General features: G+C 37.6%; 1 protein-coding gene across 3 annotated transcripts; it reads right to left on the bottom strand.

Annotated features, from left to right (window-relative positions):
* Nucleotides 1–23561: 23561 nt before the first annotated feature.
* On the bottom strand, nt 23562–61139 carry LOC131225668 (acyl-CoA-binding domain-containing protein 4). Of its 3 annotated transcripts, none has more exons than XM_058221234.1 (14): nt 60846–61138; nt 48588–48768; nt 48307–48384; nt 48111–48230; nt 47061–47127; nt 46696–46757; nt 46317–46456; nt 46106–46232; nt 40352–40466; nt 40142–40230; nt 27781–27864; nt 24674–25000; nt 24295–24354; nt 23562–24166 (listed from the first exon to the last, which is right to left on the bottom strand). In XM_058221234.1, the coding sequence occupies exons 2-14, from the start codon at nt 48729–48731 to the stop codon at nt 24002–24004; spliced, it is 1578 nt and encodes a 525-aa protein (XP_058077217.1). In that variant the 5' UTR covers nt 48732–48768; nt 60846–61138; the 3' UTR covers nt 23562–24001. The 3 variants fall into 3 exon arrangements, with proteins under 3 accessions (XP_058077217.1, XP_058077216.1, XP_058077218.1); XM_058221233.1 differs by having other exon boundaries at nt 48588–48755; XM_058221235.1 differs by lacking the exon at nt 27781–27864 and having other exon boundaries at nt 48588–48755; nt 60846–61139.
* Between the last annotated feature and the right edge of the window lie 10950 nt (nt 61140–72089).

Raw genomic sequence — 72089 nt, 5'->3', positions numbered from 1 at the left:
TATAGCCCCTTCTCGGTCGTAAAATGGTCTGTAACTACTCGCTGGATTAGCCATAACATGAGCTCTAATCTGCTCACAACTCGGTGTTATTATGCTTGTTGGATGTTGATCGCCACTAAACCTTTGCATGGCCTCAATCAAGCCTTAGGGGTTAATATTTGGGGCCCTGCCCCTCCTAATGGACAGCTCAGATCGATGAATGGGCCCCATCGCTGGATGATTGGTCTGTCGAACGGACAGAGAAGATGATCTCCTTGATCATGGCGGATTTCCAATGGATGTGCAATCTGATAATCTGGTGCGTATGGACGGCATGGATTTCCAATGGAAGTGCAATCTGATAAACTTTATTTCTTTGCATGGAGATGGAAACGAGCTTCTGGTATATAGGAATAAACGAGCATTGCTCGCACCATAGGAAGGAGGTTGTCTTCTTCATTATAAGCGAGTGGGTGCACGATAGAAAAAACTATTTATTTCAATTTTTTGTATGCCCTATAAAAATGCATTACTACCGTGATCTCAGGATTTTTAGGGACTCTGTGTCTGGTGATGATAGCATGGGTTGCTAACTCTCATATGTAAGAAGAACTATTAACTTAATCGGTCTAGGGTTTAACATTAGATTTGTCCATTTCCACTACGATCCAGGGTTATCTGCCATGGATTTTCGAAACATTCAAATGGAGGAATGTAGGAATTACACCTTATGGTCAATCCACCCTTCCAAACGTGTAGATGGAGGACTAGTGAATTTACGGTACTAATAGTCCACCCTTTGTTTCAAACAAGAAACAAATGCGTTTGATTTGGGGGAATTCATTCAATGATAACAAAGAATTCGATGAGAGAATAGATATCACAAAATGTTTTATTCAGTCTGAGTTCATTTACATCCTCGGATTCCCTTGATTCTGAAAACAAATTACAATTAATGAAAGCAATGAATGAAATAAAAGGCAGTCTGATGACGATTTTAGCAGCATTTTGATGCATTTTCATCCAATCTCCAGGGGAGACAAGTTGTGCGGATTCAAGAGGAATCCGTAAAATTATAGAGCATGGAGCTGTAGAGGTCTGTACAACACCATTCACCATTGTGTGGACACTATTCATCGTTGTACGTGCACTGTTCACTGTTGCGCGGACACTATTCACTATTGCGCGGGAATTGTTCACCGTTGCGCGGGAACTGTTGTACTGGAATTAGTGCGCACAACAGGTGCAAACTCTCCCTCCCTTTCTCTTCGCCTTTATCTTCTCTTGAATTTGGTGCTTCGTCTTGTTTCCTTCTTGTCTCCATCCTAAATGAGGAATGAGAGGGGGTATTTATAGACCTCCCTGGCTCCTTCCTTCTTTAAACAATGGTGATCATCATCACTTCTCCTTAAGGCAATAACCAACCTCCTTTCTTAGCCAGTGGTGTCCACCAAGCCCTCCTTTAAATGGTGGTGATCACCAACTTCTTCTTTAATACAAGGCAATGTCCATCCATTCTCTTTTTACCAAAATACCCTGGATCACTCATTTTTACCAAATACCCCCGGATGCTGATTTTTACCAAAATACCCAAAATACCCCCAGATGCTGATTTTTACCAAAATACCCTAAATATCCCCGGATGCTAATTTTTACCAAATACCCAAAATACCCTCGGATGCTGATTTTTACCAAAATACCCAAAATATCTCCGGATGCTGATTTTTACCAAAATACGCAAAATATCCCCGGATGCTGATTTTTACCAAAATAAGGAGTCAATGAGCCTGGGAAAGATCTGCACCATGGAATTCTCTGACCACTGTAATGGAATATTTTTTGTGCCTCAACACCCTTCCAAATGTGCAGATACAGAGTGACATAATTACCATACTTCAATCCACCCTTCTAAACATGACAACATGGGATTCCGTATCAAATCCCAGTTTGTGATGGTTGCTCCAAACATGGTGTCGTTGTTATCTCCATCCAATGGGATTAAGAGACAGTCACTGAAAGGTGTAATTATTGCTTTAAAACCAATTCCATCCCACCTAATCCCATATAATACCATGCACCAAATACCCCCTTAGGCTCCCTTAATGGGCATCAGATGGCCATTTGAACTTTTAGAAGCTAGATGGGAAAATGATTTTCCCACTGAGTGTTTAATAGATCTAGCTAGGAATGTTCCCAGTAGTTGGCCCCCTAGGGCCTAGAATAAGAGGGGACACAAAATGATGGAACTGTATCGAGTGAAAGATTCGTGGCCCCAAGTTCTAAATCCTAGGCGATTACTAATGACTCAATGCCTTGATTGAGTAGAAGATCAGATTTCATTAGGATTAGGAAATGATATTACAAACTTTCTACCCTAGCCAGGGCAAAGATCGATGTATCCAACTCAGACCCACTATAATTGTTCCTTTGTATCGGTTCGAACCTTAATAACATAGGAGCATGACATCGTAAGCTCCTTAGAAACCTTTAAGGATAGTCAATTTAACTAGAAAGGAGTTAGGTACCCACATTGTTACCCAGAAAACACAACCCTTCTGTCCTGGAACCACCAACTTTTGTGGTGATTATCAGTAACCCTAGAATAGATAAATGCTAATTAAAACACTCTAAACTTATCTACTTGCATTTAGAATTGAATAGGGTCATTTTAGGGCTCTGTCAGTTCAACCGACTGAGTAAGAAAATGAATAGAAATAAAGGGTGTTTTGTCGATCTGACCAACAACACATGATTTAGGTTAAAACCCCCAAACTGGTTGTATTTCTCTTATTTTCCCTTTCATTCCTATCTTTGGTGAGTGTTAGTTCCATCATTCCTTTTATCCATTGTCCTCCAATCCTATGAAGTGTTAAACTGTAAGAGTGAAGTGTTGAACTATAAGGAAAGTTTTGGTTTAGGCTTTCATTGATTTGATCATTCCCTTGATTATCATTTTGAATATGAAAGTAGAAGAACTGAACCTGTAGTTGTGATAAGTCTAGATTACATGATGCATTCATGAAACTCAATGTTGGGATTTATTCAATTGTATGATTATTACTTTGAACTTAATTAGGATATTTGGTTCTCTCTAGGTTAGATTGGTCTTGAGAATTGCTCGAGATTATAGGATTGATTCTTCTAAGAATTTATTTTTGGATTTAAAATCTTTCACATGTTTTGCTCGGGACTAGCAAAATGCTGTTTGGGGGTGTAATCAAGCCTAAATATTGCATATTTAATCCTCTCAATTGCACTAGTTTCCATGCATTTAAATGTTAAATCGAGATACTAATAAGTATTTTTTACATGCAAGATAATTCAAAAATTAAGAATGAGTACTTGATTAAAAAGGGAGATTAAAAAGGGAGAATTAAAGCTCAAAATGAAGTTATAATGAAGAAGCGAAGATTTGGATGAAGGGAATACGAATTTGAAGCGCCCAAGACCCAAAGAAATCAAGTATCGAGGTGGTAAAAGTAACTGAAATCAAGTAGTGAATATTTGAAGTAACCAGCAGAGGTTCGATCGATCAAAGTCAGGGTTCGATCCATCGAGGATGACTAAAGCCACGTCGAGCAATCCGCTCGAGCGATCAGTAGAAAATCAAATTTAAGGTTGAACTATCTGGATAGTTTTTGGAACGATTGATTGATCAATGGAGGACTCTAATCGATTGATGTGAATTCAAAATTTTGACAAAAGCTTGTTGGACACTTTTTGATGCATTCGATCAATTGCCAGATTAGATCGATCGATTGATGGAGTCTGATCGATCGATGAAAATTTAAGATTTTGATAAAAGCTTGTTGGAAACTTTTGATGCATTCGATCGATCGACAGATCAGATCGATTGATCAACCATGATGTTTGAATTAGAAAATCAGTTGCTAGACATTATTAGAAAATGATCAATAGATCGTGTAAGTGCCATAATTTATAGCCCTTTGTGTTGTCAAATTTGTGGTGCCAAAGACACTGTTATGAAGCTTGCATCTGTGAAAAAATGCTCTACTCAAGATTAACTTAGGTTGACAAGCACTGTTCACAAGTCAAGAATCTCAAGATGCTTTCAAGTTCAACCTCAAGATCTCAAGAAGCTTTTAAGTTTGAGCTCCATCAAGACTTCAAGCTTTTCTACCTTCAAAGGTCACTTGTCTCCTATGTTTAATGTCCTTACTTCACTCCTGAGGTATGACTGACCTTAGGTTGACCTTTAGAGTAGGTCATTTTGGGTACATAATTCATATATTTTCTATAAGTGAGTTTGGTCTGTTCTAAGACTAGTCCTGGACTTTGTTTGACTACTCCTAGCACTGCTTCGACCTGTCTAAGAAATTCCTGGATCAGTCGTAAGTTTGTTACAAAAATCAAAAATTTTCTATTAGGCTTCGACTAGTCCTGGGGATTGTTCGACCAGTCATAGGTACAGTGTCGACTGCATCTTCGACCTGTCGTAGAGCTACGACTCAATGTACAACGCTAAAATTTGACTTGCTTCGACTAGTCGTGTGAAACCTACGACCAGTCATAGGAGACCCACGACCAGTCGTAGACCACCTACGACCAGTCGTAAAACTGCCAAATCTTATCGCGCCTGAATTTTTCAAACATATGTTGGTTCTATGACCAGTCGTAGAGGTCCTTAAACCAGTCGAAGACATGATTTGCTCACCTATAAATAGAGCACGAATCTTGGAATTATTTCATTAAAAAAAAGGCAATTCAAGTTACTTTAATTCGGTCTTCTGAGAGATAAGTCGGTGTTCCATTTAAGCTAAGTGTGCATATTTAATATTCTCTTTCTTTAGCTTTGTTAATTGATTTTGTTTCTTCCATTCCAATCTAATCTGAAAAGAGGAATTGTTGTTTTCCTTTTTTCTGGAATCAAAATCAATTAGAGCTAGCTCTTTTGTTTTAATTTAAAATCTATTAGAACCTATAACCATTATAAAGTGAGTATTGGACATTGAACTTTGACATTCAAATCTCTACTCTGACTTGGTTCTTATTGGCTGCTACAACGAAGGAGAAAATTAGATATTTTATAATTTGTGTAATTTACATTGTTTGGTTTTATTTGAGGTTAAGCTAGAAAAATCTCAAAGTTGTTGGTTATCTGAGGAGAGCCAGAAAACTCAGAAGTGAGGGTTTTTGAATTGTGTAAGCCCTTTGAAAAAGACACAATTGTGAAGGTTTTGGGTAAACCTGTGAAAACCTATTTGATAGTGAACGCGAATATCCCTTGTGTGAGGATATTTGGAGTGGAGTAGCATTCTGTGCGACTGTTGTTTAACAGTTGGTGAACACACATGCGAACCACTATAATTCTTTGTGTTGTGGATGTATGATTTATATTTCCTATCTTTTATCATTCAGAATTGTGGAATGTATGTGTGAATGTGAATGTTGTAATCATTTTATTTCAAGCTCAGTGGGGAATGTTGTAATAATTTAGATTTACATTTCAGCATTATATTTTTGCTATCTCTTTATCACGTTGAGCTTCAGTTTCTCTATTTGTTCTAGAAATAAGGTTGTCCTACTATAAACTTTGGTGTAAGGTTGTCCTTAGAACAAATTTTGTTTAAATTTCCCTATTTTAAGTTGCTTTCCATTCCTATACTGTGATTGGTGTATAGTGTTATCTATTCCTTGTTTCATATTCCGTTGTATTTATTTTTAATTTAGCATAGTCCTATTCACCCCCCCTTTAGGATATATAGCTTGGCCATTTCAAGTGATATCAAAGCCTAATAGCTCGCTCTTATTGCTTTTTATTTAGTTTTAATTCCTGAGCTAATGATCTAGGCTATATATAAGATGTCAAATTTTGATAGCCTATCAGTCGCTAGGCCTCCACCCTTTGATGGCTCCAATTATGCCTATTGGAAAGCCAGGATGAGGATCTTCCTCAAATCAATGGATGAGAGTGTGTGGCAAGACACAGTGACTGAATGGAACCCACCTACCACTGAAGTGACTGGTATTGATGGTTCAAAATCAATGAGAGTAACACCATATTTCTCATGGACCACCCTTCAGAAAAATGAGAGTAGTGCCAATGCAAAAGCACTAAATGCAATTACTTGTGCACTATCACCGGATGAGTTCAAAAGAATCATATCCTGTGATACTGTAAAGCAAGCCTGGGATATATTAAAAATGACACATGAGGGTACTACAATTGTCAAAAAATCTAAAGTCCAACTCCTCACAACCAAATTTGAAGAAATTCATATGGAGGAAAATGAAATGTTTATGGACTTTTACACTAGATTAAATGACATTGTGAACTCAATGTGGGGTCTTGGCGATAAAATCCCAGAAAGTAAAGTGTGTGCAAAGATACTACGCTCACTTCCTGAACGGTTCAACTCTAAGGTAACCGCAATCTAGGAACTTCGTGATATTGATAATATAAGGGTAGAAGAACTAGTTGGTTCATTACAAACCTATGAGTTAAACTTTAAAGCTCCTAAAAGTAAATCCATTGCTCTCAAATCTTCTAAAGTTATTTCTCAAGAAAACTCGGATTTAGAAAATTTTGAAGACGATATGGCTCTTTTAGCGAAAAAATTTTACAAGATTTTCAAAAGCAAGAAAAGGGTAGATTTTCAAAAATCAAATGATAAGAAAAGATCTAAACTTAGATTTAAAAGTTAGAAGTCTTTGAAAGATAGTCAATGTTACAACTGCCAAGAGTATGGACACTTAGCAAACAAATGTCCTAAAAAGGACAAAACAAAAAGAAAGGGTATGTTGGCTACTTGGGATGAATCATCTGATTCTGAAGCTTCTTCTGAATCAGAAGATTTTGAAACCGAGTCGGGTAGTGAAGTTAAAGCCCTTATGACTCTAGCCAAATTCACTTTTTCAGATCATGATGATTCAACTAGCGAAGAAAATTTGAATAGTGATTATGAAAATGAAGATGATCTTCAAGATGCTTACAATGCCCTATATAAGGAAAGTTGTAAAATTGCTGTCAAACTTAAACTTTAAAAAGAAAAGTTTTTTAAACTCGAAGAATGTTTTGAATCACTTGTTTTAGAAAAATCCCAAATTTCAGATTATTTTGAAAAATCAAAATGCGATTTAGAATTCAAAACCTCGCTGATTGAAAATCTGAAATCTGAAAATGAGATACTTAAAAATGAAGTATCTTCTCTTTTGAGTTTAAAGGATACATGGAGGTATGCCCAAGGAGATCCAAAGTTAGAAAAACTATTATCCGAATCAAGAAAAAGTGGCGATCGATCCGGATTGGGCTATAATAAGAATACAACTCCTAATCAAAAGTATACTCCTCCCAAGTTTGTGAAAGGAGAGTCCTCAAACTCAAAATGAAAAAGTACTTATCAAAGTTTTTCTAAAAATACAAAAACTTTTCAAAAACCTAAAAGCAGCCATGTCAACTTTGAAAATTAGAACCGAAACCCTCTTGCTGAAAACATAGTAGATTTACTCAAGGAGCTCTTAAAATCTAACTCAGTAGGTCATTCTTACAACATCAGTCAGAAGAAGACCAATTATACTCCTAAACCCAAAATAGTTCTGAAATGGGTTCCTAAAGTTGCCTGCTTGGTTGCTCACACCGCTTTCAAAGCTACAAGCCATTCAAAGTGGTACCTAGATAGTGGATGCTCAAGACATATGACTGGTGATAAAGGTTTATTTACCGATCTCAAAGACATGACTGATGGTTCAGTCACATTTGGTGATGACAGCAATTGCAAGATTATGGGCCAAGGTACTGTTCAACTCTATAACCTTCCTTTGTTTAAAAATGTTTTATATGTTGAAGGTCTAAAACATAACTTGCTTAGCATATCTCAAATATGTGACAATAACCATAGTGTACGGTTTTCTAATCAAAGCTGTGAGATTCTAAATAACAAGGGTTCAGTAATACTAACTGGACGTAGAACGTCTGAAAACTGCTATATTGTTAGCGAATCCAGCTCATCTAATCAATGATGTTACATGGTCCATACAGACGAGACTGACTTATGGCACAAACGTCTTGGACATGTACATTACCGAAATCTATATAGATTGAGCAAATGGGAACTTATAAGAGGTTTACCCAAACTATAAAAATTAGATAAAATATGTGGTGAATGCCAGATTAGCAAACAACAAGGAACTCACACAAAAAGGTGAATTCCAATACCACATCAAGACCACTCGAGCTTCTCCATATGAACCTAGTAGGACCTACCAGGACGGAAAGTCGAGGTGGCAAAAGATATATCTTGGTAATTGTAGATGACTTTACCAGATATACATGGGTAGTCTTCTTAAGGAAAAAATCAGAAACCTTTGAAGAAGTGAAAAAGGTTCTCAAAAGGATTCAAACTGAAAAAGATTCTCAAGTCAGTAAGATTCTTAGTGATCATGAATCTGAATTTGACAATAGCAGTTTTGAGAAGTTCGCTATAGGGAATATTACATGAATTCTCAGTGCTCAAAACTCCACAACAAAATGGTATAGTTGAAAGGAAAAATAGAGTGGGAAAAATAGAGTGCTTCAAGAAATGGCTAATGTCATGTTAAATAGTATGAAGCTCTTTAAGAACCTTTGGGTTGAAGCAGTCAATACAGTTTGCTATATTATTAACCGGGTTTACACTAGTAAAGGTAATAATAAAACGGCTTACGAAATGTGGTTCGATAAAAAGCCTACTGTCAAATACTTTTGAGTTTTTGGCAGCAAGTGCTATATTTTACGATAGCGTGAAAATTTGGAAAAGTTTAATACGAAGAGTGATGAAGGGATCTTTTTAGGATTCTCTTTAAACAGTTGAGCTTATAGGGTTCTGAATAAAAGGACCGGTGTGATTCAAGATTCCATCAATGTGGTCATTGATGATCACTTAAGCACACCTGTCTCAAGTTTAAATAATGATAAAGTTCTTGTAATTGATAAACCCGATACTTCATCTAATCAGACTGATTCTGAACTAAGGACTGTTAAAGATCATCCAACCACATAGATTCTTGGAAACCCTCTCACTGGTGTTCGTACCCGTAGACAACTTAAGGATATATGCAATTACATATGTTTTACATCCCAGATAGAACCATCTAACGTAAAAGAAGCTCTTGCTGATGAAAACTGGATTGTTGCGATGCAAGAAGAACTTAACCAATTTGTTATCTAAACCTAAAGATAAACACATCATTGGAACAAATGGATTTTCAAAAATAAGTTTGACGAACTTAGCAATATAATTAGAAACAAGGTTAGGCTAGTGGTACAAGGTTACTCTCAAATTGAAGGTATTGACTATGACGAAACCTTTGCACCAGTAGCGCCTCTTGAATCAATTAGACTCTTTATATCCATTGCATGTTTTAGAAAGTTTAAGATTTACCAAATGGATGTGAAAATTACGTTTTTAAATGGCGATCTGCATGAGGAAGTCTATGTTGAACAACCAATGGGTTTTGAAGACCTAAAAAATGCGGATCATATGTATCATCTTAAAAAGACACTTTACAGTTTAAAACAAGCTCCTAGGGCATGGTAGGAGAAACTAACAAAGTTTCTATTAAGCCATAATTTTCAAATGGGATGCGTTGATAAAACTCCATTTATTGAAAAATATAAGGATCACATCTTATTAGTATAAATCTATGTTGATGATATCATTTATGGATCTACCTGTACTGACATGACTATTGAGTTTGCAGATTTGATGAAATCTCAATTTGAAATGAGCTTGGTTGGGGAATTGAATTATTTCCTCAGGTTACAAGTAAAACAAAAACCTGATGGAACGTTCATTTCTCAATCTAAATATGCTATGAACTAGATTAAGAGATTTGGATTTGAGAATGATAAGAACTTTGATACTCCTATGAGTACAACCTTAAAACTCTCAAAAGATTCTGCAGGCAAAAATGTGGATCCGAAATTATATCGGAGTATGATTGGTAGTCTATTGTATTTAACTGCTAGTAGACCTGATATCGCTCTAAGTGTTGGTATTTGCACTAGATATCAATCTGAACCTAAAGAGTCGCACTTGACCGCTGTCAAGAGAATTATAAGATATGTCGCAAGTACTGTTAATCTCGGTCTCTGGTATCCTCATGAGACTAGTGTTCAAATAGCTGGGTACTCGAATGCCGACTGGGCTGGTAATCTTGATGATCGAAAATCAACCAGTGGTGGTTGTTTTTATATCGAAAACTGTTTAGTTTCTTGGTTTAGCAAGAAACAAAGTTCTATATCACTTTCAACAGCTGAAGCTGAATATATCGCAGCTGGTAATGTGTGTACACAGCTTGTTTGGATGAAACGTATGCTAAGTGATTATGGAATTAAACAGGATTCTATGTTATTATATTGTGATAATTCTAGTGCCATAAATATTTTAAAAAATCCAATTCAGCATTCTCGTACTAAGCACATTGATATTAGATTTCATTATATTCGGGAATTAGTTGAAGAAAAGGTTATATCTCTGGAATATATTCCTACTGAGAATCAACGTGCTGATATTTTCATTAAACCGTTCGACAAAAGCAGGTTTAACAAAATGAAATTTGATCTCAGCATGTGCATTTTAAAATAATTAATTATGCCTATTTGTATCATATTGTATATATTTGCTAATTTAGTTTTTAAATTTTAAAAATTTGTAAAAATCAGATTTTTTGGCCTATACTCGACCAGTCGTGAGTATCCATGACCAGTCGTGAATCGCATGGATTCACTTAAAATTTGGGGGAAATTACTTTCTTCTTCATTTCAAATTTACTCTCCAACGAACCGACCCACGACTAGTCGAACCCATCTTCCAAAATCTTCAAGGTTAGTGCACCATTTGCATTTTGCTTGTAGATTTGTGTCTAGATTGCTTCTATTTCTCTCTTGGAGTTCTCTATTTCGAATTTAGTTGAGATTTGGGGATTTTCTTTTGAAAAATGTGATTTGAGAAAACCCATTTCTCAATCCATTGTAACTTTTTATATTCTTGAAATCATTGTTGTATATGGCTTCTAGAGGAAGAAAATCAACGTCCCATGGTCCGTCTTCTTCTTCCAGATCAACCCTTATAACTAAGTGTCATCTTAAGGCTCCTAAGGACGATCCATCTTATGTTCGGGACATCCGTTTGCGTAATGTTATTGCTGAGCATCCAGTTGATATTAATCATGTTGCTCCTTTTGATATTTTTCTTATGCTTCAATCTGTAAGTTGGAATAACTTATTGCTTTGGGATGGGCCAGCATACCGGTCCATTGCCCAATCCATGTTTGCGTGTATACGTGCTTTCTCATTGGAAAATTTAACTTTTTCTATCTCCACAAGAAAAGGGCCTTTTGAAGTTGATCGGCATTTGATTTCAGCTCTTATGTATATTCCAGTGAATGATGAGGGTATTCCTATCCATACTTTATATGATAAACCCTCTGTCGCTGAAAAATGTATGCTGACTAATTACTTATGTAATTTGGATGTACAATGGACGCATAAAAGGAATGCGCTTCCCTCAAGGTATTTGTTACCCAAATACAGAATTTTTCACAAAATCTTTGTATCTAATTTGTATCCTCGGTCGGGTAACAAATCTGAATTGACGTCCTTCATGGTTCATATTCTTCATTCTGTTGTTAGAGGTGTAAACATTTGTTTACCATCCTTAATTTGTCACTCCATCATTTAGTTTCATCTCCATCCTGGTCATAGTGACATTCCTTTTGGATATTTGATGACTGTGTTGGCTACACATATGTCAGTCAACATGCCAGTTGGAGAGGCCCCTATCCATCATCTGATATTTAACAATTCCAATATCAATAAGATAAAACTGGATTACCTTCCTGGCTAAGGTGATGGTGTTGGCAGCGCTGAAGCTGTACATGAGGAAGAAGCTGGTGATCTTCCTCCTGATGGTATTAACATGGATGATATTTTTGAAGAGCTTGAGTCTGATTCTACAAATGATCCAGATTATGAGCCTTCTTCATTTGATGCACGTCTGAGTACATTGGAATATAAAGTTGAGGGTCTAAATGTTAAAATGGAAAATAAGTCTATTGCCTATGATTTACAGTTCAAATATATGCACAAATATCTTAGGCACTTGAACAAAGGCATGCATCAACTTGATCCTTCCATTCCCGCTCCTTCATCTGGGTCAGATTAGTATTTTTAAGTTTACTGGTTTGTAATAACTTTATTACTCCTAACTTGTTTTGAGTTTGTCACTCTCTTTAACTTAGTTCAGTCTATGAATTATGTGTGTTGCTTATGCTATGTTCTCATATCTTGACTAAGTTACCTCTCATATTTCTCATTGATTATTTCTCCTCAGCCATTTGTTTTGTACTTCCTTTGTCATATTGTGATAAAAATGGAGAGTATGGATATGTTATGTATATGGATGTTGTCATGAGGAGGGAGTAGCATTGTATTGTATGGTGTTTTATGAGTATGTTACTCAGGGGGAGTATGTGCAGAGGTGTGAGCAGAGGTGTGCAGAGGTGGACTGAATATTGATTTACAAGTCTGCAGGATGCCGGTTTAATCAGATATTCTGTGTTATGTAACATATTTTGAAAGTATGTTTTGTCACTAATTTGACAAAGGGGGAGATTGTAAGTGCCATAATTTATAGCCCTTTGTGTTGTCAAATTTGTGGTGCCAAAGACACTGTTATGAAGCTTGCATCTGTGAAAAAATGCTTTACTCAAGATCAAATTAGGTTGACAAGCACTGTTCACAAGTTAAGAATCTCAAGATGCTTTCAAGTTCAACCTCAAGATCTCAAGAAGCTTTCAAGTTTGAGCTCCATCAAGACTTCAAGCTTCACTACCTTCAAAGGTCACTTGTCTCCTATATTCAATGTCCTTACTTCACTCCTGAGGTATGACTGACCTTAGGTTGACTTTTAGAGTAGGTCATTTTGGGTACATAATTCATATGTTTCTATAAGTGAGTTTGGTCTGTTCTAAGACTAGTCTTAGATTTTTTCGACTAGTCCTAGTACTGCTTCGACCTATCTAAGAAATTCCTGGAACAGTCGTATGTTTGTTTCAAAAATTAAAAATTTTCTGTTAGACTTCGACTAGTCCTGGGGACTATTCGACCAGTCGTAGGTACAGTGTAGACTGCATCTTCGACCTGTCGTAGAACTACAACTCAATGTACAACACTGAAATTCGACTTGCTTCGACTAGTCGTGTGAAACCTACGACCAGTCGTAGGAGACCCACGACCAGTCGTAGACCACCTACGACCAGTCGTAAAACTACCAAATCTTATCATACCTGAATTTTTCAAATATCTATTAGTTCTACGATCAGTCGTAGAGGTCCTTAGACCAGTCGAAGACATGATTTGCTCACCTATAAATAGAGCACGAATCTTAGAATTATTTCATTGAAAAAAAAGGCAATTCAAGTTAATTTAATTCGGTCTTCTGAGAGATAAGTCAGTGCTCTATTTAAGCTAAGTGTGCATATTTAATATTCTCTTTCTTTAGCTTTGTTAATTGATTTTATTTCTTGCATTCCAATATAATCTGAAAAGAGGAATTGTTGTTTTTCTTTTTCTGGAATCAAAATCAATTAGAGCTAGCCCTTTTGTTTTAATTTAAAATCTATTAGAACCTAGAACCATTATAAAGTGAGTATTGGACATTGAACTTTGACATTCAAATCTCTACTCCGACTTGGTTCTTCTGGGCTGCTACAACGAAGGAGAAAATCAGGTATTTTATAATTTGTGTAATTTACATTGTTTGGTTTTATTTGAGGTTAAGCTAGAAAAATCTCAAAGTTGTTGGTTATCTGAGGAGAGCTAGAAAACTCAGAAGTGAGGGTTTTTGAATTGTGTAAGCCCTTTGAAAAAAACACAATTGTGAAGGTTTTGGGTGAACCCGTAAAAACTTATTTGATAGTGAATGCTAATATTCCCTGTGTGAGGATATTAGGAGTGGAGTAGCATTCTGTGTGGTTGTTGTTTAACAGTTGGTGAACACACAGGCGAACCACTATAATTCTGTGTTGTGGATGTGTGATTTATATTTCCTATCTTTTATCATTCAGAATTGTGGAATGTATGTGTGAATGTGAATGTTGTAATCATTTCATTTCAAGCTCAGTGGGGAATGTTGTAATAATTTAGATTTACATTTCAGCATTATATTTTTGCTATCTCTTTATCACGTTGAGCTTCAATTTCTCTATTTGTTCTAGAAATAAGGTTGTCCTACAATAAACTTTGGTTTTTGTGTAAGGTTGTCCTTAGAACAATTTTTGTTTAAATTTCTCTATTTTAAGTTGCTTTCCATTCCTATACTGTGATTGGTGTATAGTGCTAGCTATTCCTTATTTCATATTCCACTATATTTATTTTTAATTTGGCATAGTCCTATTCACCCCCCTCTAAGACATATAGCTTGGCCATTTCAGATTGATCAACCGATCAATCAATTGACAACATGAACAATTACGTGCATCTTAAGTCACTTTGGAATTTTTCTATTTAAGGAGGTGTTTCGAAGTATTTTAAGCATGAATTAGGTTAGAGGGAAGGCTTTAGAGAAGGCGAAGCTTATTCGACATCGTTCTTCTTCTTCAATCCATCAATCTGAGTTTTTTTTTCTTTGTTTTTATTTTAAAATGTTAGTCATACTTGGCTAATCTCTTAGCTAAGGCTAAGGGATGAACCTTTTGATAGATATTTGATATTTGATTCCTTTTCAATGAAAGTTATTATTTTTCATGTTGAATTGTGATTAAATGTGATTGAATTCCTAGATGGAAGAAGGAATCAATCTATAAAATTGATTGATCTATTGTAGCTTCCAAGTAGAATAAATGCTTTTGAGTCCCTGCGATTGATTACTTAGATCTTCATGAGATATCAAACTTATCGTGATTCTAATATATGTTGGATGTTTGTGATTGAATTTGTTACTATATCTTCCATTAGAACGGATTGGAATCCAGTTCTGTTAAGTTATTAACTCGAGAAGACGAATTAAGTTCAAATTCTATTGATTGGGGATTCATGGATCCTTAGTTGCTTTTATTAATTGTTCTAAATCATTTCTACTTTGCTTGATTAAAAACCCACACAACCCATTTAGTTCTAGTTGTGTTCTCACAAATTTTCCTGTGGATCGACCTTGGTTTCACCGAGTTATTATTACATCGCAGCCCTGCACTTGGAGTTATCAACCCTTAGGTTCGATCATTGAGTCCATCGTATATCAAGGAGGTGGTAAGGCTACTTGAAGTCCTAGTGTCCGTTACATTAGACTAAGACTTTAAATTCATGTCTCATTTCTGGAGGAGCTTTCATAAGGCATTGGGGGCTTTACTCAACTTTAACACTACCTTTCATCCTTAGATAGATGAGCAGATCGAGTGGGTAAATAAGATTCTTGAAGACATTTTGTGTGCTTGTGTTTTGGATTCCAAGAGGAGTTAGGATGATTGTTTGTTACTAATTGAATTTATCTACAACAATAGGTATAAGGCGAGTATTAACATGGTGTCGTATGAAGCATTATATGACAGGTCTTACAGATCCCCAAATTGTTGGGCAGAAGTTGGTGAGAGAAGTTTGCTTGACCTGAAAGTGGTGCAGGAGACAACTGAGAAAGTCGCTATCATCAGAGACTGATCCACACTGCTCCAAGCCGGCAAAAGAGCTATACAAATCACCGTAACGAGAACCTAGAGTTCATCATGGGCAATCATGTCTTTTTAAAGATTTTTCCAATGAATGGTGTAATGAGATTTGGGAAGAATGGGAAGTTAGCCCCTAGGTATATTGGACCATTTGAGATCCTAGAGAGGGTTGACGTTATAGCTTACAGACTCGCTCTGTTGCCTTGGTTGTCTAACATCCACAATATATTTCACGTATTAATGCTGACAAAGTACGAGTAGGACATTTCTCACATCATCGATTGATAGACAATGGAGGTTCAAGAGGACACATCTTATGTTGAGCAGTCTATCAATATTCTTGATCGAAAGTAGTAGGTCATCAAGACGAAGTTATTCCATTAGTAAAAGTCCAATGAGGACATCATAGCAAGGATGAGGCATCCTAAGAGCACAAGGTTGAGACAGAGGCAAATACACTCACATTTTTGAATCATAGGTATACTTTAAATTTTGAGGATGAAATTTTTTATTAGGAGGGTACCTTAAATTTAATTATGCAAGCATACATTTACACATGAGCATTCACCCACACATTCCCCGACACAGCTACTTTCACTCGTGTACCCCACACACACACACACACACCCACACACACACATCCCTATTACACAATATTATTCACACTCTAAACCTACATACATCTGCATTGATCATTGAGTATTGATCCTTGACTTTGACCATATGACTTATATGACACATGTACCTTCACATCACCTCCTTTACACCTCACCCCTTGATATTAACCTTGACCAAGTAAGGTAAAGGCTTTTCACACCCCCAACCACTCTTACTACCCCCAATGGTTCCCCCTCTTCTCTTCCATGCTATCTCCTCTCCACTCCGATCCCCCTCCCGTAGTCTCCCTATCCCTCCCCTCTCTCTTACCTTATTACACCTTACCTCCCATCCATCTTTCTCCATATAAGCAAGGCCCACCTCTTATTGTTAACCCTTCACACACCCAAGCTTGAAAAAGAGAAAAACATGAGAAAGAAGAAGAGAAGGAAAAGAGAGAGATGAGGAGGAGGAGAAACACTTTAAGCCATCCAAATCATTCATGAGAGAAAATAAATGAGCACATCTCACTCACTCTTCCCCATTTTTTCTTCTCCTCCTTACATGATATAAGGCAAGAGCTGACATGCCACCTAGGACAACCTAATGGACTGAAAATAGTCTAATTAGGTGTACGGTAATGATGCTAAGATAAACCCAATAGGATTGCTTATGATGTTTAAATTAGTCCACTTGAATATTTGTGAATGATGCTTAACTTAGTTTACTTAAACATGTGTGAATGATGCTTGACTTAGGGCTCATTTAGCATCTCCACTATAATCTAATAAGAGCTATTCTAATAAGCTCTTTTTATTCTAGCTATTGTTTTAAATAAGCTCATTTGGAAAAATCAGGTTTTCAAAATTGAACAAAGATCTTACACGAAATAGACATGTTTGGTAAAATATGCAAATTAGAACTTTTTCTAGGGGAGTTGATGTCATTTTCAAAGATTACAACAACTCCATTATAAAAGAAATTCAAATGGTTGTTTTGGTAGATCTCATCATAGGTTCACCGTGCCCCAAATAGCAAAAGAATGGATGACTACAACCTTCATCATATGGAGCCCACCTTTGATGTGGATTGTCTATCGTGTGAGCCAAACCTTCAAAGTGGGTTGTCCATCATGCGAGGCTTGTCTTAGATGTGGACCATTAATCATTAGGGGTTAACCTTTAATGTGGACCATCCATTATGTGGGGACCACCTTGATGTAGGTTATCCATCATATGGGGCCCACCATTAATGCTATTTGTCCTTTATGTGGGACCCCTCAATGTCCACTACCCACCACGTGGAATCCACATTTGATGTGTCCATCATGTGGGCCCCACCTTTGAAGTGGGTTGTCCATCATGTGAGGCCCACTTTTGATGTCCACCATCCATCATGTGGGGGTGCATCTTCTTTGTGGATCATCCATTATGTTGAGCCACTTTGGATATAGACCATCCATCATGCACGACCTTGGATGTGGACCGTCCATTAGGGGGGACCACTTAATGTTGACTGTCCATCACAAGGGGCCACACTTTGATGTGGACCATCCATCATGTGTGGCCCACTCCTTCCATCACGTGGACCATTCATTATGTGGGCCTCCTATAATACAAATTGATCATCATGTGGGCCCACCTTTGATGTTAATCATCCATCACGTGGGTCCACCTTTGATGTCCATCATCCATTATGCGGGTCCCACCTTTGGTGTGGACTATCCATCAAGTGGGGCCCACTTGACTTGGATGGTCCATCATGTTGGGCCACACTTTGATGTGGGTCATCCATTATGTGGGGCCTGCCTTTGATGTGAACCGTGCATTATGTAGGCCCACCTTGATGCGGACCATTCATCATGTGGGGGGCACCTTCAATATGGGTTGTTCATCATGCGGGCCCATCTTTGATGTCCACCATCCATCATGTGGGTCTCACCTTTGCTATTGACTATCCATCATGTGGCGCCCACTTGATGTAGACAATCCTTCATGTGGGACCAGATGTAGATAGTCCATCATGTGGGGACACATTTTGATGTGGGCCATCCATCAAATGGAACCCAACTTTGATGCTCACCATCCATCATGTGGGTCTTATCTTTGCTATGGACCATCCATCATGTGGGGCCCAACCTTCAAATGAGTCATTCATCATGTGGGCCCACCTTTGATGTCAACCTTCTATCATGTGGTCTCACCTTCAATATCCACCATCCATCATGTGGGTCCCAAATTTGATGTGGGTTGTCCATCATGTGGGGCCTACCTTTGATGTGATTGTGCATTATGTGAGCCTGCCTTCATGTGGACCTTCAATATGGGTTACTTATCATGTGGACCCACCTTAGAGGGATTGTAAAAAGAAGAGAGGAGGGTAAGATGGGAATCACCAAAAAAGTTTAAGGGCAACTTGTCCAAAAGCTAACAAAAAATATCTACCTGCTTTTATTATTATTATTATTTATTTATACACACGCACACACACCCCCGCACCCACACCGTAGTAGGCTTTCACCACCTATGGATACTCGAACCCTTGACCGAGTGTTGAAACTCCCGGGAGTCTACCACTGGAGCAAGAGCAAGAATAAATAAACTCTAAAAGAAAAAATGATCTCTCCATCACTTATTTTTTAAGAACTTTTTGGTTAGTTTCTAAAAAAAATAAACTCTAAAATTAGAGCTTTACCATACTGTCTATTTTGAAAATAAGAGTTTTATTTATTTATTTATTTATTTTAAGAATAAGCAAATAAGCTCTTATTAGTAGAGATGCCAAATGGCCCCTTAGTTCACTTGAACTTGTGTTTATAGTTTTTAAATTAGTTGACAAGAACATATATGAATGATGCTTGACTTAGTTCACTTGAACATGTATGAATGATATTTGAAATAGTTCACTTGAACATATGTATTTTATAATTGACTTTTCATTTGAACATGTGTGAATGATGCTTGACTTCGTTCACTTGAACATGTGTGAATGACGCTTGACTTAATTCACATAAACATGTGTAAATGATGCTTGACTTAATTCACTTGAATATGTGTTTACAATACTTAAATTAGTTTACTTGAACATGTGTGAATGATAATTGACTTAGTTCACTTGAACATGTGTGAATAATGCTTAAATTAATTCAGTTGGACATGTGTTTGTCTTCTTAAATTAGTTCACGTAATGATGTGTGAATGATGCTTGACTTGATTCACTTGAGCATGGGTGTACATTAGTGCTTGTTCACTTGAACATGTGTGAATGATGCTTGACTTGATTCACTTGAGCATGGGTCTATGGTACGTATGTTAGTCAACTTGACAATTGATTAGTAGTGCACAAACCAGCCCACTCAAACTTGCATGGCGGTAACTAAAACAATTCACTATTTGAATGTGATGTGTGTGCAAGATAGACTAATGTTCAAGTGTATTAGTGTGGCAAATTAAACCCATAAGCTGTACATCATGTGTGTGTGCAAGTTAGACTCTAGGTGCAATAAACTAGAAAATGATGTTTGCACAAGTGCGTGCAAGTTAGACCTCTTCTTGAATGTGGAATCATGTGTAGACTAACCCTTTACTATAGTAGCATGTCATGTGTAAATCTACCATTTCATAACTTGCTAAGAACTCATGCATGTGCACTGTGGAATGGTTAAAAATTATGAACTCATGTGGGTAGTTAGAACCTTGAGGTGGTTCACATTGTGAGCTCATGTGAATGGTTAGAACATTGACATGGCTTGGATTTGTGAGCTCATGTGAATGGTTAAAACCTTTACGTGGTTCGAAATTGTGAACTCTTGTACCCCATGTATGTGGATAGTTAGAACCACAAGAATGTTTTGGGAACACCAGAAAAGTTTGGGAAAGACAATTGAGTTCCCTAGGTTGAAAATTCCTAAAGCCAAATAGAAGAAAACATCGTGGGGTTCTTTTGGTGAGATGCCTTAAACTGCACTTGGTACCAACTGGGACCTCCATTGTCAGGCCGAGTGAAGTGAGCACATGTTGCAAGAGGCCTCCACCGCCGAGGTCAGATGGAGAAGAGGTGTAATGAGCCTACAACATATGTTGTGATAAAAGGAGTTCCCTATTGTTGGGCCGGGTTGAGTGAGCACGTCGTATGCACAACAGGTTTCCACTACCGAGGTCAGATAGTGGTTAGGAAAGTTTTGGCCAACTAGTGTAAAATAGCCCCGGTTGTTCAATGGAGCTAACTGTACTGAGACGTGTTGACTATTGAATTCATAAGCATCACTTATGTTAATTGTGATTGACCATAGAAAAATATGTTTAATTATTTCACATGCATAGAGATTAGGGGTGTTAATGGTCCGGGGTCAGGCCTTAAATATCATAATTTTGAATAGGGTTAGCCCGATGACCAGGCCCAAAATAGTTCAGGCCAAGACCTACCCGGGGCCAGGCCCGTTGACAAACCTAATAGAGATGTACTCACTCGGCCTTATTAGGCTCACCCAAGATGTTACTTTTAATCTTAAGAAAAAGTTAACTCACGTCGATACCTTGGCATGGACCTAAGGTTATTTTTCTTAGTTTATTTTTTAAAACATTTCTTGTAATATTTGTCTTGGGAACAAATATTGTTATGCACGCAGGAATGATTATCAAATGAGGTTGATGCTCATTACCATTAATTGAATGAGTAATTATATACTTAGTACTTAACTAAAAAAATCTTTCTCCCAAGGCACCCCTTCAGGCTTGGTCTCAGGGTCGCGTGTGTATCCGAGTGCCGAATTGGCGGCATGACAGAATGCCTCACAAACTTTCATTCTCAAAAGATCATTTTCAACAAGCACTAGACCATTGGATCTCATCTGCTCTAATGTACGGACTCTGACAGTAATATCCATAGATAGATATCATTACAATGTTCAATTTCTTAATAATTTTACAAAGTTTACGTAGATTTTTCTATTATTCAATAAATCCAATGTTTTCTCTACTTTTCAAAAGTCCAAAAGTATTGGTAAAAATTTTGTTTGATAAAAAAATTAAACAGTTTCAATTGAGTTGGAGAGGAAATTTTCAGTCATCGTCTAAGTTTTTCACTGTGTAGAATCACTCTTCTAGTTTCATGCCTACACATTTACAAATAAAATGGAGGCGATGAGCGAGAGCATCAACACATTGTAGAGATTGGTCTGTCTTTTTAGCTCACATTGCCTGTCAGGTTCTAGAGCCATGCATTTGAAGCAGCCGTCCATCTCATGAATCAACTCCCAAGGCCAAGTGCTGTCAATGCCTCGTCATTTGAAAAGTTATTTGGCATGACTCTGGATTATTTTGTATTACGCATCTTCGGATGTACTTGCTATCCTTTATTTTCGCCGTATAACGTTAATAAGCTCCAATATAGCGCTCCACAATGTGTATTCCTCAGGTATAATTTAAGCGTGGAAAACGAGTATAGCGCCATTCCATGTGCTGCCGCTGAACTTACATGGCTTCAATCTTTATCATGCGACCATTGCGTCTATTTCTCGAATTCACCCACCTTATGGTGCAATAACATTGGGGCCACATATCTATAATTTTTTACTTTCTTCTTGACAAGTGGCAAAGGAAAATCTTCAAATTCATTTCATCTCAACAAAAGATTAGCTCACCATCATGTCTTTGCTATTGAGTTTGGGAGGCGTGTTAAGGCATGAGGACAATTATAGAATTCTCTTAATATCATAATTGTTGATTATGAATGTATTCAAAATTTAAAATTGATATTCATGTACATTAGAAATATATTCAAAATTCAAAATTGATATTCAAATTTATATATTCCCTTTAAATATTGAAACCTCCTCACAAGAATGCAAGAAGAGAAAAATTCAGATCAAAATCTGTGTTCAATGAGTGATGGGCCAAAAAGTGCACTTTTCCAATAATTGAAGGCATTTGAATCAAAGGGCATATTTGGATACGTAGAATCTAAGAGAAGAAACCAGAAAAAGAAAAAGAAAAAGAATCAACGGTTACTTCCACATACAGGGATTACATTTTTGGCGTTCATGCTTGGATGACAAGTGAAAATCTTATATTCCTTTATCAAAAGTCACTTGGCTTCTCATTCCAAGAATTCAAATTGTAGAAAGGTGTAAATATTACTTTATAAAATTATGTTTTCCTTTGCCATTCAAACAACTCAAATTGTTTTTTTTATTATGCAAACAACACAAATTGTCACATCAAAGAAAAACCCCTTCTTTTATCCCTTTTTTGGCATCCAATCCATGGTATCCAATAATGGCTGAAAAGTGAAAACCCATACGTTAGGTGCAGAGAGCAGGTCACCTTGATTTCAGGTGAGGGGCATTTATTAAAGAAAAAGGTTTTTTTTTAGGTGCAGTTTCTTGATCTCCCAAGGGCTATTTTCTCTTTACAACAGTAAAAAGGTTTTACCCATAGTTTTCAAAAACGACTAGTCAGGCATGTGTTGTTTATAAGGCATTAGTGCATGGTCCATGAATGTACGTCCCATCATCATCTTCGCCATACATAGCATCCCCCACTCTCTACACGTACATGTATTCATTGCGAATGCATGTGGAATTCTGTTATATATTGCAAGGGACCATGATCATGTCGACTATCAACTTCTTGCAGCAACTCTAGGGCAACAAGTTTCATTAGTCAAAATGAGCTCCACCTAACACCCCACAACCCACGGCTAGAGGTAGCAACAGTTGCTTAGAGACTGGATAGGTAGTCCACAAAAACAGGGTTTTCACAAAAAAGGGTTTTCGCGCCCACAATTTTGGCCGACTCAACAAAAATCAAACCAATTGGTTTTCATCAGGTTAGCTTTTTAATGGGTGCATCCAAACAGGCCCTAAAGAGATGAAATATTGCTTATGCCATGGTTTAAAAATCCAAAACTTCATTTGGACTCTACCCAAACTCGATAGTTAATAATTAAACTAAGAAGTGGCTTTTAGTAACATTAGATATTTGAATTGCTATCAGTATTAAAAACAGTAAAACAATGACAAAATTGATTTATAGTGTGTAGGGATAAGTAATTGGCCCTTCTGCTCACTCAACGAGTCTCAACAAATCAGACCTGACTCAAGGTGGTCAGGGAGTTTCTTAGTGACTGACCTCGATATCTCATTGAATAGAGTTGACTCAGGTGAGTTTGGAATCGAGTCATCATGTTTTAGAACTACATATATGGTCCTAACAAGATATTACAACATATTGGTAGAAGCCATTTGAATTTTGAAAGTTCCTAAATAGAATAGAATATTTCATGCATCACATTTGAAGAAATTGGTAGGATCAATTACGCAAATGTAGAAAATGATGTATAAGGGGATTATTTAATAGCAATCAGGTCATCATGGAAATTCCAGTACCTTCCCATTGCCAGTCACCTTACCATTGTACTCATTTATTCTTGTACCAGAAACACACTATATGGAAATTCTGGTCTGATTTAACAGAAAATTCCAAACTCCACACCGTGCCTTTCCAAAGTCCAAACTCAATCTTAGGTTCATATATTCAGTTGAACCTGAGCCTGAACAAAAAATTGGATTAACATTTTAGGAATCAGCTTGATCCTGCAGACAAACATGGTCCCATTTGTCCACAACTGAGGCCAAAAAATCAAGCAACAGCCTTGGTTACAGTGAATTTCCAACTAGGACAACATGCTTTTTCTCACAAGCTTGTTTTGCTCTTTATCATCTCATCCCAATTCAATTGTAGGAAGCTTGCATTTTGTTCAGGGTTTACCCAGCAATCCACTTCCAAACACCACCAGACCTTTGGCCCTGCTCTTCAGCAGCAAGCTCCATATCTTGCTCTGAAGCAGATTTCTGAACCTGAAGCACCTGCAACTCATGCTCAACAGTTTGTAAAGATTCCAGGCTTTTCCGCAGTTCCGTAATTTGTACCTAAACGCCCCAATGTTTTAGTAAGAAAAAAAAAAAATTTACATGGAAAAGCCAGTCCAAAAGAACACCAAGAAAAATAAAAACAACAAACAACATTAGTAATAGTAATAGTAATAATAATATGATACCTCCAGTTTGAGGCATCTTGATCTCTCATCTGCAAGTTGAGCTTGGACTGAATGAAGTTCCTTCATGAAATTCACATAGACATGGTTAAGAGTCCCGAAATTCAATTGCATTTTTAATTTGTATTTTAGTATTATTATTATTATTATTATTTATATACTTTAGCACCACTCGTGTTTTCCAATTGGTAGAAATGACATTATCTATCAAACATTTCCCAACGTCAAATGGTGGTAGGCAGGAAACCTATTCACATTCAAGTTTCACTTCCTGCTTCCCGCCAACTTTAGGAAATGTGCATAGGGATTCCTGTCCACAATCAATGAACAGCGGGACATGTTTTGTTCACAAATCTTTTTATTTGATAAGAAATTTGCCTGCCTTGGATAATTCAGCATGGGTATTGTTCATCTCATCTAGGTCTCCCTTCAGCCTAGAATTGTCCAACCGTATTTCTGTGAGCGCAGACTCCACCGTCTTCTTCTCTGTTGTAATTGCATTGATATCCGATGTGAAGTCCTGTGGAGAGGTTCCAGTTATGATTTCCCTGGAAGTCACATCATCCGCATTCATGACATATGGCTTGTTTGTGGTCATGGTCGTCAACACGTATGCAGCCTTAACAGAAGCTGCAGCTGCGGCTGCTGCAGGCGATTGAAAAAGCTTTGGCTTTGATGAATCCCTTGGCTTGGGTTTCAAAACAAATACCTGAAGTCGAATGCAGAAAGAGACTCGGACATCAAAATATCAAACTTTTAGTAAATGCATTGTGGAAATTATTAGACTAAGTTGAATAACAGTGATTAATGTGTTTGAAACATAATGCTCTGGACAATAGTATGGCCCACAATGGAGAAAACAAAAAAAAAAAAACTGAATGCAGGACCTTGTTTAAGAGATTGATATGACTGCAGATGTTCAATGCTTGAATGAGTTTTTTCATAGTTTAGAATGAAATCTTATTTGTGCACAGAATTTTAAATCCAGAAACATCAGGCACACATGCTAGCATGATAATTCTTCATCTCGGTTTTACTTCTGCATTTGGGTTTGGGTCCTTACATGGAGGAAGGAGGAATTATGGGATCCTGGACACAATAATATGCATGTTATACTCAGGTTTTCAGTATGTACGAGTGGGGCCTGTGGTCGAGTGATCATTACCCTTGCCCTGATGTGACCATGTCCAAAAGCTCGAAAAAGTCAACTAGATCATATTTCATGAAGATTCGAGAAAATCTCAATTGGTCATGACTCTCGAACATAACTTGAGAAAAACTAGGAAGAACTTGATGGAACTCTGCAAAAATTGACTCAACTCACTGCACATCACTAAATTAAACAGTAATCATTGCTTGAGAAACTCAGGAAAAAACTTGAAAAAAACTCATGCGAGTTACTTGAATTGACTTGACTTGGCAGATCTTCGAGTTGATTCAAGTCTAGTTTTCTGCTTTTGAGCCATAGATGTGACCCACCATGGTCGGACCATTCCCTAAAAGATCCTATCCACCAAACTTGGGCCTTTCAGTTGAATATGGGTCCCTTCATGTATTCCTCTTACCTGTCTATTTCCAGACCACAATGTGAAAGTATAGACTTATATTATCAATGATTTTTGGGACTGGGTCCATGTATGGAACCATGACCCCAATTACACAAAATCAAATTCCAAATATATCCTTGAGTCCAGGATCTTATAATTCCTCCCTCATATGAATTAAATTTTTTAGCAAACCATTAAGTTAAATTAACAAACAACAGTAATCTCTTTGGTAAGGGAGGATAGTTGTGCCATGGCTGGTCTTGAATTTAAGTCATACATATTAAAGCACTTTCAAATGTTCCAGTCCCTTCAAGAACGCTCCTCCTTATAACTTTCTTGTTCTTTCAGGGCTTTACACAAAGGCATATATTCACGTGCTAACACAAGATCTTTCCATGATATGCATAATTAAGTATTGCATCTGTTTGTCTTTTAAAATGTAACAGTAAGTTCCCTTTCCACTTCTCTCTGCTTTGCTGCTTATGCCCAAGTGCTGCAAAAGGTTGAATTTTCTTTTAGATTGATTTTGTTTCACTCAATTTGAGTGGAAGCGGCCCTTGTTTTATGAAAGTCGCATTGAAATCCAGTACAGTACAGTTTTTTTAACAGATAGGAGAATCTTGTCCCATAACCCTCATAATATGAGTGTGATTTACACAAAGACTTCAGGGGAAGCATAACATGGATGGTCTAGAGATGCCAATATCCATCTTTCTCAGGAATAAGAGGCGTAGTTGAAAGAGAAATATCCTGGATATGAGACACTACAAGAATAGAAAACAACTTGGATATGGAGTTTGTGAAATCCAGGAATAATATTTAGGCATTTCACCACAATCCATGAACTGCTCTCCAAATTCTAAGCCACAGATCATGGATTGCTAAACAACAGAATTAATCCCTATCTTTATTAGGAAAAGCAGGGATACTGAGTTGTCTGAAAAGCCAAACTAGAAAGCTAGGTGTAGCAAGTTAATACCATAGTTAGCAAAACTCCGTTTTAAAATAAATAGATAAAGAGAAAGAAATAAAAAAAGAAAACTCATATAAATGACTAAAAGTTTAAAACTCTGCATATTTCAGAAAAAAGGTAAAAGGAAATTTTTTTTTTTTTTTTTTATTATTATTATTATTATATGGGGGGAGGGGGCGGGTCACGTTTTCTTTTCTTTTCTTTTTCTTTTTCCTGAGATTGAAAACTCTTTTTTCTTTTCTTTCTTTTTTTAACTGAGTTCTTTTTCTTTTTTTTTTTTTTAAAAAAAAAACACTTTTGGGGCCTATCTAAAAAATAAATAAATAATTCGTGGTCGCCACCATTTATTTTGGAAGGATGGTTGCCACCATTGAGACAAATGAGTAAATGGTGGAAGGATTTAATAGAGAAAGAATAACATTAACCCATGATCCGATTACCAATATACATATTGCTTATGCATATAGAAATTTTAACAATTTTAACTGAAGTTATTTTGTTTCTTTTAACCCTATTTAAATATAAAATACACACACAGGTACATATGCATAATATCCAGTTTTTATTCTGTTTTATTGAATCAGAACTGTATTAAACCTCAACTCATCATTTGCCGTACATCATTCTGCTAACTATGGTTAATGCTAATCAGATTTCATTGGGCCCTACCACCTCCATACCATAACAGAGTGCAAAACTTCTCCATAATTTCACCATATATAGATGCATAACATACATGCATGTCAAAACAAAGGCAGTCGTCATATGTTACTACATAAGAATTTGTCAGTAATTTATTGAAAGTGGTTTTAGCATTAGATCTACAGGATGAAGGCAGGATCAAGATTAACAGAAAAAAGTTAAAGGAGATAATGAAGGACTTGCACAACCTTCACACCTAATTTTCTCTGAAATAAAGTTCAAATTTAACTTAAACAGCCTGGTGTTAAAATCCTACATAGTACATACCTCGTTGTTATAGTTCCCATTGTAGCCACCAAACGCGACCAGGAGCTTCTCTCCATTTATTTCTGCCGAGCACAGACTTACACCCTATCAAGAACCAACTGTTATGAAACTATAATTTTAAAGTTATATCTATCCAGAAAGAATCGATGTTCATAGTATTTTGCTAGAGAGAAGACTGATCCAAAGAAGCTTCTTGTTATTCATCTAAAATGGTTTGATCAAATAGACAGCCTCGAATTTACTTACAGTGTTGATGGAATTGTTACTCCAAGCCATTATATGATATAATTGGTGAAACTTGTATGTCCAAACTGGTTTTTTTTCCTCATTATTTTTATTTTAATTCTTTGAGGGAGATCTTTCTTTCAACAATTTAAAGTTGAGAAATTTATTACAATGGGACCTACGTGTGATGTACATATTTTAGACAGTAGTACCATTAAGCTTGACTGTACCTTTGGTCTTGGTCACTCCTGACCAAAACTGTACCAAAGCCACATTTTTCAAACAAAATTAGTTTTTATTTTATTTTATTATTTTATGTAGTTGTTTAACTCTTGCTGTTAGAACTGCTGCAATTGGTGCCAACCTGGGTTAAGGAGGGGAGTTGATGTCAGGTATGCACACGGTATTCAAAATCGGTTATGTAACGGCCGTTACGTAATTGTAATGGTCATAACCATTACGTGTTATGGGGTCGAAACAGCCGTAACGGCCATTACAAAAAAACAGCCTGTAACGGTCCAGTAACAGTTTTTTCAAAAAATAAAAAATGGCCGTAACGGCCGATACAAGGGCCATAACGGCCGCTACGGCCCGTATTATAATGGTAACAGCGGTGGCCATTACAGCCACCGTTACCGTTTTGGAACGCCTTGGGTATGCAGCCATTCATCAAACCTGGAGGGGTGTTGACGTCAAGTGTGTAGCCATTGGTCAAACCTTTGCCTAGCAAATCATGAGAATTCATTTATTGAATCTTCATTATTGATCCAATAGTATTTGTAGATCTGACTCCAAATAGCTGGCATGTGGCTATAGCGGTGATGATGATCTATCCTGAAATATGGAAGTTGGCAATTCATTTTGCATCTGACAAGATAACTTTCTTCCAGAATAAGGTTTTCAACATAATATAGTTTGACAATCCATGTGGTTCCCCATATTGATAAGTTTTCAATATAACGAAGTAGGAGAATGCATGTAGAAGAATATAATCACTCGCTTTCCATGTTTGAAGATCTGAACTCAAAAGAAGTGAGAAAAAATAAAAATGAAAATCCAGAAGATGGGAAACAAGGTTTGAGACAGTGCTGTGTATACCCTCTTCTTTCTTTTCTTCTTCTTCTTTTTTCTTTTTCTTTTTTTCTTTCTTTTTTTTTTTTTTTTGTACGGTAAAGTTCGTTAGATTAAAAAACAAAATACAACAAAAACAGACTATACAAAGAGGCCCCCCCCCCCCCAATTTACAACTCACCCCAAACTACTAAATTATAGCCTCTAACTCTTCTAGCTTACAACCTTTGAGGTGAGGTAACCCAGAGGCCCAAGCCAGAATAGACCTTTAATCCTATGCAAGATTTATTTCTATCAAACTCTGATTTCTTGGAGAATATTCTGTTATTTCTTCCCTTCCAAATGGACCAACTCGAAGCCAAGAAGCCCAATCTCTGAGTATTACCCATTTTTTTACTACAAACCTGCCCCTTCCAAGCCAACATGAGTGCATCTAATGATTGTGGCATTACCCATGAGACCCCGAATGGCTCTAGCACCCGATTCCAAATATTTGCTGCTGAAGAACAATGTATAAAAAGATGATTTCAAGTTTCTGCATCTTTTAGACACACGATGCAGGTATTTGGAATGATCATGTTTCTTTTGTAAAGCTGGTCAACAGCGAGATGCTTACCTTTTACCATGATCCAACCAAAAGACCTTTGGCAGCTGTGGAAATCACCAAATCTGCGATTCCAGCCTGAAGATATTGGCCATGTATTCCAAAGTCAAGATAATCCAAAACTGTTACATAAAAGTGGTAACTGTTAAGCATTACGGAGGCGTAATGGCCGTTATGGAAAAATTAACCTGTAACGGTCCGTATGGGATCGAAATAAGTTTAAAAATAAATAAATCTGTAAAGATCGTTATGACCTGTATCGTATTGGTAACGGTGGTGACCGTTATGGCCGCCATTAATGTTATGGAATACCTTGCCTAAAGTAGGATTTGACTGAGAATGCTCCATTCGGTTCATCCTTCCAATCCAACTATGTTTCTTCTCCAACTCGAATTCACATAGCTGCATTTTTCATTGGAGGGGAGTGGATTCTTCAACTTTCTCATCTGAAAGATTCTGGCAAAAAATCGGATTCAACAACCATCTCCCATCTTCTCTCTTGAAATGTGATGCAAGACTTGCACTCCTCATCAATGAGAAACAGCAGAGCCTGCAATACACATCACAAGCGGAACACCTCCATACCATGGATCTTCCCAAAACTTTATTCTACATCCTTCACCGTTTCATTAAAAAAAATAAAATTCCCTTTTTAAAATCACTGCTTTCTGAACTCACTGAAGCCTGGTATAAGGACTCTTTAACAGACCATCCACCATCTTGGGTCCCATACAAGCAATAACTCTTTTCCAAAGAGAATTCTCTTCACTCCCAAACATTTACCACCTTTTTCCCAATCAGCACAAGATCAATCTGTGAAGATCTCTAATGGCCAATCCCTCTTCATCCTTTCCTTTGCATATCACCTTCAAATTCACTAAGTGAAATTTTTTCTTTTCTTCCATCTCTCTACACAGGAAGTCCCTCTGCAACTTCTCTACTCTTTTTCTAATGCTTGCTGGGCATTTAAACAGTGACATAAAATACACAGGCAGGTTAGAGACGGCTGCCTTTATGAGTGTAAGATGGGTCCCCATCGACAAATGTTTGCGCTTCCACATTGACAATCCGTTCTACTATCAAGTCCCATGACCTTTTCGCAGATTTTATACACAATCGGAAGGCAAGATAAGTTGTTGGAAGACTTCCTGCTTTGCATCCAAACATACTTGCTAATTCTTGAATCCCTTCTTGATTCAATTGAACATCCATTATCTCAATTTATTTGTAAATTGACCTTCTGACCTCATTCTATCTCACTCCATGTAATAATCTTCCTCAAATTTGCTACCATTCCTCTGTTCGCCTCACAAAAGTGTAGTCGGCATGCTGGAGAAGCAATATGTGATTTTCATCTCTTCCTATCGGGAATCTTCTTATCACACACATCGCTGCTGATTTTAGTATCGATGGTATCAACCAATACTATCGATACCACACAGTACTGATATGATCCTGGGCTGTAGTTGGGAAACTTCCTAGTATCAGTTGATATACGCAATGTATCGATACAATATATCAATACATTGTGATATTTTTAAAATATAGCCGTTATATATTACTTTGTATCGTCGACACGTATTGACGATACCTCAAGTGTGTCAGCCTCCTTTGCAAAAAAAATTGGAAATTTTCCAAAAAACAAAACCCAAAAAAAACCATGTTTTCTGATATTTATTTATTTATTTATTATTATTATTTTCATTACATTCCTAAGGGAATATCAATCGATCCTTTTCGATTGTTTGAAGAGGAAAGGGGATTTGGGGTTGGAAATCAAGATCAGAGAGTGTGGGGTACTAGAACCCAAATTGGTGAGTTTTTCCGAATTTGAAGAGTTTTTTCTTATTTAAATCACTTAGAGCCAGTGGAATGAAGTTCATAATCCACGATTTTGTATGTTTTATGTGCTCAATCAAAGGTTCTAACATCCGATTCTTAAATTTAGGGAAAATGGGAGAAATTGGGAAAATCCAAAATTTCTCCCATTTCATCCATTTAACTTGCAATTAGAGCTTGAAAACATCATATTAGAGTGCTTGGAGCTTACCTAGAAATTGATGAAACTTTTTAAAAATTTTGAAAAAAATAATATTAATTAAAAATGTCGAAAATTAATTAAAAAAATTATTTTAAAACAATTAGATTAATTAGATGTTCTATATGCCCAATATTTTGTATTTATGCCTATGAGGATCCTAACATCAGCCACACTCATTTATTCATTTTCAAATTTAAATTTATTTTTTTTTTCAAAAATTATAAGAAATAATTAAAAATATATATATTTTTTTCAAATAAATGCACCATATATTGTAAGACATTTAGTACATTGAAAGTGATATGAATTATAGAAAAAATTAGTGACTTCCATATTTATTATTTTACACGAACTGATTTTTAATACACTTTATCACTTCTATATGATGAACTAAAAGTTAGTGAGTAATGATGTCTTTTTTAGCATCCCCTAAAGTTTCATTGAAAAAATCCGATCAATTTCTGAATTGTTTCCCACAAACAAGTATAGATTATGCGATATATTCGATATTTCCCGTGCAATACCCGATATGTTTTCGTATACCAAGGGTGTGATACATCTATTGATACTGATATTGAAAACACTGCTCACTGTTGTTGCCCTAGCCAGCGTGCGACTTATCGCTTTCGTAAGAACAACAAAAAGTACAAGGAGAGTGGATCCCCTTCCTGTACACTCCTAAATCCTTCGAAAAAACCTTTCGAAATACAGTTGATGGTAACCGGAAGGAAAGCTAAAGATACGCGGTTTCTTATCCATGGTCACATTTTAAACCAAACCCCACTCTCTTAAGAATATTAAGCCGAAACTCTCGATTTGCATAGTCGTATGCCTTCTCCGTATCCAACTTACATAAAATACCCACCTGTTTAGATTAATACTTCAAGTCAATGTGTTCATGTGCAATTAGAATGTCGTCAATAATTTGCCTTCTGAACACGAATGCCCCTTTAGAATATGAAATGATGCGCCCTAGCACCTTTCTCATTTTTCTTACTTGGAACTTTTCCCAAGATTTTGTATGGGCTACCCAGTGGGCTAATCAGTTTGAAGTCTCACAATTCTTCTGCCCCTTCTTTCTTTGGGAAAAGGACTATGAAGGTTGCACCCGTCTTTCTTGAGATTATACCCATGTGGTTAAATTCTTCAAGAAACGATTTCAAATCTCCTTTGACCATTCCTAGCAGAATTGAAAACATGCAATTGGGAAACCATTCCAGACCGGTGCCTTTTCTGTTCCCAATTCATTCATAGCTTCCTTGACTCCTCACTATTCGGTCTTTCTAGCTAATAAGCTTTTCTCTCATCGATGTGATCGAAATCTAACCCATCACGTAAAGTTCCTTCCTTCCATTTAGAGTTGCTGCATAAAATTCAACAATTGCCTTAAAAATATCGTCTTTTTTCTAATCTTCTTTCATTAACTACCACGCATGAGATTTTATTTTGCCTTCTTGCATTGGCCACACTATGAAAGAATCTTGTATTTTTATCTCCAACTTTAAGCCAAAGAGTGTGGTATCTTTGCCACCACTAAATTTCTTCCCTCACCATAACGGCCACCATTGTTACCCTGACGATATAGGCCATTACAACCTCTTTTCTTCTTTTTTTTTTTCGCTGAAAAAAAAGAAGTATCGGCCTCGTAATGGACCATTACGGGCTATTTTTCCATAACGTGGCCACCACTCTTACCATTACAATACAGGCCATTACGACTTTTTTTTTTTTTTTTTAATAGTTGAAAAACTTGTATCGGCCTTGTAATGGACCGTTAGAAGCCATTTTTCCATAACTTGGCCACCGCTACTACTGTAATAATACGGGCCATTATGACCTTTTTTTTGTTGACCCCATAACGGCCTGTTACAGGCCATTTTCCATAATGGCCCTATAATGCGTAACAGTCCCGCCATTACCATTACGTAGCGGCCGTAACTGTTTTTGAAAAACTTTTTTCAAATTCAAATTTTAAATCTTCTTGCTACCTTCTTTCTACCTCTGTCAATGTTGCATTCTCCCCTTTCTGATCCATTTCTTGAATTTCCTATAGAATTTCCATTTTCCTACCTTCCACCTCCATGAAGTTGTTGTGCCACCATTCCTTGATTAAGTGTTTTAGCTTCCTCATTTTTCGCATCAACCTTTGATCAACCTTGCCTCCTACCATCATCTCAGATCACCATCCTTTAGCTAACTCCACAGAAGCTCTCTTCCAGGCACATTAGCTTGAAATGGAATAGTACCAGCCCCCAGCATTCATCTTCTGTATCCAGAAACACTGGGCAATGATTTGACATTGAATGGGGCACAAATGGATATCCCCCCCCCCCCCCAATAATAATAATAATAATAATAATATAAAAAAATAAAAAAATAAAAAATAATAATAAAAAATAAATAAATTCCAGTGATGACCGAAATCTGTCCGAATGTGGCAGCGCCACTTATTCTTGATTATTTGTCTAAGTAAAATGACCACTTTCCAGCAGGAGATCAGTAAAATCATTTTTATCCACCCATTATGAAAATTGTCTCATGGTCAGTGTTATCCTACTTCCCCCCAACTTCTCGAAAGAGAATCGAATCATGTTAAAATCTCTGCAAATGCACCATGGCAACTGCCATTTGTCTTCCACACTGACTTTGTCACTCAATCACTTTGAATACACGGTCCATACAACACATATATCACAAAAATAAAGCTGCTCCTCTTTTCCTTAAAAAAAAAATGGAGACTAAAAAGGCCCTAAGCTTCACCTCTAAATCATCTAACACATCTAACTTCCATTCCTCCGGGATTCCACCAGCTGAGCCTACTGAATTTAGGCATTCCCATTTTACATTAGTTGCTTCCCAAACTAATCGTGAAAACTCCTCATTTGGTAATGACATTTTTGTCTTGCGATGCCACTATGTCTGTTTTATTGCTACAGCAAACCAGCTTAATCACTGCCCTCTTTTCTGGACAGCCAAGCCCCCTAACATTCCATCTGAGGATTTTCATTGAGAAACCAAACTTTTATCCTGCACCCCACCCTTTTCGCTGAATGTTTCCCCGCCTCCAACGCTGCTGTATTTTGTTATAATTAATTGGCTCCTTTAAGTGGGTCAGTTCCCTTTGGCTTTTGTCCTTCCTACTATAAAACTTTCTTCTGTGATTTCCCAATACTCTGGTCAGCCAACATACCTCATACCTCCTTTTCCTGGATCCATCTGCATCTACTCCTTCCACTACAACACTGACACATTACCGATTTCTTGGAAGTCCTCAATTTCTGCACTCCTAGTTTCTTCTGCAATCAGCAGCATCATTCCTGGCTGGTCCCATGCTGCGTCTTCCTTCCAGTTCTTAGCCTGTTCACTTCTCACATTTCTGCTGCAACCTGCTTGGCTATCTGTAGAGGAATCTGTGCCATCTTCCAGTTGATGTTTCTTAATCACTTGAATATGTGACGATGTTTGATGGCCTACTTTGCTTCCAGTCTCTGCATTTTTTCTCGATTCCCAGCACAACCTATTATTCTTGTCCATACACCCAGCCTTCTTAGCATAGGGAGTCTTCGTAAGGAACCAATTTCACCTCATCTTCTGCAACTAGCGCTCAACTTGATGCCCTTACTTTGCTATACCAGCTTTCCACCAAGTTTTCTTTTATAGAAACTTCCGCATGAGGATCCCCTATATCTATCATGCAATCTCCATCCCTTGATTGATTGTTAGTGGACCATCTCTCTTGCATGCTTCTCTTTCACAGCTTTCCTTCCCACATGCGAGCTTTCTGAGTCTTTTGAAATTACTGAGTTGCCCCTGATATTTAACTTTTCGCATTCGTCAACCCATCTGTTAGAAATGGGCTGCCAGCTATTGCCTTCTGGATCCAAACTCAGGTTCCTGCATGCCGTGTCTACAGTACATGCATCTGTAGGAGTCACAGTGGCTGCCTCTATTGTATTAAATATGTCATCAATTGATTGATTGGTTCTTTGATCAAAGCTCCTGCAGGCTGTATCCACATTAAATGCCCCCGCTGGTGTCACTGTAGCTCCCCCCTCCGAACTGCATGAGTCCTCAATCGATTGGCTATTGAACGGCTCGAGAAACCTACCACCCAACTCTCCCTGATCAGCACTCCTGCGGGGTACACCATTCTGTCTACCTTCTTCCATGCCCTGTTTGCCAGAGCACTTTGATGACGGATTCTTCCTTTTGTCAGCCTGTTCTTCTTTCTTGGTAACCAGGAAGTCCAAATCATCACATTTCAATCTGATTGATTCACAATATTTACCCGATTTTTTCCTTCTAATTTCATCCTCACTGCCCAAACCCATCATCTACTTCTGGAATCTTCATCGATTTCCATCACCTCTCCGATGCACAAACTTATTGCATGGAGAACTTCATTGCTCCACAACTCCAAAGGGATGGCATAAAATCAATACCATCCTTCTTTGAAGATGAATAGAGACCACATGTCCCATTTTAGGATTTTCCGCACCAGGGAACGCCATAGGGATTTGTTTCCTTCTAAAATCCTATCTCAGTTTATGTGAGCATGGAACTCCACCCATTTGCCAACCTCATCCAGAGACTTCGCCGAGAATTCATGCTTCAGAAATCCCCATTTCTGACTAGCCCAAACAATAATGGCGATGTTGGAAGGTATTCCATAACAGTAACAGTGGCCAAAGCAGCCACCGCCCTTACCATTATGCTGCAGGTATTCCATAACAGTAACAGTGGCCATAGCAGCCACCGCCATTATCATTATGCTGCACGCCGTAATGGCAATTATGGCCCCCGTAACAGCCGTTATGGCTTCTTCTTTCTTTCTTTCTTTCTTTTTTTTTTTTTTTTGAAAAAACCCTATTTCGGCCCCGTGGTGGACCATTACAGGACCATTATGGGGCGGTTATGGGTCAATTTTTCCATTATGACCTATATCATTATGTGATGGATGTTACAGCTGTTACATAACCATTCTGAAATACCTTGGTTGGAAGTTTTGTTCCTCTACAACCACAAAGACCATGATCTCTAGTTACTTTGATTACACACTATCGAAGGATCGAGGATTACTAAGGTCAATTCCTCGTCCTCAATCCAGATTTATATCCTTCATTTTTCTTTCTAATGTTTGTCCTTCCCCCTTTTTTGTTCATCCGTTGTTCTCCCTCTTTTTGCCTTGACAATGATAGATCTTCCCAACATGTTCTACCCAGCACTGCATCTTTGAAGGAAAGGCCCTTTCTATTAATGTTTTTATTTCCCTCCTTATTGGTTTGTTTTAATCCTGTTGAATCAAAGGTGGGAAAACTAGCAAGGGATTCTTCCCTTTTGGTACCCTTCCCATCTTTTTCTCCCATTTATGATTCCCTCCTATATTGCTTTTTTTTTTTTTTTTTTTCTCTCTCCGTACTATCTCTGGCCCATATTTAGCAATATTCACCTTCATCTTTCTCCCCTTGACAATTTAATCCCGGTATACTTTAACCAGCATATATGAAAATATTTTACACACAGGAAATGTAAAATGTTTATAGGAATAAAAAAATCCAGATGTTTCAAAAGTATAGTCTAGACAATAAATGAAAATTCTTATCATATTTGCTACATGAATGGCTCAAGTGTTAGCAATTTTTTATCCAGCAAAACTCATTAAAAAGTACAAACGTTCTAAAAGAAAGAGAATGAGATGGGAATCATCATTATCATCATCCAACCCTTATACTAACTAATTGGGGTTGGCTACATGAATCCTTTTCCACCTTTCATTTTACCGACAAATATATATATATATATATATATATATATATATATATATATATATATATATATATATATATATATATATATATAGATAGATAGATAGATAGATAGATAGATAGATTTCAAACCATCATTCCAAACTCAGTGATGTATCGCTAATGTATCGATATCGCCAATATTTTCGACCATGTAAATTCCAAGTGTCGCTTGTATCGCCAATGTATTGATATCTCCAATGTATCGCCAATATTTTCAACTGTGTAAACTCTATATGTCGCTCATATCACTAGTGTATCGCCAATATCTTCGACTGCGTAAATTCCAGAAGTCGCTTATAACGCTAGTGTATCGGCAATATTTTGATAATATCACAAATGTATCGATATCACCAAAAATTTGTTTATTAAAAAAAATTCTATTTCAAATTATTATTATTATTATTATTATTATTTTATGGGCATATGGTTGTATGCAATGATCAAATTGTCAACAATATTATCAATCACAATAGCGCAACGTGGGTGATATCGAGACCGCATTCTTTCGTCTCCTATTCAATTGTCGATGATTTCTCGGCAAAATATCATGCGTTATCGATATTCTGAAATACCAACGGATGTTAGGATGGAAGGTAGAATGGTTGGATAGATAGATGAGATTGACGGGATGGTTGGACTGATTTCTTACAACAACATATGCTTTTAGCCCCCCATTAAATAGAAACTTATTATGTATGCATTCTTTTTGCAATTTTTTTATTCCTACATATCCAAATATGTGTGTTTGAGCATCTCCTGAAGTTTCGCTGAAATTTTCCACCATTTTTCCCATGTTTCTCTAATGTTTCCCTGCATCTCTAGTAATCGGCAATATCGATATTGTTTTCATATCCTCGACCAGCGAAACTTGTAGTGATACCGATACTTCGAACACTGGTCATACATCAAATTGGTGTTTTGACCAATTAAGAAGAAGTCATAAAAAAAGGTCCATGATTTCACGTTAGAGAATATATATCATTTCATCTCCTATAAAGAAAAAAAAAAAAAAAGAAGAAGAAAGTAATTTACCTTTTCTAAATGATTGTTAAAGCCCCCACTAATTTAAAGACATAAAATGAAAGCAAAGTGAAGCTTAAAATAGAAGAGAGCAAGTATAATTGAATCGTAAATCGTAGGATTCATATAAAATGGGATTCAAGGTGGGATTCAAAAAAAAATTCTTAAGATTCGACTCAAATCGTAAATCATAGGATTTTGACAACTATGCTCTACCCTTCAACTTGCACCATTTTACTCCTAACCGGGTCTTCATCTCCATGATGAGAATATGAACAAAATATAAATACAGATGAATTGAAAGAGCTAGGCTTCTGCATGATAGGCAAATGGGCCCTAACCATGATGGACAAAAAGAGCACAACACGCTTCATTGATTAGATGTGAACTTCAGAGGAAGCCTCCATTGGGAAAATGCTTTGTAGAATATATCTACACACACACACACACACACATATAGAGAGAGATGACTTGCAACTTGTAAGATGTGAGGCTCTAAAAACATTCAGAAAGGAAAAGAGCTGTAAGTGCTGATTGATGCGAAAGGCATGAAGAACTTCTCAATTGGATATGAACTTTAGAGGAATTCTCCTCGAAATGTGTTTTTTTAAGGCTCGAAAGCAGATTGAAACTTCTTAGAAGAGCAGGCAAAGTCTATAATTCACAAGGGAGGAATTCAAAAGGAGAATCACATGAGATTTCTTTCACAACAACTGATATACCAGGAAATAGTAGTAGGATATTGATAACTATTTTTGTGTATTTTTAAATCTTCAAAATAACTGTCGTTGCAGCATTAGGTACACTTTCATCGTTTATTCAGCTGTGTTAGTTTCATCATAAAATCCCTCTAAATATAACATCATACTTGAAATAATCATTGTTGCTTTACTACTAAAAATTCTGTGGCCAACCCTTACAGATTGACCGATCAGAAACCTAAATGTCATGAAATAAAAGGCATCAAAAGGATATTAGAGTGGTAAAGGAGGTTAATAAACGACAGCTGAGAGATATGAGATAACATCGTTTGATGTGGAACTTGAAGGAGACAAGACTGAGCATAAATGGTTTGAACATCATCTAGGAAGAATAGAAGCTAGCAACCGTTTACGGCACTTGAAAGCCGAGGGAAGAAGAAATTGGTATTGCCGTAAGTACAAAACCACTTCAAAAAACATGAGCACCAGAAAGAATAAACTGTCAGTAGCAGTACAAGGTACTGAGCAGTAGAAACACTGAAAGAAAGAAAGAAAGAAAGAAAGAAACAACCCAACGACAATTTCATAAGTTTTGTACATGGAAAACATCAAATGCAGAATGCAACAATTTGGATTAGTTCTTTGAATCACCATCTTCCATCAGAACAGCTCACTAGACACATATTTTATTCCCTTTATAAATGGATTCTCAAGACCAATTTCACCAAAGCATATATCCTGGATTAACCATTTTATTGAGGGCCTCCAAAAGGTAAGGACTTGGTATACTTTCATATTTGTAACTTTTTAAGGGATGATCATAATAATTTTCAAAAAAAAGAAAAGAAAAAGAAAACACTTTTTTCCAGAGAAAATCCTGAAAGAAAGCAACCTCACTGGCAAGTGGATCTCGTCCCTTTATGCTTGTAACCACTGACCAGATGAGCTTAGGCATATTTAATGCAAGAGTTTCCGAAGCACCTGTAAACAAGATGTCAATCATAAACCCATAAAGATAGCAAATTAGACAAGAACAGAACCAATCACCTTAGATACTTGAACAAACAAAAATATCATAAAATGATCACTAATTTCAACATACCGCTTTTATTATCACCACCACCTACTATATACCAGTTTTCATCTATAGTGGCACCAGCATGACCAGCCCTAGCAGTCACCTCTTCACCCTGAATTTGTGGCTGAGACCATTCCATCTGCAATGAAGATGACTTATCATGCTGAACAATTGAAGCAAAACCAAATTTGGTCATTTTACTAGATATCTGCAGCTAAGTCTCTTGCTGTCAGAATTCATTAGCATTTATCCGGTTTCATTTAGGGCCAGTTTGGATTCAATGGGTTTTTTTATTCGACAAGATTTTCCTGAAAAGAAAATTCTTAATTTCCGAACCTGTCGTTTGGGAAAACATGTGCAAATGTACCACGTGCCACATGCTGCCATCCATCCCTAAGTGTTCCACATACGCCACACGTGTCAACATGCCAGTGAGCAACATGTGCCACCTCCATCTACAAGCATCCCACATGTGCCAAGGTATCATGTGCGACAATGTTTCATGTGCCATAGTCCATCTTCAGCTCACACATCACCTTCCATCTTTGAGTCAAATTTTCATGAAAATTTACTTTTCCCAGGTGCTTGAAGTTGAGAGTGGCACATATGGCACATTAGGGACATACTTGACAATGGGTGGTTGTATGTGTCGCACATGATACATTGGCACATATATGATGCTTTAAGATGGACACGTGGGGCACTTGAATGGATGTTTGCACATGTGGGGCACTTGAAGAGGGTTGGTGGCACATGTTGCACATGTGAAGTGCTTAAAGATGGATCGTGGCCATGTGGCACATGTAGAACGTTTGAGGATGAGTGATGTAGGACGAATGGTCTAGACTAATAGGCGATAGTAAGATCGTAAAACAATTCAACTCAAGTGATTAAAATATAAAAATCATGCTTTTCCATCACAAATTCAAATTTTCATATTTATACTACGGCATGAATTCAGACCATAAGCATCCCACAATGTACTTAATTATAAAATAGGGTTAAGAAGGGCCCTATGATAGGTAAAACTCCCATCTAGCATAGGGTTCACTCACATTCACATAAAAGAAATGCATCAAGTTAAAAAAATTTGAAGGTATAGGGCTGTCCGATTATTGTGGGGTGGGTTTGAATAAATTGGGATAGGATTGGAGGGAATTAGGGTTGGGATGGCTAGGTTTAGGAAGGATAAAATTGAGAAATTAAGCTTTTAGGGTTAGGGTTTAAAATTGGGAATGGGAAATTGAGGGGTTTTGATGTAGGATTGGGGAATTAAGATTTAAGATAGCTAAGGTTATGAATTTGAGTGATGGGAATTTAGGGATTTGGGGAAATTTGGGGATTTGATAAATTCGGGCAAAATTGGAATCCTAGGGTTAGGGTTTTGAGATAGGGGTACTAAGGGATTAATGTAGGGAGTTTTACAGAGGAAATGAGGGAAAAGATCAAAGGAATGGAGGCCCACACGTGGTTGTCCGTACAATCACACGTGCGTGTGTACGGATGTGCATGGAAAGAGAGAGGGGGGGGGGGATGGGGGGATGGGTTGTTTGTTGTAGGAAGGAAGAAGAAGGAAAGAAGAGGATGAGTGGTGAAGAAGAGATTGTACCCTTGAATCGAAGAGAACGAAATATAGATATTTGTGGAATTGCTCCATGTGGGTCTCACACCCTCTCCAATCTCTAAAGATGCAAGAAGGCTTTCTTACAAAGCCATTAAAGATTTTCTCTTCTTTATTTCTTTTCTCAAAAACTAGGGTTCAGCTTTGGAACAAACACCCCCCCCCCCAAAAAAAAAAAAAAAAAAAAAAATCCAGCTTTTATATCTTCAAATTCAGAAATTACAAAATTGCAACTCTAGTTCAAATGAACTGATCCACCTAATATTAAGCAATCTAAAACACTAATATCTAATCTAAAATGTTCAATACGTCCAAAATAAATACTAAACTAGAAAAAAAAAAAAAAAAACTCATAGGGTCCATAATCTGGTGGTGCAAAAGAACCAACACTCCAATCATCATGATTTGATGGTCCAATGGGCCAGCCAACGAAATCCAACAATAAAAAACTGCAATAAAAGCAACCCACATGCATCTTCCCAGTATGGGGTCTTCCAGATGCACAAACCATGCATGTGAGGTCTTCAATGCAGCCCGTTGGGCCCCGCCTAGTAATCGTCTAGCCACAACGAAGTTGGGGGCCCAGTCGAGGTCTTCCTCCTCCGTTGGTAGACACGATAGGATGATGCTCTGATGTCCTCATCAATGAGGGAGGTAGATGTTGCGCATGGCACATTAGGGTGTATCATACATTAAAACGTGGGAGCCTAAAAGATGGGCAATGGCTCATGTTGCACATGTGGCATATGGTGCTTTAAGAATGACAGTGGTACATGCTGCACATGTGAGGCACCTAAAGATGGATTGTTGTACATTTTGGATACTTGGAAGATGGGTGGTGGCTCATGTGACTACCATGTGGGGACTTTATAAAAAGAGGGGTCATTTTTTCTCATTTCCCTCAATTTCTTTAAAATGACATTTTTAAGTCTAGGCAAAGAAACGAATAAGGGCCATTTTTCATAAAATGAGAAGAAAACGAAAACAACGTTTCTAAGAAAATTACAAAAACAATGGAAACACCATTTTCATGGAAATGACATTCTCTTAATTATATTTCAATGAATCCAAATAAACCCTTCAGTCTATTTTGAGCAAAGTCTAATCTTGTAAGCTTTCCTTCTTCCCATCACAAGACTCTCTTCAGATGAACTGAATAACATTTTTTCCTTCCTTTCTTTTCTTTTCTTCCTTTTTGTTTTTCTTCTTCTTCTTCTTCTTTTTTTTTTTTTTCTTTTTAATGCAGGAGAAATAATTATAGAGAGAGAGAGAGAGAGAGAGAGAGAGAGAGAGAGAAGAAGAAGAAGAAGAAGAAGAAGAAGAAAAGATGAAGTTGTTAATCGTACTGCTATCTTCATCACATATTTCCAACCACTTTCCAATACTAAACAACGTCCAAATGAAAAGAAATTTGTCCTATTTCAAACTATTTTGTGGCCCATGGGGGTCCACGATCAAGATGTCCGTTGATGATGATCCAACGGTTCGATGTGTCCATCAATTTCTTATATGCAGCCTACGTGCATATTCCCTAGTGTGGGGTCCTCAAAGATGCACGAACATGCACGTGAGGTCCTCAACGTGGCTAGGAATGCGAACTGGTCGAACTGGGCCCCATGTAACGGTCGTCTAGCCATAAGGAGACTAGCTTAGTCCTTCTCCTCTAGTATGTTGCTCGGATGTCCTCATTAGGGATTTTCCTTTTTTATTTTTATTTACGCACAAATTTCTATAAATTTAAAAAAGAAAATTCATTTTTCTACATATTGATTTTATGATGCTTGGGGAGTCTACTAGCATTATGGATCTAATGATTTCACAAATGCATTGATTTAATATATGTCTCTGTGTGTGTGTGTGTGTGTGTGTGTGTGTGTGTGAATTCTACATTTTTCTATCTTCGGGTTGAGTTTTTAGGCATTTTCTAATTTTTTTCAAAAATAATTTTGGAGAAATTATATGATTATGAATGATAGATCTAGGTTAATATATGTTTTTTAAAAAAAAATAAATATAAATCTACCATTTACAGTTAGATTTAAATTATTTTCTTATGTTCGAGCCATTTTTATCCATTCTTTAGGTATTTTATTAATTTTTTTCCTTCCAAAATTTCTCTGGGAGATTGATAGATTATTTTATTTAAACATAGGTTTAAGTTCTCTTACATTTAAAGGTTGTAAATTTATTTTAACATATTTTCACCTTTTCTTGGCAATTTTCAATTTTTTTTATTTATTGTTTTTAACTAAGATAAGTATTATTTTTTAAGATTATTAACATTTAAGGTAAGTATTTCCAGTGTTCGAAATATCGGTATCGCATTACGTATCGCATCCTTAGGATATAGATACGTATCGGTTATCGCACAGGATATATCATTTGTATCGATAATTTAGCGCACTTTTTGGGAAACATAAGGAAACATTGGGGAAATGGTTGAATTTTTCAATGAAACTTCAGGGATTGTTCAAAAAGGACCTTAATACACACTTTTAAATCATAACATCTTAAAAAGGAAGTGCACATAATAGGTTTCATTTGTATAGGGTCCTAAGCTATACACTATCTAACTGAACTAATGCAACCATATTCAAATTGAATGCATAACATTTTGATTGTATGTGATGATCATTTCATCAAACACTCCTAAATACTTCGAAATTAGTCTCAGTTGATAGCTGGTTGATGGGGAATTTTGAAAAAAAATAATATTTTAATAATTTTATTTTCTTAAAATTGATAAGGACTTAACAAATCACTAGATCGGCACTCATACATGCTTGATTTCATGTTTGGAGTGCAAAATTGCACAAAATTTGGGAAATTTTTGAAAATTTTGAAAATTTCCCAATTTTCTCCAAATCATACTACATACACTCAATTTCGAAATTAAAGTGTATGTGATTATCATTTCATCAAATACTCCTAAATACTTCAAAATCAGTCTCAATTGATAGCTAGTTGAAGGGGGAAAAAAAAAACATTGAGAACATGAAGAACCAATGGATATCGAAATCAAAGCTCCAACTCCATCATTTTTCATGCAAACCATGAAGAACCAATGGATTTATAACCATTTGACACTGATTTAACATAATTTCAACAACAACAAAAAAAAAAAAAAAGGATCAAAAATTGAAAATGCTCATTAGATCGAACATGTGGTATATATCAGCACTACCTGTGTGTTTCATATCGCACGGGTGGGATACAAGATATATCGTGAGATATATCGACAGATATCGTTGATATTTAAAACATTGAGTATTTCTACATATGTGAGTTCTCCAAGCATACACTTGATACTGCCGAACTTGTGCTTAAAAAATTTCCTTAATAGTTTATAGTCCAATAGTTGATAGATAATCATATTAGCAATATATGGCATAGATCAACAATTTATACCCAAAAAAATTAACACCACACCTTACAGGTCAACCCATTGTCTTACAAAAGAATGGTCCAATACACCATTGAATACATGGTCAAAACACACAAAAAAAAGATAGATTCTTAGGTATCTGATTTTTTTAAAAATACTTTTCTAATATTTTAGCATATTTTTTGCTTTAAAAAAATTCTGACCAGTATGGCTTGATACAACCCTAATTTCAATATGCGACGTCGTATCGTATCATTTTTTTGTTGGGCTGATAAGCCTGCTAATATCGACATTCAAAACCATGTCTAGCCCTCGTTGCAACCTGACCCAACTCGACTCAACCAGATCCAACCCAAGTTGGGTTAGGGTTGAAGAGATGGCAAATTGGGTCAAGCTGGGATTGCCTCTTAGGTTGAAACAGGTCACGGGTTGGGCTCGGGACCCACCCAGTTTCACCCCTATACACCACCTTTAGTACTACCCAAATGACGTCAGGTACTTCAGATTTAAAACTTGACCAGACATAACCAGCATGAGCTTTGGATCCCCTTGCCTTCATGGCAGGCACAAGAACCTGATTATTCCCTAGAAAGTATGCAAGCAACTCCAGATCACCAAAAAAAAAAAAATCTAAACTGCAATGCCGGTGAAATAATAAACAATTCATTCGTTGAAGGTGCAATGTATTGTTAACTTCATGGGACATTAAACTTCTAACAATGATGTTAATGATAAATACCACATCAATCTCCACAAAAAGAGGAATACTTACAGTCTCCAAATCCAGAACATGAAGATCACTGAAACAGGTTGAATGAGAACCACCACCAAAAATCAGAAGGTACCGTTCTGCATGTATTGCAGTTGTGTGATCAAATCTTGGTGCTGGGGGTGTTTGCCTATGAAAAACACAAGAAAAGGATCCACAATCTTTTGAAAGCATATACAGTAGCTATTAAAAAGGTAAACTAGCAGATACTTACGTGGTTTGTACTATATCCCATCTCATAGTTTCCAAATCAAGAATATGGAGGTCATTAAGTAGCTTCCTGCTAATACCTTCTCCACCAAACATTATCAGTCTAGAGCCAACTAGTGTTACAGACTGCCCTCCACGAGCTACCTGAAACTGACAATATATCCATAAACACCCAAGAACCACCACTAGTCATTGGAAGATTGACTACCACTCCTTTCACATAAAAAGAGGAGAGGAATATGGCACAAAGGACAGTATTCCCAAATTAAGAATGCAATATAAAGAAATTACTGGGATAAGCTTACAATCCAAAATACAGACAGTGCCCAATTATCAAAATTGTTGAAGCATTCGGAATTCAAAAGTGATGCAAAAAAAATTACCGGAACTTCTCCAGAGGTCTTCTCAACACAGCAGCGATGTGTTTCTATATCAATTGACCGAACTACAAGAAGTCCAGGTATGTGGCACAAGTAGAGAAAAAGTAAGAATCTATCATACAGACAGACTTATCGATTGACCAAACTACGAGAAGTCCAGGTACGCAGCACAAGAATAGAGCAAAAGTAAGAAACTATCATACAGAGATGAAAACACATAAATGCACAGGCAAACATGCATATATGGATATACATCCATACATACATCTAGTGAGTGAGAGAGAGAGAGAGAGAGAGAGAGAGAGAGAGTCCTTTGAATGATATTTTCATATCATTCTGAAGCTAAAGTGGTTTTCAAGGAAATAAACCTGTCACAGTATCAGAGGGTTCCTTTGAGTGTCCAGCAACAACTAGAAGTTTGTTTCCCCACTTAACCTGTGTAGAAACCAATGTTAATAGGGGTTGAATCATATCGAATCACAAATCATATCGTAAATCGTAAGATTTTTTTATGATTTTATTAAAAATATGAAGAAAAATATAAATAAATCAAAAAAAAAAAATTTAAAACTATAACACTATCATGACATGGTATTACTAAAAAACTAAATGATTCTTACCATTTTTTTTCGTCTTTCAAGAAATTTTGCTTAGATAACATACAAGGATCCTTTAATAATTATGTTCTTGTTACCTTTCTTGAATGTAGAATTGCATTGGAAAAGCACCATTTGATTTCATAAACTGAAGAAAAAAGATACTTTGATTTCTAACCATCATTCCACAATACATAAGTCAATATGATCGTAACCATCCATAAAAAAAATTAAATAAGTCATACATTAATTTGGTGTTTTGACCAGTTAAGAAGTAAGAAATCATAAAGAAAGCTCTACGATTTAACATTGAAGAGAATGTATATCATTTAATCTCTTATAAAGAACAATACACACACACACACACACACACACACACACACACACACACACACACACATCTATTCTAAATGATTCTTTTCTTTTTTAAGGTTATTTCTAAATGATTCTTAAAGCTCCCACCAATTTAAAAAGATAAAATGAAAGCCAAGTGAAGCTTAAAATAGAAGAAAACAAGTATAATTTGAATTGTAAATAGGATTCAAATCCATAAAATTGTAGGATTCATATAAAAAGGGATTCAAAGGTGGAATTCAAACCATTTTGCCTAATATTCGACTCAAATCGTAAATCATAGGATTTTGACAACACTGGTAGAACCTGATATAAATTGTATCTATAGAAAGGAAAACAATATTAAATTGATTGGGAACTATTACAAGAGTGAAGGTCATACTCCATATATGAAACAAGAAAGTAACAGAAACAGAAGGAACATAGTGACTAATAAAGGAGAATAACACCCTTTAACTCAACACTCACCAAACTATGACTTGCAGAAGCAGGTAGGATTTCCTGTGAGTTACTGTCTCCTTTCAAATCAAGATTCGGGTCTGGATGTGGCTTCACCATAGACCATGTCAAAGTCCTAAGATCAAGAACCTGCACATGCATTCAAATGTTATGCAGGCACACTGGAATAGCCTTTTGAAAAATAGAGACAGGAAATACTCTCAACCTGAATATCAGATAGGTATCGACCATTACGACTCCCCCCAGTAACATAGAGTTTTTCTTGGGCCACTGCTGCTGCATGCTATAGTACAAAGATTGTAGTGAGAATCTGACTATGAATCGTAAACGCTCGATAATGGTTGTAGTAGACGCTATCAACTCACCAAACATATTAATAGAAACCCAAATAACCAACTTAAATAAAGCATAATAATAAGAGTAAAAAGCTAATAACATTGGGGGGATAGTTTAGACCAGAAACTCAGACAGAGGTCTAGATGTTACCTTATAGCGAGCTGATGGTCGTTGACCAGATATAGGAAGTGCAACCCACTGATCATAAGCCAATAGCAGTGAATCCCAAATATTGTAATAACTGTCAACCTCCTCAGTTCCCATTACAGTTGTTGATGGACCATTGAAATCCATTGGCCAGGTAGTTTCAGCAATGACCTGTCCAATGAATCTTGAAACTCATGAATTCAGGTATAAGTCAATATATTGATGCAAGCAGATAATATGGTGCACATAAAACTAAGGTGGATAAGATTTGAGGCTGCAGACTCAGACTCAGACTCAGACTCAGAAGACTCAGACCTCTCTCTCATGCTTTCAATAATAAGTTTGGGGGCTGTGGGGAAGAAATATCATTAACTTCACTGTACCTTCTAATCTTCTTCTTAGTCTTCTTCTTTTTGGAGTAGGTAATTGAGAATCGAACTCATTGTTGAAGTGAAAAGTGCCTTCCATTGGGTAAGAGCTCAAACCAACAATACATATCTCTGCTCACTAATCCTATATTCCATTCTATTCATTAACTCACTTTCAATTAAAATTGGTGAAATTCACAAAAGAAGGCCCAAGGATGCAACGACAACACTTTGAAGGCAATCATACATTAAAAACAACTCCCAGACCATATATACAACAAAGACAACCAAATCTTCCAGCTTAGTGGACCCAGTATTCTTAGCTGTGTATATGACAAGCCATAGGAAGGGCAGATATTGTGATAAATAACAACAAACCCTTAAAAGAAATGTGCCATTATTTTAGCCGGTTAGAATCCTTAACAAAATGAGAAACTACTATAGCATCGCCATTGATCCTATTCTGATTGCAACGAAGGTGACGAAGTCCTCAGCGAATAGCACATCTCTATCAAAAGACAATGCCAATTAGGAATAGTCATAGCCACAAAGCATCATCAAGATTCCCTTATGCCATCAAAATTGACCTTGTTCGAAACACTGGGTGGGAAGTACACACTATGAACCAATGTACTCTGGTCTGGTATGGGAGTCATGTCCAGGTGCATGTCTATGAGTTGGATTCTCATGAACACCGAATCTCAGAATATAGGCACAGCGACATATTTAACATTTTAGTAATTTTTTTAATTTAATAGACGATCTAAATATGAAACATTCTCAAGTAAGGCTCGGCTATTAAGCCAGTAGATGACATGAATATTCCACACCATACACATGTTGCAGGTTTGCAGCATATACAAGTGGGCACCCACGGGAATTTGGACAATGCAAATATTATCTACCTGAATGGATTTTGGACCAACCAAGGTATTTGATAACAATAATGGTGGCCGTAATTGCCATTACGACCATTTAAGCACCCTACTTAGCTTGCCTTGCGCTCAACTTCGTTTGAGAATTCAAATAACACAACACCTTGTGATCAGAATAGAATGCAAACTCCTAATGAATGAGGTAATGACGCCAATGTTTCAAAGCCTGTACAACAGCATAAAACTCCACGTTGTGTGTAGAATACTTCTTTTGTGCTTCATTGAGTTTTTCGCTGAAGAAAGCCACTAGATGTCCTCCCTGACTGAGGAAGCCTCCTATGCCTATGTGGGATGCATCACACACAACCTCGAATACCTTTTCAAAATTAGGGAGGCTGAGAACTAGAGCTTCAGTCATTGCTCTCTTTATTTCTTGAAATACTTTATTACAGCTTTTGGTCCACTCAAATGGAATGGCCTTCATACATTCAGTAATGGGCACCATGATGGTTATTTCTTGAAATACCTTTGTTACAGCTTTTGGTCCACTCAAATGGAATGGCCTTCATACATTCAAAAACAGGCACCATGATGGAACTAAAGTTCTAGATAAACCTTTGATAAAACGTCACTAGCCCGTGAAACTGCAAACCTTGTTGATATTTGTGAATTGTGAGAGTAGGCCTGTTGACAACAGCCCTAATCTTTTCAAGATCAGCCATCATGCCTTTTGCTGATACGATGAACCTTAGAAAGACTACGTTGAAACTCATGAAGGTACACTTCTTTAAATTAATGTAGAGTTTCTTGAGATGTAATACTTTCATCACCTGGCAAAGATGGATCAAATGATCTTTTCGTAAATGGATATAGATGAGGATGTCGCCGAATTACATGATGACAAACTTGCTTATAGATGGTCATAGAATTTACATCATCATTCTCATGAATGTACCTGGTGCATTTGTCAAGCTGAAAAGCATGACTAGCTACTCATACAATCCATCATTTGTTCTAAAAGCGGTCTTCCATTCATCCCCACAACAAATTCTTATCTAGTGATACCCGCTACGCAAATTGATTTTCGAAAAGATTGAAGCATTTTCCATCATGTCTAACATATCATCTAGGCGTGGAATTGAAAATTGGTACTTTATCATTATCTTGTTAATGGCGTGACTATCAACATACATCCGCCAACTGACATCCTTCTTTGGTCTCACATGTCAATAATGCTGGCACAACACACTGGTTAAGGCTATTATAGATGGGACCTTTAGCCAGCAATTCCTCTACCTTACAACGAAGCTCTGCACGTTCAATTCGGTATGCTAGGAGCTTTCGTAATGGCTCTATAGGTACCAAATCAATTGTATACAAAAATGTTACACATGGGTGGAAGCTTACTAGGCAGTTCGTCACGAACCAAATCTTAAAATTATGACAAAATATCTTGAATCTCAAGTAGTTGGATCGGTCTTGCATCTTACCAGAGCATTACATGATTCCTTTGTAACCCCCCGTACTTTCCAGTACTCGGGTGTTACCGTGTAACCTAACTTAGTATAAATGCAAACCTATCTTATTCAAACACCTACGTTCGTTCTAATCTGAATCCAACCATTAGAAGAAATCCAATGCCATTTATGGACAAACCTAACCAACTATTTCGGATTTAGCACCTTGAGTCATGAGATCCACTGTTCAAAGTATCCCTAACATCCTATAGAGTGATCAACCATTTGACACACTAATTAGATAATTTAGGGGTTACATCAAGCATTTAAAGTCCACTTATATAGATTTTAGGACTGCTAGGACTCCTATAAAGGGTTTTAAATCAATCCAACCGTGGATTTATAAAGCAGACATTGTAGTTGAGTATACAACAATGAAGATGCACATTTGCTCAAAGAATAGCTTAATCGGATGATTGGAGGAAAACATACACCATAGCTTGTGAACTAAATTACTTAGGAATCATGTGGAACCATTCATAACGTCTGAAGCCAATCCGACCATTAGATTGGTAGGAATTATTAGTTGGCCATGAGATTACTAAGTATGACCACTTACAACTTAAAATGATCAAATCTTTCTGATCCAAAGCCCTATAGGGGCTGAGGGAGTAAACAGAGGGTGCTGATTAAGATGGGACCCACGTAAACAACTAGGAGGAAGATAATAGTAATGATAATAAAAATAAAAATAATGATAATAATAAAAATAGTAATAAAGGGAAATAAACTATGATAATAATAATAATAGTAGTAGTTTATAACAAGTAATAATAAAATTTATGTTAAGACTACTATGAAGGTCTTGAACGTACACATGATCCGCTAGGACTTTTTAACCGTTGACGTTCAATTTCGAAATGTTCCGACCGTCAGGTTGTCAGGGATCAGCAAATGAAACCTAAATCCATCTGTAGGGCCCACTTGGATTTTGGATCAGCCTGATTTTTTGGTTTGAGATCCTGATTTGGAACCTCTGAAGTGAATGGGCGGAGTGGATTTCACTCAAATAGTTCTTGTGGACCCCACCTAGCCACTCGTGTGTACACTAGCATGTGCACATGATGAGCACCGAGCTGATGAACTCGGTCAGCTGGCGCTGACCCGAAATTCCTCACTGTTTTTGTCTTTCAACAGTGGACAGACGGACGTTTGTTTAGAACGTCCATGGTCCACCGTGATCACCCAATTGGGAGATCTGAACCGTCCATCTGAAAGGGGGTCCACGTCTGAACAAGCCCTAGGTGGTTTCACCTGATGGAGTGCACTTACACGTGCACGAGAACCGACGCAAACCGGCCCTACAAACACAAGTTTCCGAAAATGGAAACTGTTTGCACGACCAACTTAGCAATCCGTGTGCCCTTGCATCCTCCCATCTCAACCATCCCTTGGAGGATTATCTTAGCCGTCCATTCCGTTTTTAGAGGCTAGGGCTTTGGGTAGAAAGCCAGAAATTGAAAAACAGCCCTCTCCTAGTCGTTTCCTTCTTCCCTCATACCCACCACCCAAAACTCCTTTAACCTCCAAAATCTTCTTTCCACAAGCACCCTTGCATCTATCCTAGACGTCTATAACGGCCAAATTGAAGGAAAAACGTACGGGCCAAATTCCACCATTGACGGTCATGCCGTCTTCTTCAAACCGCCGACTTGCTTGGACTCAGTTAATCTGGGTCTTGAGCTTGTCAGACATGGCGGAAGGGAGAGATAGCAGGAGAAGAAGAAAGAGAGTAGAGAAATGAAAGAGAAGAAGGGAGATAGAGAAGTGGAGCGTCTGCCCGGTGCGGCAGCAGCTTGAACTGAGCTGAGTTGGGGTGCACCAGCTCGTTGAACTGTTCAAAACACCAGTGAGTTGCTAGTCGTCCTATTACCGGGTCACAGTGTTAGGGAAGAGGAGGAAGAGAAGAAAAGAGAGAGTTGTGGGACGAGTCGCTGGGCAAACTGAGTCAGGTTCTGACCGTGTTCCGCCTTAGCTGGGTGGGCCTGCTGGCCGTGGAGTTGGGACTGATTCGCTGTGCTAGGCGAGCTGAATCGCATCCACATGGTGCTGATGGGTTTTCAACAGAAAGGTGGGCGATAGAGAGGGAGGAATGAGAGAGAGACCGATTCGGCGGGCCTGACTCGCTGCCTTCCGAGTGGCAGCTGGATCCATGACCCGTTGGGAGATCTAGGGTTTTACCTGGACCGGTGTGAGTCCAGTTCATTGTCAGCTTGAATAAAGAGGGATTTAACATGGCGTGAGATCGAGTTTTGGTCCGATCATGGGTTCAAAAATGGGTTCGCCTAGGTTGTTCGGTTTGATGGGTTAACTGATTCAACCGAGTCGACTCAGCTAAAGTACAACTAAGGTTGGTCATTTTTCCCAGGGCATCTTCCAACAAGTCATGGATCATTAGTTGACCAACGATTGTTGGTGTTTGTATATCAGATTTCCTAGCCTACTTGCCGGATCAAACTTGTTGGGTAAATTTCTAAACTTCCCATTGGTTTAAATCTAAGTTCCTTTGATTCAACCCATTTATGTGACTACTGGGCTTATGAGTTAATATTAGGGTGTTTATTCTAGTCTTATTTGACCTTCAAGCTATCTAATATGAACTGCTAGGATCTAATGTAAGGTGTTTGAGTTATCCAAATCACCTCCCAAACCCATCTTGATTCGAGTTCAAGTGAAGATTGAATCGAGCGATTCAATAAATGTCCAAAGCATCATAGGATGTAACCCGACTGGTTGTGATTGTAATGGACCTTCGGCTTAGTGATTATTGAGTGGTGGTTTAAGTTGATAAATGATGTGGGCCTACCATCCAGGGTTGTTGTGTCCAATGGTTTTAAGGATGGTTTTCTATCGCATGATTTCGATATTGGCCCTACGTGGCTTAGTTTACTAATCGCCCTATGTGGCTTAGTTTTGATCTTCGCCCTACGTGGTTTTGTTTTGGTACTTGCCCTAGATGGGTTCGACATTTTATCCTATACAACCCTGTGGTGGTAAGCCCCATATACTGTAATATGATTGGCCGCTAGTTGACGGGTTTCCATTAAACATCCTAAGATGGTAATCTCATGAGTCGGGGATGGTGGTATGGGACCTATACCCGAGCTGTCGGCCTACGCTGGTAACAAGCCCCCGTAGTGACCTTCGAGCTTATTTAAATTGGTTGGTTGTAATTGAACTAATAATGGGTTAACTAATCATGCATACATAGCACAGACCAACATCTATTGTTATCCTACCTAATGTACATATTTGTCCGACTAGATGTTTTTTCCAGGGGCACAGACCAGCATCTATTGCTATCGTACTGATGTACGTATTTGTCCGACTGGATGCTTTTCCCAGGTCAATGATTGCATGAGTGACGAACCCACTGTCCGTGCGAATGAGTCTGGGGCGATGATTGCATTCACACATCCACACATCTAATAAGACTTGCATCATGTATTGTTTTGTATGCTTTGCTTTATAACTATGCTTACCTAATGTGGTGGTGTGTAATCTTGGGGGGAATTCACACTGAGTTGGCCACTCATCCATCAAATATACAACCGTACAGGTAGCACAGGTGGCTTAATTGATTTTCAGGTTCAGACTGATGAGGAGCAGAGTACCACTATTGAAGATGCATGATTGTATTGTCAAGAGTTGCTACATGGTTTTACAGTTCCAGATTTGTTATATTTTGCTTTGGTTACATGTAACATCATTTCACTTGTAATTATAAGTTTGAGACATTTGTTTGTATAAAGTCATTATGGGCAGCTCCTTGTATATTTAAACGATAATGCAACTTTCATTTTCGTTTGATTTGTCCATACTACGTTCATCTGCTTACTCTGATAAAAGAAATATATATATATATGTGTGTGTGTGTGTGTGTGTGTGTGTGTGTGTCTCTGTGTGTGTGGACTTTGGCTCTTTATAAGTTAACACTCGAGTCCTGAAAACTCGGGGCGTTACATCCTTGTTCTTAACTTTCCTCCATAAACCACACCATCCTCTACACTGTGGAAGCAAGCTTAGTCTCTTCGGGTTAGCCATCTCTCATGGGGTTGAGAACAAGGTATTCAATATCGATTACGGTGGCCATAACAGTCACCACCATTAACTGATACAAGTATCGGCCATAACGACCGAAATGGGGGTGTAACGACCACTACAACCCCCAGAATAGTTGGGAACTTTCTTTCGCCCAAAAAATTCTAAAAAACTATAACTAGAAAATCCAGAATAATGTAAATATTCTAAATATGTATTCATTTTTTGTTTTGAATATGTTTATGGTAGTGTAACAGTAAACTCTTTGGTGAGAGTGTTGTATTGGGTTATCAAGTGAATTTGTGAACATGATTATGTCTCTAATATTTACACATCACAATCAAACACTAGAACTAGAAATCGGAAAAAAGGCATAAATACTACTTTTTCAATTTTTTGAAAAAATGGCCATTAGAGCTTTTATTCACTCAAATCATTTCAATCTAGGTTTTAATCTTAAAAACTAAAGTAAAAATGGTCGAAATCTATTGCAAAATCATCTAGAAGAATTTTTGAAATGAGAAAAGTCAAAAAATGGAGAAAAAAATAGATTTAAATATTTTTTTTTTTAAAAATGGTCATTTTTCGACCGTTATGGGGGTAACGTTCGTTATGCCCCGCAACGGCCTTTACAACCATTGTAATGGCCGATACGGTCCCAAAAAACCAACTGCCCCGTTTCACTCCCTTATCAGGTAACAGTCATGCCTGTTACCTATACGTATCGGCCTTTACGGGCACATCGTAACGGATACGGAACACCTTTGTTGAGAGTGATGGGCTTTCCTTTGTACCTAGAATTGTATGTGTTCTTGCGACCCCTATGAATCACATCCCTGTCGTATATCCATGAGCGCCCTAATAATATGTGTGAAACTTTCATTAAAATGATGTCACACCAAAATGATTGTTTGTAAAGAACCAAGGAGAATTTCACTAAGACTGCTTGGTCATGGGGAAAAATCTGTCATTCACCCACACCATCTTGTATGGCTTAGGATACTTGTAAGGTTTCGGCTTCAACTTGTCCACCATATTTTGCGAGGCCATATTCAATTGCTACCTCCACCAATAATGACATTGATAGCCTTCCCATCAAACGAAACTCAAGTTTAGAAGATATTGGTTCTCAGCGAGTCTTCTTGGGCCTCCTATTTTGGTGCAATCAAAATCCTCCTAACCAACCACAATGACTTATTTTCTTTAAGATTGTCTATGTCCTAAATTCCTGATCGTCATCTTCTAAATTGCTTTCATGTTTACTTCCACTTTGTCTACAAAGACATTCTCTTTGTACCATTCACCTTTCTTCTCCTTCGCAAAACTAGAGATTGTGAGAGGGACATCGTCACGTAATGTCCACAACCATCATACTTAAAAGTAAATGTTGGTTGACCTCCCCTAAGTTGCCGCAAGGACCACAACAGACTTCCCTTTGCATCATCGCTTCATGAAAGAGGTTAGAGGCAGAGTTCTTGCTAATTTTGTAATCCTGAGAAGAGTGACCGTGAAGCACGACCGTTTGCAAAAGCGTTATGGACCCATTAATGGCGTGTTTGTTTTCCTATTTACCACTGTAAATGGTGGTAAATAGGTAATTATAATCTATTCCCATTGTTTGGAAGAGGGGAAACAGAGAGGGTAATTACGCCTCAATTTTCGAAATTTACTTTTTGAAAAAAATGGGTGGAAAGGAGTGAAATTTGTGGGTCCCACCATGATGTATGTGATCGATCCATGCCGTCTATCTATTTTATCAGATCATTTTAGGGCTTGTGCCAAAAAATTAGGCAGATTATAAGCTCAAGTGGACCACACCGCAGCAAACAAGGGGATATTGACGTCCATCATTAAAATGTGAAGCCATCTGTGGGTCCCACACTGATGTGTATCTGTGATCCAATCTGTTCATATGATCACACACATATGAAGGAAAAACACAAATATCAGCTTGATGCAAAACTCCTATAGCCCACAAGAAGTTTTCAATGGTGGGTGTTTAATCCCCCTATTTCTTGTGTTGTGATCCACTTGCACTTTGGATTTGCCTCGATTTTCGGTACATACCCTAAAATGAGTTGTTAAAATGAATGGACGGCCTGGATCATACACATATATCATGGTGTGCCCCGCAAAATTTTGGAACTTTTTCCTTGGTATTAATGTCAAGCAGTGTTCGAAATATCTCCGATATTATTGAAATATCTCCGATATTATCTTTATCTCCAGATCAACGATACCGATAACACTAGTAGCGATACCGATAATGCTGGTAGTATCAGAAATTCTAGGTATTAGGCTATTAGCAATGTATCGCTAAGTATCGCCAATGTATCAATATCGCTAATGTAATTGCCAATATTTTCAACTATGTAAATTCTAGGTGTCGCATGTATTGTTGATGCATCAATATCGCCAATGTGTCACTAATATTTTCGACTATGTAAATTCTAGGTAATGCTTGTATCATAAGTGTATCGACGATATTTCAATAATATCGCCAACGTATTGATATCATCAAAATTTTGTTTATTAGAAAAAAATTATTTCAATTTTTCTTCCATAGGCACATGGTTGTATGCAGTGTTCAATTTGTCATTGATAATATTGATAATATCTCGATATTATCGATATTGCAACATGTGCGATATTGAGACCACAATCTTTCGTTTCCTTTCCAATTGTTGAAGATCACTTGGTGAAATATCATGTGTTGTTGATATTTTGCAATATCAATGGATGTTTAGATGGAAGGTTGGATGGTTAAATAAGCCAGATGGGATGGTTGACTAATTTCTTACAATAACACATGCTTTTAAGGCCCCATTAAATGGAAACATGTTATGTATGCATTCTTTTTGCAATTTTATTTATTTATTTCTAAATATGCAAATATGTAATTTTAACATCTCCTGAAGTTTCACTGAAAATTTCACCGTTTTTCCCATGTTTCTTTGCATTTCCGGTTATCAACGATATTATCGGTGATATCGATATTGTTTCCATATCCCTGGCCAAGCAAAACTTGTAGCAATACCGATAATTCGAACACTAGTGTCAAGTCAAATCAAAGGTCACTGTGTATGGGCGGCTATTGTGTATTTCATATGGGAAATAATGATTATTTATTTACTTCTATTTCCAGCCATAAATAAGAAAACAAACACCCCCTAGTAGTAGGACGGGTGGATGTATAGCCCCCAACTCGAGAGCTATTGTGTCTTGTCACCAACTTTTGCTCCTATATTTTTTGGGCCATCTAATACTTTTCGTTTACACAATTGAGCCAAATGGTCGCTAGTACTCTTTTGAATATTGAAACATAGTCCATTACAATAACACAAGTCTTTCGATCTCCGTTAGGCGGTAGCAAGGAACCAAGTCATGATAACATTGTGCATATTCCTCCACAGTAAGATTGTCTTGTCATAGAGTGAGAAGCTCCTCAAAAGAAGCCGAATAATCCAAGGAAAGAAATCTCTACTTCAATCTCACCTTCATTTTCTCTCAATTGCTTATGATAGAAAAGCCACATCGTTGTAAGTCTTATTCGATAGCGTACCACTAGTCTTGAGCCACACCCTAAAGTTTCAAGACAACAAAATATAGTTTAACGGCATCTTCCATTTTGCATCAGCGAAAAAACTGCTCCATTAACTTTTGCTAGTCATTGAACACCTTAGGATCTAGATTACCATCATAATTCAAAATCTCAATCTTGACATGCTTAGTAGGATCCACAATGCAAACATTCTGCCTCCTTCGAGATAATTTCGATAATGCAGTCAGAGATTGTTCGTTCCTCTTGCTCCTGGTTGTTATTGGATCCCATAGCTAGGTTAATACCCTTCCTCGTGGAATTCACCATTTTCGCTAAGATGCCTTAAGTCAACATTCTCGGATTCCAAGTCTTCCTCAAGGCCATCCATAAATGTTTGACACTTTCCATTGATTCCCTTTCTTTCTTCTTCAAGAACAACAAACTGTCCTTCCAAAGTATCTATTATGGCTGTATAATGAGCCTTTATATCGTCCAACCGTTTCATGATCAAATTAACAGCTTATTGCAAGGTCGATACAGTCTCATCCTATGATTCCGTAGCCATCCCACAATTATAAATCATCCCTCTTTTGGTGCTCACATGACAGCAAGTTTACACAAAATATGCGAGAATGGGTTTGGGTGGGTTCTTTTCTTTTATTTCCTTCTTCTTCTTCTTCTTCTTCTTGGTGAACGAAAGAGAAGGGAATGGTTTTGGTTTTTTCTTTTTCTTTTTTTCTTTTTTTTTTTTAAAAAAATAATAATAATGTGGTGTGGCAAAGGTTTCAAGAAAGGTTGGGTGTACGGTAGATAATGGGTTGTTTATAAGTTGAACAACAGGCGGGTTTAGTACTATTAGGATAGAGATAGGATGATGGCTTAGGTGAGATGAAGATTGTATATGGTCTCTAGTGGAAGGGCCGAATTAATAGGCTGGTTTAGAGAATTAAGGGTAGGTTTGGAATGAATATTGGGATAGAATTTGTAAAAAGAAGATGGGGAAGAGAAGAGAAAAGTGAAAGAGAAAATCCCAAGAGCAGAACTTGCTATGATACCAAAATAATGCAACTAGATCAAGGAAGAAACTAATTGCAATAAGCTTCAATGTACCGGACTAAAAGTTTGAATCGCAAAAGAGAAAAGATGCAATGATTGTGAGCAAGCTCAAAATCCTTTATTCTTTTATGAGAGATTATCACTTCCCTCTCTCCAAAACACTACCATAGAAAAATGAGAGAACTTGCTCAAAGAAAATATCATTCAACCGTGTCTTATTCCATAGGTCTCTACCTAGTTATAACGAGTGCTTACAAGATTTCCTCTTTGAGACAATCTCTAACATAATCTAAGGAATATAAAAATAGGATCCTTTGCTAGCCAAGATCTCCAAAATAAGAAAACGCTTAAACAAGAAAATCTGATCAACCTTATTTCCTAACAAAAAATTATTTTCTAAATATCAGAATATGAAAGCAAGGAAATTACGAACAAGGTAAAAAGGGGAAGTAGGCCTTTTCTTGTGGACATGTGTGGAGCATGCCCGTGTGGGATGTGCAGCAATTGCATCATCTTCATTTCTGGTAAACTCAATACAGATCACCATAGCCTACCCGAATTCAGATTGTCCAGTTCAAACAGTCAATCTAATTGATTGCAGATTGGCCAATTCAGATCTGCAAATCTAACACATTTCACTGGTTCTTTGAACTACTGTTTCTTGAAAATCATTTGAAGGAGGGATTGATTGCAATGCAATTGGGAGAAAAAAAAATGCAAATCTGCACCGTAACTTACTCAAATAACAACAGCTAAGGAATCGCAAAGAACGAGCAGAGATATACGAAGTCTCATTGGAATCCACAGAAGAAGAGAAGGAGCTTCTGTAATCTATAGTTTCAACATCAATCGAAAATTCTAACCTGAGAAACAGATCTGGACCGTTGGATCACTCAGCTTGGAGAAAGAAGCAATGCAGCAAGATCGGATGGCCAATTATTTTCGGACAAAGGCCCCCAGTGATGGATGGATGTCTCTGGCTGGAGCTGGATCTCAGACTGCTGTCCTGAACAGAACAAAAAGGAGAAAATGACGAGGGAAAAAAGCGGGGTCTTCTCTTCTTCTTGGCTGTTTTTTCTCGCTCCAATCGTCCCTGGAATTGACATGTAGCAACCGGGTTTAAATTGGGGTTTTGCAAATTAGTTCCAGTTTGATAATTCGACGGACTAGATATTCATAATGCCCCCTTTTGGTACTTATCGGTCGCGGATTGAGTATTGCCTGTGGGGTCCACTGTGAAGTATATGTTTTATCCACGTCGTTCATCCATTTTGACAGATTAATTTACGGCATGAGCCCGGAAAGGAAGCAAATTGAATACTGAAGTAGGCGACACCACAAAAAGCAGTAAAGATTGATTTCTTACTTGTGAAAACTTTCAAATGACCAATGTGATATTTATTTGCCCTCCAACGTGTTAACAAGGTTATATATAAGGAAAATATAAATATCAGCTTCATCCAAAGCTTATGTGCTCTTGAGAGTTTCAAGGGCAATACCCACTGCTGCATATGGTGGGGTCTGCTTGGGCATTCAATCTGCCTCCCTTTTTGGGCTGATACTCTAAAATAATACTCATGATTGAAACCTTCGTAGGGTAACATTTGATGTTTGTTTGTCATCCAACCTTTTTATAAACTCACTTAGGCATGGATGAAAGGAAAACATAAATATCAGCTTGATCCAAAAAGTTTTGGATTGGAAGAGTCCAATCCCCACCGATTCATGTGGTATAGTTCCTATTTAGTCCACTTGAGCCTTAGATCTACCTCCTCTTTAGCTCAGGCCTAAATTGATCTGTCAAACTAGAAGAATGGTGTGGATAAAGCACATATCAAAGTAGGCCCTACAGAGCCCTGACAGGATTGTCCGGCTCTAGTTAAGTCAGGATCATGGTCGGGGTAGTACCCAATCCACGCACCAAGAGTTGAGTTCACCCCTCATTTAGGTCAAAATTTGGCACAAAAAATTCCTATAGACGGAACCTATGTGGGGCTACAAAGATTCAAGTGACAAATTCACTCCATCCATCAGATTTTCAATACCTCGATGACACGGGATTCTAAAAAAGAAGTAAATGAATACTTCATGCTAGCGACACTTACATGAAACAGTGCGAATGGAAATGTCCACCCTTCCTGGAGCCAATCATAATATTTAAAAGCTAACCAAATTGTTCATGGTGTTATTGCCACTCAGATAAACTGTAGGCACAAATGTATCCAGATACAAAACTTCTTTGGCCCAATAAAACTTCCAATGGTGAGCATTCAATCGCCAATGTTTTATGTGATGTGACCTACAGGGGTGGCTTTGCCATATATATCTTTGTGGACCCCACACATCTTCTGACTATAAGAACTTCCTGTGGCGGTGGCACAGGCAATCGACATTCATCAAAATTAAGGGCACAGATTGGGTGGTTCCTGACTGGGGCCCACCGTGATGTATGTGCCTTACATCCATGATGTCCATCCATTTTGACAACTCATTTTAGTGCATGATCCCAAAAAGGAAGCAATCCAAATCTCAGGTGGACCACACAGTAAGAAACAATGTTGATAGACCACTAAAAAATTCTTGTGGGCCACGGAAGTTTTGGATCAAGCTGATACTTGTGGTCCCTTTGTCCATCTAGGTCCTTGTGACCTTATCAACAGGTTCCATGGCAAATAAACATTCAAGTGGCCCGTATGAGTTTTTAATGGTGGATATTCAGTCATCATTGTTTCATGTGGTGTGGCCTACCTAAGATTTAGATCTGCTTTATTTTTTGGGTAGGTAGACACCCCACTAATCAAAACACAACCATGTGACTTTGTACCTTTGGTGGCCTTGGATTCGAGCGGGTACACACGGCTAAAATCTCCAAATGAAGGCAACCAATGGTCTAGATTGAACCAGCTGAGTGCTGGCTGCCAAAGTGTCGACTTTTGCGTTGAGTGTTGGCTTTGCAGAAAAGAGGCAATGTTAACACCATCTTTGTGCAAAAGCGGGTGGGTTTTTTTTTTTTTTTTTTTTTTTTGCGGGTATTTATCCATTCGCTTGTCCAATCAGCGCACTCCAGCGCTTCAGCGAATCAACGCACTCCAGGCTCGGTTGTTCTTATCTCTTCAGCAGTCTTAGGCTCGGTTGCTTTTATCTCTTCAGTAGTGGTTTGGTTTGTCTGATCATGTCATTAATGTCAAAGCCCAAGGCTTAGGAGAACCGAGCATACTTAATCTTATCTATTCAGCCTTACGTATCCCTCTCCAATTGTCAATAAAAGGCACCCCACACTCACAAACGAAGGAGGAAGAGCTCATAGAGGAATTAGACCCAGAAAAATCAGACCCAGACAAAGTCTATGAAAAAGTGATTCTTAGACAGAGATAGAGACAAAGACTCTGACTCTTGTTCTCTCGATCTCTTCTATATATTCTATTTCAACTTCAAAGCTCACGTTGTATTCTTGATCTATCATTTTTAGTCTGTATATTCTAACTATATTACTTTGAATACTTGAGGCAGTAGGCTCTGCTTTGACATCATGTAAAGTATGCTCTACATTTGCTTCGGTTGAGAATCTTAGGTATCAGAATACATGATTTAAAAGAGTAACAAATAATCCTATGTTCTTTTTCTTTTCCGTACTTCTATAAAAAAACCCTCTCTACTGTTACCGTTTCGGTTTCAGTTGATCATCTAAAGCTTATATTTTACTGGAAGTTCTTTAAATTCCTTTTGAAAGTGTATAGCCTAGTAAAGTAAAGAATTTGTTTCACACGGGTGGTAAAAGTATGCCTAACCTCTTTTATTTCCTTAACTGAGGCCCTTACCCAGAATTCATGGCGCAAAATAAAACAGGAGTCATTGAAGTCCAGAATTCTTCAGTTTTCCCGATCTTGAGGAAATTCCATGGATTCTAGCTAGTTGTGGATTCTGGAGCCTTTTTTTTATGGCTAGTGGCAACTCTAAAGCAGTGCTTAATCAAAGCCATTCTATCAATCCTGTGAAATATATTGTACAACCAATAACCATATTCGATTATTGCAAACCAAGTGCACACCCCAATGGGCTCAGCATCTGAGGATACGAGCATACTGCATGGATTATGAATGGTATAAGTATAATTATTCGCTTCTCTTCTCAACCTCTCTGCAAGGTTTGAGTATTGAAGGTCTTATTTATGAGTTCTAATGGAACTGGATAGATTTTGGATCTAGGCTTTCATACGCCACTGCATGTATCAACCAAACACCTTAAATCATTAACTTCTATTCTCAACCCCTCCTCGAGATTCAAGTATAGAGGTCTTAGTTACATGTTTCATTGGACCTTAATATACTTTGTATCTGGGCCTTCACATGTTATTGCTTGTATTAATTGAGCATACAATATTCTAGGTTTACAAAAGACATATGCTTTATAATTTGTCTGGTATTCGATCATATCACATCAGAAATATGAGTAAATTCTAGCTATATCGATCACAGTGCACGTGCATGCACACACACACACGCACGCACGCAGGCACACACACACATACACACACACACACACATATATCCATCGTTCGACTTGTGCAACCATCAGACGGTCCGACCTAAACGCCCAGTGGGCAGCCCAGGGGAAAGTTTCCCTGAGCATTCATAGAATGATGACTCTGTTGGGGATGAGCCAATAGCCAAAAGCCCAACTTAAAATGCCGAGATGTACGTTTGCAATTGGAATAGTAATAATAATTGGGCTAATCATGTATTTATGGCATACGAGTGATGACGGGTGGCTAATTCTGGATATTGTAATATGAACATGTATCCTTTGTCGTGGTATGTTTCACTAGCTCCCAAACCACCAACAATCGACCCAATGTGTGTTTGTTAGTCACTTTATTACGTACTTGATGTATTTTCATTGGTAACTAGCCACTTGCATGTGGGTTATACCCCACTCGTGGGTTTTACCCAAAAGCCAGCTGGATAAGCATCCTCAGGTTTATGTACATTCATGGATCCACATATTTAAATAAGATTGTATCATGAATTATTTTATATGTTTTCGTGTTTAACTAAACTAATGTGGTGGTATGTAATCTTGAGGGGAATTTTGAAAATGAGAGCTTAAGACGTCCTAAATGGGGGTGAATAGGACAATGCCAAATAATTGAAATAAGTATTGAATATGTAAATAAAGCAAAGATCTCAATTACTTAAGTACTGAAACGTTAATTCCAAATAATTCGTAGGAAAACCTTCACCTAAAGTTTTAGGCAGGACAACCTTATTTCACAAATTTCTTTAAAAACAAAACCTCAAACTTGTAAGAGTAAATTAAAATATTACAACATTCACCACTCAACTGAAATTAAATATAATAATTCACCACGTATAAAATAAAAACATTCACCACATGACACAAAGGATTATGGTGGCTCGATGCTTTAAAAACAGCCACATCTACTCCACTCCCAAAAATACTATCCTCGTAATTTTAGCTTTCACTTTGAAAAAGTTTTCATAGGTTCACCTTAATAACCTTATACAATTCTTGTGATTTTCACAGGCTATCACAATCAAACCCAAACTGAGGTTTTCAGGCGATCTTAGATAAAAACCTAAACTGAGATTTTAACATGCTATCTCAGAAAAACCTAAAAGAGTTTAGAAGGTATACTTATCTTCACCGTAGAAGATGTATTAGAATCTTGTAGAAAAAAAAAAAAAAAAACCTCTTTCTTAAATGTAGACTGTTCTTTGTTCAGTAAAATAGAAAGGGTCTAGGGTTCTATTGATTTTAATTAAGTTAAACCCAAAGGCTACTTGAATTAATTCTCTTAGATCTCAAAAGAAGAGTATAATTTACTCTCTTTAGAATCAAACTTGAAAGATCTGAGATAAAGGGAATTTAAAAAAGCTATATAAATTAAATTATAAATACCATTCAATAACTTGCTAATAATTTGAGCTTCTCTCTCTCTTGCAGAAGGATTCAGATAATTAACTTGTGTAATTCGGAATGAGAGAGGAACTCAATTTATATGTAAAGAAGTTGGAACTTCGGCTAGCCCAAGATAGTTTTCGACTAGCCTTAGCAGACTAGATTCAATTCAACGAATTTTGAATTGCGCGGGATAAGATTTATCCAAAATTTAACTGGCCCGAGATCAACTTTGGCTGGCCGAACAGCACAGTTCGGCTAGCCGAATTTACCCTTCGATTGGCCAAATTTCCCTGAATTCTAAAAAGAGTTGTTGTTGGAATTTGATCCGAACTTTCTTGAGCTAGCTGAATTTCAAGCTCAGGCTAGCTGAACCAAAACTCGGGCTTGTCGAATTTACAACTGTAAGTGCTATATTGTATAAAGCACACCATTGTTTGTAAAATTTTATTTAGACAAAATAGCTTGAGTTATAGTCCGTCTAATTTGGATCAAGATGGAAAGTTCAAGTCTCAAGTCAGTCAAGTTCAACATCTACTATGGAGACCAAGCTTAAGTACAAGTCATGAAGTTGGAAAGTACAAGTTATAAAGTTGGAAAGTTCAAGCTAGTATTCAAGCTAAAATGATTTCAAGTTCTATTATACTTCAAGTAGAAAATCAAGCTCCACCTTTAATACACTTTAAGTTGAAGATCTACTATGCTCTATTGAAGATTTAAGAAGAAGAACAAGCGTCAAACTTCAAGGTCCAGTCTTCTTATGTATAATTGACCCTAGAAAGACCTTAGACTTAGGTGCTTTCAAAAGATAAACTTATATGAAATTTTATACTTTACTTAGGCTTTAGTTCGACTAGTCTAAGCTTTGGCTCGACTAGTCTAAGCTGTGGCTCGACTAGTCTAAGATAATCTTTGACCAGTCCAAGTTTGAAATCCGAAAAACGGATATTTCTAGTACTTTCTCGACCAGTCGAAGAGGGTCCTTTGACCAGTTGAGGGTTGCTTGACTCGAAGTCGAGCAACTAAAATTCGGCACCCTCGACCAGTTGAAGACCATGCTCGACCAGTTGAACAGGGCCCTCGACCAGTCGAAGAACAATTTTATCCGATCGTGCCCAAATTTTAAAATTTAGTTAGATCTTGGATTAGTTGAAGGAGACCTTACAACCTATAAATAGAGGCCTTCTCTCAATCCGAAATTACTCATCCAAGCTAGTGAAAGCCTTTGAAAAGGGAAAGCTCTCATTCTTAGGGGGGTGAATAGGACTATGTCAAATAAAAATGTAATGTGGAAAATAAATGCAAATAGCTGAAATAAATAGCAACCTCAAATGCACTAGTCTTGAGAGGTTGATACAAACATTGTTCTAAGGACAACCTTACACCAAAAACCAAGGTTTATGGTAGGACAACCTGATTTCTAGAACTCCGACAAGTATCAAAAACTCAAACCGATACAGAGGCAAAAGAAACAAATATAGCTATTACAACATTCATCACAAGTACATAAAAGAGATACAAGCATTCACACACAAATATCAAATACAACATCCACCTCAACTCCAACAATTATAGTGGTTCGGTGTGTACACCAACTGTTCACAAACAGCCACACCTACTCCACTCTTAATAACCACAACCCACGTGGTATTGGCTTTCACTATGAAAGAAGGCTTTCCAAGGTTCACCTTGAAACCTTTACAGACGTGTTTTTCAATTGGGAATTGGGTTTACACAATAAAAAAAAAACCCCACGCTGATATTTTCCTGGCCGATCTCAGTCAAAACCAAAAAGGAGATTTTTTTTTATGAATCTCTTAAACAAAATACAGAAAATTGTAAAAGTACTTATCTGAAGATTCTTCTTCGATGTAGCTGGTAGAACCGCTTCTTTGTAAATGTAGATGTTCAAAGTTCTATCTCACAAATGAAAGGGTTCTAGGTCTAGATGAATTTTAAATTAAATCCAACCTTTGGCTACTTAGATTCAATTTCTTGGATCTTAAAAAGGGTTAAAGCACAATTCCCTTTTTATCAAATAAGATTGAACAACAAGAGATCAAGAAATCCAAAACCAAAAAGTTATATAAAAGAATCTTAAATACCGTATAATACCTTCACAATAGCGGGGACTTATCTCTCAGAGAAGTGGCTTTAATAGGCTTAGAATGAATGAAAAAATCTGAGAAAAGTTCTCTATTTATAGGCTACAATTCGGTTCCCTCGACTGGTCTAAGGTTTCCCTCGACTGGTCCTTGCAGTAACCAATTTTCAAATTTTCTAGCGCGATCGGATAAAACAGACCCTCGACTGGTCAAGTGGCCCGCTCGACTGGATAAAAATCACCTTACTGGAGTTTGAGTCGAGCCCTGCTCGACTGGTCGAGCCAGTCTCCACTACTAGTCGAGCAGGGTGCTCGACTGGTCGAAGACCAACCAAACTTATCCAAAAAATTGAGTAAATTTTTGGACTGGTCGAGAAAACCCTGGACTGGTTTAGCCAGTGCCTGGACTAGTCGACCAGTGACTAGGCTAGTATAACATCCTGAATTTTTTCCAACTTGGCAATGGACGTCCTTGGACGTAGAACTGCCCTAAGACCTTATTCTATTGTAATTAGGACGTAATTTAGTTAAGTATTAATAGCTTGGATCACTTTCTATACAAACTACAAAGGCCCAAGTACCACCTCAGGCAAAAATCATCCAGGACCAAATCCTTTAAGAATTAGGTCAATATTAGCAAGTGCTAAACTAGAGTACTTATGAAATTAGCACTAATCATTTTGAATATGATCTGCAAGACCCAAACAGTGTAGTATCATTGAAGCTACATTACCCTGAAGTCTAGAATCCATCCCTAAACCCGGTTGCTCTCGGGAGCACACCAAAACTCCGTATCGGACCTGGACCGCACGTCGAAACTCCGATAACTGCAAAACTATACAGCTATGACCGCATTACTGGACTTGACAATCTCCTCAGAAATCAAGTCTTAATTATGTCTAGAAATGCACAACTTGAGCCTGGAGCAAAGTGTGTGAGGAACGTGGATATCTTTAGAAATAAAATTTGAATTTAAGTAATCTGAGTCGTGTCGCTTACGGGCCAAATATAAGGATTCAGACCATTAGAATCTGACCCAAATACACCCTCAGATCAGGAAAAATGTCCTATACATGGCAATGCACTTGTGGCCCTGATCGAGTGCTCGTGACCGTTGAACTGAAACTGGTCCGCCACAGTCGATCTGTAAACCCGATCGGAACGAAAACTCAGCCTAACCTAGATCCATGGTCAGGGAGCTTAAGTCCGACCGCACGTGGAAAAGGGGCCACCAGAAGTGCTCTGTTGGGCTGAAACAGACGCCCTTTGGATATAACCTAAGTATACCTTGGCCTTGGGGCCATTCCCATCAGTTCTGGGCCTATATAAGGGCCTTAAACTCTCTCTCTCTCTCTCTCATTCCATACGATTTTTCAACCCTAGGAGAGAGAAGAGAGCAAAGAGAGAAGGAAAGAGAGAGAAAGTGAGAGAGAAAGTGGGAGAGAGTTCCTGGTATCCGAGCCCATCGCTCCACGTGCTGAATCGACCTATCTGTATCGCTATACTGGTGATTCTAATTTCATTTTCGGGTAAGAAATCCTAACCCTAAACTGATATAGATATCCAAATAGAGCAATAGGTGAAATAGCTAACCTATTTCACGAATCAGGTAGCCGTTGTGCCGTAGACAAAGACTTAGCTTTTAAACTGAGTTTGATATGAGTCTACCGGCGAAAGGTGCAGACTATAAACGTATAGATTATGGTTTTCAAGCCTTTCAATGTCGGTTAATGATTTATTACTGACGTGGGTGCTATTTCACATGCCAAATGTGTCGTTTGTTTCATGTTTTAGATATGTATGAACTATATTGACTATAGTGTATTCTAGGTATTTGTTGAAATGATTGAATGCGTATAGAATTGGGATTCGTATTTGCCATGATTATTTATCATGGATAGGGGCTAGTTGCATTTGCAACAACTCCTTGGCGAAAGGATTCACCCAAATACATGTTATGACCGATGTACATCATGTATGTTGAAGGGTGTAGTTTAAGTGTTTGTTGAAATGACTGAATGAATATGAAATCATGATTTGTGCCTACCGTGGCTATGGGATGTATGTGTATGATGATGGTGTATGTGACAACTCCTTGTCAGAAGGATTTGTCTAAGTATATGTTAAAAATCAACATATGTCATGTATGTCGATAGGTGTAGTATAAGTGTTTGATAAATTGTCTGTATGAGTAAGTAATTGGTGAATTGTATTGTATATGGGCGTTGAGATAAGGTTCTCAACTACCTTAACTATGTGCATAAATCCCTCTATGTACCTTATATTATATTATCTGATTACTTATGAAATGCATATGTGTGAATTCATGTTTATATTGTATTTCATAAAATGCTTAAATGGTTATAGGATTCGAATTACTTACTGCTTGATTATCTGACATGAACTCTTGTTGGTACTGAGTGTGGTTGGGACTATGAAATAGTCCAGGCAATCGATAACAGGTTCTGATTTAGTGGCTGAGGTTGTTTTCTCCCACAGGACGTGCTCGATGAGCCCGAGCCGTACTTCGGTTGTCGACAGTGGTTAGGCCACACGGAGTGCTCGTACACTTCATGTCAATCAATTTGATGTGCGCTCATGCTAGTCGAGCTCGTCAAGTAACCCAATTGACCCGATGTATGTTTACCATGTATGGACGCTACTGCTTGAACCTATGGTACTAAACTTATCAGTGGAAACCCCTTTAACCTTGGTACCTCGATCCGCTAAGACTCATGAGCCGGGCATGGTGGTATGGGATACCGTGGTCGAGCTGTTGGCCTACGCTGGGGTGACGAGCCTTCCCGTAGTGACCAGTGAACAACCAAACTCGTGAGCCAAATACGGTGGTATGAGACACTGTATTCGAGCTGTCGGCCTACCCTTGCATAGCCTCGCTATGGTCCTCAGTCGGGTTGGTGATGAGCCTTCAAAAATAGACTGCCAGTTGGTAGGGTGTGAGTGGTAGTGACCTCGAGTGTACTCTGAGACTGCGTTGAGGTGACAAGTCTTTCCGTAGCAACTAGAGTACAAACTAGGCCTGCACTGATAAGGTGACGAGCCCTTTGCAGTGACCTAGAACCGCAACATCATATGAGAATTGCTAGGACTGACGACCCTAGAATGGATCATTGTTTGGGAATTGATATAAGGGAGGTACCTTAACTTCCCAATCCTGCTGTATAAAAAGGACTAATAAGAACTTGGTAATCACGTTCATGCACCGCACTGCATGAGCCGTTTGAAATTGGGCAGAGCACTGAGGAAGTGACTGACATGCCCGACCGTTAGATGAAGATCGCAGAGAGAGTGCAGGAGAGGGCATGCATCATTTATACATACCATTCTTGCATTAATCAGAGTACCTAGGGATGTTTGATTGTATTGTTTTATCATTGCTACTTGACTGAATTGATAACATGTTAACCTTTGATTTGTTGTTCCACTGAGTTGATCACTCACTCCCACGTTATGGGACGGTGTTTTAAACACCAACTAGACCCTGTTGTAGATTTAGATGATGGCGTAGCCTGCGAGGCGGAGCCGGACTTTGAGGATGATGAGGAGGCATTCTCATATAAGCAGTACTCAGGCGGGTTTACATAGACCGTTCTGATCGGCGGGGCTTCAGGGTTATATTTGTAGTGAACTATTACATTTTTGTCATTTTGTATTTTGAAACAATACATGTAATTATTGACCTGGCAGTGCATACATACTTTGGGGACCTATATTGATTTATAAAGCTATACATATTTGAGTCAGTCTTCCGGTTACGTATTACAACTGTCCCTGGATTATGTTTTGCTCATTTGGCTTAATCTTATTCATGTTTTATACATTAATACAGACAACATTTAATCATCATTAAATATGTTGCATTAGTGATGCATTGGAACTCGGGAGTTGGACTTCTACTCGACCTCTGATTTTTAGGGCATTACAAGTTGGTATCAGAGCATGATTTGGATTAAACTGGACCTGGGTTATGGTCACACGACGTATGCTGATGCATTGAGACCTAGGCGGGTGCGAGAAAAATGTAGAGACAAGCTTAGGTTGTCCAGTTTCGCCAATTGGCAAA

The sequence above is a fragment of the Magnolia sinica genome, chromosome 14, assembly GCF_029962835.1.
Source record: "Magnolia sinica isolate HGM2019 chromosome 14, MsV1, whole genome shotgun sequence".
NCBI classification, from domain to species: Eukaryota; Viridiplantae; Streptophyta; class Magnoliopsida; order Magnoliales; family Magnoliaceae; genus Magnolia; species Magnolia sinica.
This window is presented reverse-complemented; position numbering and strand designations above follow the sequence as displayed.

Coding starts and splice junctions, on each gene's coding strand:
- LOC131225668 (XM_058221234.1), bottom strand. CDS start 48,731: ATGGATTTCAATGGTCCATCAACAACTGTAATGGGAACTGAGGAGGTT. Junction 46,758..47,060: donor ACCCTCTGATACTGTGACAG/GTTTATTTCCTT, acceptor GACTTCTTGTAG/TTCGGTCAATTGATATAGAA. Junction 46,457..46,695: donor AGACCTCTGGAGAAGTTCCG/GTAATTTTTTTT, acceptor TGTCAGTTTCAG/GTAGCTCGTGGAGGGCAGTC.